Source organism: Vombatus ursinus, unplaced genomic scaffold (assembly GCF_900497805.2).
Source record: "Vombatus ursinus unplaced genomic scaffold, bare-nosed wombat genome assembly UNPS02014798.1, whole genome shotgun sequence".
Lineage (NCBI taxonomy): Eukaryota > Metazoa > Chordata > Mammalia > Diprotodontia > Vombatidae > Vombatus > Vombatus ursinus.
This window is the reverse complement of record NW_020954576.1, coordinates 42,719,989-42,792,077: the sequence shown is the minus strand read 5'-3', so window position 1 is coordinate 42,792,077 and position 72,089 is coordinate 42,719,989. Positions and strand designations below refer to the sequence as shown.

General features: G+C 40.0%; 1 protein-coding gene and 1 long non-coding RNA gene across 3 annotated transcripts; one reads left to right on the top strand and one right to left on the bottom strand.

Annotated features, from left to right (window-relative positions):
* Positions 1-12,385: 12,385 nt before the first annotated feature.
* LOC114049567 lies at positions 12,386-45,971 on the bottom strand. Its single transcript, XR_003569876.1, has 3 exons — positions 45,879-45,971; positions 13,197-13,348; positions 12,386-12,679 (listed from the first exon to the last, which is right to left on the bottom strand). It is a non-coding gene; the product is annotated as an uncharacterized LOC114049567 (long non-coding RNA).
* A 3,146-nt stretch (positions 45,972-49,117) lies between these two features.
* Positions 49,118-60,165, top strand: SERTAD4 (SERTA domain containing 4). 2 transcript variants are annotated; one of them, XM_027871732.1, is made up of 4 exons: positions 49,118-49,206; positions 54,424-54,615; positions 56,015-56,130; positions 57,632-60,165. In XM_027871732.1, exons 2-4 carry the CDS (start codon positions 54,441-54,443, stop codon positions 58,391-58,393), a joined length of 1,053 nt encoding a protein of 350 aa, XP_027727533.1. In that variant the 5' UTR covers positions 49,118-49,206; positions 54,424-54,440; the 3' UTR covers positions 58,394-60,165. The 2 variants fall into 2 exon arrangements, with proteins under 2 accessions (XP_027727533.1, XP_027727534.1); XM_027871733.1 differs by lacking the exon at positions 49,118-49,206 and adding an exon at positions 53,443-53,935.
* The last annotated feature ends 11,924 nt before the right edge of the window (positions 60,166-72,089 follow it).

Sequence of the window (72,089 nt, the reverse complement as noted above, 5' to 3'; positions counted from 1 at the left end):
GAAATTTTAATTTAAATTATAAAGAGATGCTTTCTGTTGAAGGAAGCAATATAAAAGCATATGCAAAACAAACACGAGGTGATTGGGGAGAATCAGGAAAACCCTCTAATTTCTAAAACCACTAAGAAGTTGAGAGTACATGACCCTACAACTATTGAGAAAGATAACAGCAGTGCCAGTAGAGGCCTTTTAGTGTCTATCCCCTTCACCAAGGCTTGAATAAGGGCCTGTGTAGCCTTTACCTTTTTGAGTTTGTTCTTTCCTACTCTTCACCAAGCTCTCATTCCAACTTTCCAGACTTCAACACTATGTCAACAGCAGTCTCCCCCTAGAACCTGTTGCCTCACCCTGAGCCTCCTTATCCTAGAACTTTACTCCACTATGCCAGGCCCTCTTCTCCCATTGGTGAATTCCTCTCAAGGTTTCCATTTCGGAGAGAGACCCAACCTGGTCAACTTTCATTCCCCTCCCCAGCTGTGCTTTTGACTTTCTAAACTTTGACCTGTCCCTGTAGCTTCCCCCACCCCGTCCCCATGGTGGGATATAAAAGTTTAAAACATTGATAAGGCAATTAACTGGGAAGTATTTTAATATATAATAAGCCTTACTATTTGATTTCAATTTCACATACTCCTAACTAAAGTTAACAGAGTCTCAGGCTGAGCAGGAATTTTTCTTGAAGTTGTGAGTAGAAAATTATTTCCTGATTGGAAAGAGAAAGTTACAGAGGAGCAGGTTTTTGGCTCTCATGTGATAAATCTGTCTCTTTCAACTTCTGCCATGTGTAGGGAAAAAAGCAAAGGAAGATCAGAAAACAACCGACAAAGCAAGTTCAGGCCTTTTCTCTGATTGAGAAGACAGAAAAATAGTCTCACTTGCTAAAGGGATTAGAGCCACTGGCTATGGAAGAGGAAATGCTATCAGCGGTTTTGAGGTTAAGTGGAGCTTCAGAAGCCCTGGAGCATCCAAAAAAGCCTTTGACTCTAAGCAATAAGGTGAGTTGTGCAAGACCATTTTATTCGAAATCTATCACTAGGATCAGTAATTGGAATTAGCAATGATTTTAAAATGAGTGGAAAGGTACCAAATTATACCTGTTTTTTTCAGACAGTTTGAAGTTGTTTTTAGTAATTGTATTTTAAGCTCAGTTGATTTAATAAATTATTTCTTCTTTCAAATTAAATAAATTAAATTTCCTTCAAATTAAATAAATTATTTCTTCTTTCAAAAACAGGGATATATGTGTGCACACACAATGTATATGTTTATATATGTACATATATATGTATATGCATACATGTGTGTATCTCTGAGCTTCATTGTAGCTTTCTTTGGGGGGAGCAAGGGAATAAAGTTTAAAAGTACACAGCAGGGAACAAAAGAAAACTTAAAAGGAAGCAAAGAAAAGCTGGACAGCTTTGAAAGCAATGTGTAGTATTTATCATACAGACTTTCTTGAAATGGGAATTTATTGTTTTATATTGAATCCTCTCATGTTTTGCTGTATACATGGCAATGTTTTTTTCTTATTATTTTGAATTTAAGTTTAAAACAAATCTTGAAACTTAAAAAAAAAACAAGGGGAACATGTACTTATTTCCATCTTAGATAAACCATTCCAGAAGCATTAGAACTCAGGTTCAACCATATGGCCAAGTTCAAGGCATCACTACTAGGTAGTACCTGGTTATTTCAATTTCAGGGAGGCTAAAAGGAAACTTCTTTGTTCTGTAGAAATTAAATGCCTATAGTAACTTTACAAAATCTGTTTCAGTGGAAAACCTGAGTGAACGCGAGGGGGAGAGTATTTTCTTCCTGGGTATGTTATTTTAGCCCCCCCAATAATTCACTGTGGTTGCATTCTTGAAAGCAGCACTCAACTTTCTCTTCTGGAATCAAAGTATGTTTCTAATTTCACTTGTAAAGTCTTAGTTCGATTCTTCTTCAGTGTGTTTTTTCACTTCTCTACCTTTTAAATTTGGCTAAGAAACCTCACCAATAGGTGTACCCCAGAGTCAAGAGAAAGCCTTAAAAAAGGTAACAATGAATTTGATTATTTATTTTTTTAAAGCTTCAAAACTTTTAGCTGTGTTCTAGAAATCTATCAGTAGGTCAAGGCCATTGCAAACACAATCCTATGAGGCCTATTGATAGTTAAAATCTAACAGGCTCTTCCCAGCTCGTGACTTCAGAATCTGCAGTGTTATAGATTATTAGTTCAGGATTCCCATGAAACAACCCACTTCTTGGCCCCAAATTTCTAGCAACTAAAGCTAAAGCACATTTTTTTGGATGAGAAAGTACTATTATCTCAAGTAACAAGGGAAACCTGAAGAAAGGGTGTTGCTACCTAAGCTGAACTCTTCACTTGAGTAGGATGCCAACTGAGCTCACAATCAGGTGAATACTTCAACACCGTGGTATGCCATCGATAGACATTAAGCGAACTATGATGCCAGGCATATTTGCACAAAAGCAATTACTACTGCTCCACAGATGGAAATCCTGTTTTTGGATCAAATTGGACATGCCTACAACCTTCTTGGGCGAAGTATGTTTCTTCACCAAAGCAAATATTTTGGTCAAAATGGTTTCTCCTCACCCATCTCTACAACAGCCGAGGGTTTAGGAGGGAAGTGGTGGTTAGTGGAGGAGGGTACAAATGAATCGTTTAGTGGAAGTTAGAAGACTTGGGTTCTAGTCCTGGCTCGTCTGTTTGCTGTCTGTTCTCAAGAAATTCCCTTCAGCTATCTAGGACTCCATTTTCTTATCCATAAAGTGAAGGAGCTACTTTAGGTAATTTTTAAAGTCTAACTTTAATATTTCTATAGCAGGCTCAGACACCTGGACAATAAGAAGTCTAAGAGAGCATCCATGTCAGAGTTGCTCTAAAAACAACTTTGGGAAGGTTTCCTTATGGTTAAGTACCCTCAGATGACCTCTAACAGTGCAGCACTGTTGGTCAGGTTATGATGCCTTGTTTACAATGAATAGTAAAAATTTGGTTAAGGGAAGTTCCATTATACAATTATGTACTGACTCCAGACCCAGTGCCCAGTGCCCAGCTCTACAGGCAGCTAAGTGATGCAGTGGATAGATTGCTGGGCCTAGAGTCAGGAAGATCTGAGTTCAAATAGGCCACAGATACTTAGTAGCTATGTGATCCTGAGTGAGTCACTTAAACTGTTTGCCTCAGTTTCCTCAACTGTAAAATAAGAATATTAACAGCACCTCTCTCACAGTTGTTGTGAGGATCAAATGAGATCATACTTGTAAAGTGCTTAGCACTGTGTCTGGCACATGGTAGGTGCTATATAAATGCTTATTTCCTTCCTCTCCTCTATCCACTGCACCACCTAGCTGCCTCTCAGCTGCTGTGCACAGGTGTAGTTTGTTTTCCATCTTCAGAATCCCTTTTCTTCATGCTTGTCCTCGGCAGGGTCCCCTATCCCTAACCTGGGCACCTAATAGAATCTGAAGCAAGGACTGATAAACAGGTATTTATGCTTACTCACCAGTGACAGTGGACCTGACCCTCATTCATACTGTAGTGTTCTCTCTCAAGCACTTGCCTTATTAAGTCTTGATTCTCTCATGAGTGAAGGAAAGGTTTTTTCTGCCTCCTTAAAGGATCTGGTGGGAGATGAAACATTTGCGGGGAGAGAGGTCCCCTTGGATAGCTCTAGGCTTACTCAGCTGACCTTGAAGGCTTAAACTTGGTTTAGGCCTTTTGAGAAGGTGACTTAGGGTGAAGGCTGGAGGCTGGAAGGAATGTCTCATGGTCTCCATCTCTTTCCTCTCATCCCAATGAATATTTTCCTGGTGTAACAGTCATTCTGGCAAGGAATGAGTGATCTGCCTTGCAAGGCAGCCCAAGTCTCTAAAGACCCTGGGTTATATTTCTTCTGATGTCAGGAAGAAAAGAAGCTATCTCAGGATCAGAACCAGAGGGGGATGTTTTCCTCTGCTGGGCAGTTTTGAAGTTTCTCTGGAGAGGGACAGAGAGAGTTGGAGAAAGTGAGTTATGATGGCAGGAGCAGATGGAAGACACTTTCCAGGAGAATGGCTCTAACCCTTTTAGAGGTTTTCCCTTTCCCTGGCTCACCATTTGGTTCATTAATCCAGAAGAAAGTGACTGAATTATGCCTATTCAGAGATGCCAGAAAAACTAGTGTCTCTGTTTGGATGGTGGTTGAATCCAACAGTGAAAGAACTCCTTGATGTAGGGGAAGGAGAGTATTTTCTCTATCTCTCTCTTCCCCTTCCTTCCCAGCCCTCCTCACCCCCACCACCGTGGACCAGATGATGGATGACCTTGTGAACTTCAAATGTTGAAAATCTAGAGTTGCCACTGGCATCAGTAGCAGTATCCACTGGAGCTGGTAGCAGTGTCCTTGGAGAGGCAGTGGATGATGGAACATCTGCCTTGGAATCTAAGAAGCACACTCAGGACAAACTAACACACCGAGGAAAGGCAGCTTTTAGACTCCGGAAGAATTCTTATCCTTGGAGCAAAGCAAAGAGCTGTCCTAAGAGGCACTTAATGAGTACTCCCCAAAGAGATGAAAGGACTTCTGGTAACCCACTGGTGACATGTGCTCTCAGTGTGAGCCCACTCTCCCTAAGGAGTGTGCAAGGGGTGAGTGTACTCCCTGTTTGGGAGGATTTTTTTTTTCTAACTGTCCTTAATAAATACCCTTTCCTAAAAGATAATTGAGGATCCTGTCTGATTCATTGGGAAGAATACTGGTGAAGGAACTTTTGATATACAGTCTTCAAAACTGCCTGTAGGGTTATCTTAGATCCATGAGGAAGTGGGTGTCAACCACCTCTAGGGAGCTGACCTACCAATTCCAGCATAAGTTGGGGAAATAGCCCCAGAAGGGATGTTGCACTGTGGAGGCTTCATCCAGGATAATTTTAGGTCCTTCTAATTTGCAAGGAGAGATTCTCCATCTGGGGCTTTTGTTCTTCATACCTTAGTTTTGCCATTAGGAATCCAATAGAGAAAAATTAGCATTTTTTCTATTATTGCTTTACAGCATAATTATACCTTCTGTTTCCATTGTGTTTCCTTACAAGTCAGACCAGTTTTTCTGTGATAACCTTTGTTTGTTTGAACGCTTAAGTATTAAAAACTCTTGTTTTAAGATGGAAGCTATGAGCTATATAAATGTTTGCATCCCTAAAATACTGGTGCCTAGCAATTTACCAAGAATACACTTGCTTAGCTCATAAATGTTTGGTGTTTTCTGTTTTCTTTTTTACTTTTAAGGAGACCTAGACTGCTTTCCTGATTTGTGACTCGAATCAAGACAGTTTATGTGAGATCCTTATGAATTGCAGGCTCATAGGACAAGGTTTGCCTGCCGGCCTTAAAAACCCGAGTGATCACCCTAAATGTTTGATCCCTTTTTGTGAGTCCGTTATGAGTGCAGAGTTTGTTTTCCTGGTAAGGGGTGAGTAATACATTGGCAAGGATCCTCTGGGGAAATTTTGGATGTCCGGCAGAACAAGGACCCAGAGGGAATTTATGTCTGGACCACTGTTAGGAATGCCCAATTTGTGAGACATTTGGAAAGCAATACCTGAAGACATTTGATATATCCTCTATGTGAACAGAATGCCTAAATAGGTTGATACAGGACAGTTGGGTTTTTCACCTGAGGGTGAGAGTGACTTGTAGCAGCCTGCAGGTACCTAATCCCTGTAGGCAGAGCCCCATCCCGACTCTGGGAGACCTGTGAGAACCGGACTTTTCCCCTGAGAGAGGAGGCACTATCTTTTCATTTTCTTCTTTATTGTTATGTGTACAGCCTTGCAAGGCACCAGAGAAATGAAGAGATGAAAAGTGAGATCCGCTTGTTAAATCATCACCATGTTTTTGGAAGTTTGGAGGAATGTTAATTTCCAGATTTTTGGGGGTCTTTCCTTGAGACTCTTTAGTATGAGGTACGTTCAACAAAGGATTAGGCTGAAATTCCTTAAATAACTCCAGAGCTAATCAGAATTTGAAGCTGTGAACTTTCTACTTCAGTTTGATTTTCTGGAGATAATCAGTGTTTAATTGGTGGAGAGCATGATTGTGAAATCTATCCCTACCATTACATTTTGTGGTTATTTGAATTTTTAAACAATGGTTTTCTAGATAAAAATAAGACAATTTTAATTGGGTCCCAAGTTGGTATTTTTGCTGTAAATCAGGTGTTCTTAACCTGAGGTCCATTATTTTTTTTTATTTTAAATCATTTTAATAAAGATTCCATTATGATTGGTTTTCTTTGTAATCCTGTGTATCCAACTTTATGCATTTAAAAACACCATTCTAAGAAGGAGTCCATAGGCTTCGATGTCAAAGGGGCCCATGATACTAAAAAGGTTAAGAATCCTTTCTATAGAGAATGTAATAAGAGTGGGAGACCTGTGTAGAACTGATTACAACAAATTCCCCTGGCTGAGAAATCTTCTTTCCATCTTCATAATCAACAGAGTACCTAAGGGCTCAGAGAATTTTATGAATTGTATTTGTAATCTGTATTTTTAAGCATTCTAGCTTCTCAGAAAAAGGAAGCCATGTAGAACAAAGTCCTTTGCCTTAGACTAAAACCCTCAGCAAGGCAGCTAGGTAGTGCAGTGGTTAGAGCGAGAAGAAAATGTCTTCCTGAGTTAAGATCTGGCCTCAGACGCTTCCTAGCTGTGTGACCCTAGGCGAGTCACGTAACCCTGTTTGCCTCACTTTCCTCATCTGTCAAATGAGCAGGAAAAGGAAATGGCAAATCATTCCAGTATCTTTGCCAAGACAACCCCAAATGGGGTTGGACACAACTGAACAACAATAACAACAACAACAAAATAGCAGGCGCTTTCATTAGCTCCTAGCAGACTGGTTGCTTTGTAGCAGGAGCAATTGTTTTTTCTCCACTTCTGGAGGTGAGAAAGGGGAAGAGGAGTAGAGACTTCAAGAGAAGGTCATACCCGGAATTGACTGTCAGTGGGTAGGGATAGCAGCAGTCAGGAAGAAGCAATGTCTCCCAGGCCCTAAAGAGAGAAGGCCCTCCAACCTAACATCTGCTCCTGCTGCAGCTCCAGCAGCTGCTCAGTCTGTCCAAATCTCTCCCCCCCGCCCCCGCCCCACCCCTCTCCAGAGAGATTCCAAAACTGACTATTACATTAGGGATGCTGACTAAGGGATGCATGGCCTCCATGGGAAAGGGCTTGTGTTTAGTATGTCTAGTGCTTTCTTAGCCTGTTCCCCGCCCAGCTCCCCTAGTCTTACAGGGGTTATGCCTCTTCCTCTGCTCCAAGATAATAGGAATAGATATATTTTGTGTTTTCTGTTATATCTCATGTTAGTTTAAATATCATTTAGGGATCACTCCTGGCATAGAGTAAATGCCCGATAAATGCTTTCTCACTATGAGGGTAATTCCTCCACCTCTTTGTAGTGTAGAGATTGGGCTCCTTAAGGCTGTACCAGCCCAAGTTCTGGGAAGTCCTGATAAACTTGAGACGTGACCCCAGCGGGCCCATCACCTGAGGGTCAACCCAGCTAAGTTCAGAGAAGCTCAATGCCAAAAGGTCAGCCACTAGTCAATGAATGTCCTTGGCCGTACCTTCACATGAAGACCGTCTACAAAGGGAACAGAGAGGGTGTCATCTACCCGGGGTAGGGAGGAGGGACTTCCCATGCTGATGAAATAATAGATGTTTTTGAAATATTGATAAGAACTGGCCCTTCCAATCTAGTATCCCTCTCCCTCCCATATTATTTTTAACAATGGTTATGAAATTTCTTACAAAAAAGGATCATTAGAATACATTCTCCTTCCTTTATAGTAGTATCAATGTAATCCAATTCAATTTAACAAGTATTTATTAAGTGTATATTGTAAGCTCAACTTCTTTTGGCCCTCCATCAGGCTAAAATTAATCAGTGGTAAAATACTGTAGGTGGCCCGTAGTACAGCAGATAGATTGCTGGGCCTGGAGTCAGCAAGACCTGAGTTCAAATATAGCCTCAGACACTTAGGAACTGTGTGAGCCCAGGCAAGTAATTTTGTTTGCCTCAGTTTACTCAATGGCAAAATGAGGATAACAATAACACCTACCTCGAAGGGTTGTTGTGGGTATCAAATGAAATCTTTGTCAAAACACTCAGCACAGTGCCTGGCACATAGTAGTGCTACATAAATGTTTATTCCCTTCCCTGTGTGACTGGTATACATACTCAGTTCCCTCTTCTATTTTTTTAAATAAATGCCTATTTGCAAATATGTATTTTGAATTTTTAATGTACCAATGAATTATTTTATGCCATGGAAGGAATGCTGCATTTGGAGTCAGAAGCTGGTTTGACTCCCCTCCCCTACCATTTACTAGCTGTCCTTGGGAAAGGCTCCTAGCCTCTCTAGGCTTCCATTTCCATATTTGTAGACTTAGGGGGATTGGATTAAATAACCTTTAGGGGCCCTTCTGGCTCTAAGTCCATGATTATTTGTTCCTATAATCAATCAGTCAATAAACATTTATCAAGCACTTCCATAGGTACTATCCTAGTTACCTTTTTTGTAAGCTAAAATCTGGGCTTCTTAAGCTTTTCTCTCATATCCTGGACCTCCTTGGAAGTCTGGTAAAGCCTATGGACCTTCTCAGAACAGTGGTTTTTAATGCATAAAACACAGGACTACAAAGGAAATCAATTCCATGGAAATACAATTATCAAAAAAGAGTTTTTAAAGTTCATGGACCTCAGATGAAGAACCCATTTTAGATGGTTGGATATTGGGTTCTGAGTAGGAGTGTGTGCTTTCGGAGCATTCCGAAGCTATCCAGATAACATCACGTCCTGTTCTCTCCTGTCATTTGTTTGCTTTGGCCCGAGCATGGGTTTACTCATCTGGATTGCCCTATGCCTTTTAGTGAGACCATTTTGTTCCTGGTTTCTTCTCTGAAAAAAAATTTAGATTGTGGGTTCTAAAGTAGAGTGGGTCCTTATCTGAACCTTAATGATAGCACAGCAGATAGACTACAGGACATGGAATACAGAAGAGTTCAGCTCTAACCTCATTCATATACTTGCTCTGTGACCATGGGCAAACCACTTAACAACTCCTTCTGCCTCGGTTTCCTCTTCTGTAAAATGGGGATGCCCACGTAGGACTATAGTGAGGATGAAATGAGATAATATTTGTAAAGCTCTCTGGAAACCTTAAAGCATTATACACATGCTAGCTATTAATATTAATATATAAACTATATTAATATATAATTATTAATATTATTATAATGATTCAGTTATCATAAGTGACTTTATAGATAATCTAATCCAACCCTTGTCACTTTCAGGTGCACAATGTACCTTCAAGTACCTCTAGTGTCTGAGTGAATGGTTGAGCAACTGTAGCAATATGGCTTCTTGGAAGAGTACTGGAATTCAAGCAAAAGACTAGGATTGAGCCCTTCTTGTGCTATTTCCTATAGCTCTGTAACCTTAGACAAGTTATTTTCCCTCTCAAGGCCTCAGTTTCTCCCACTTCAAAATGAAGGGGCTGGAGTCAATAGTCACTAAGCTCCCTTCCAACTCTGATGGTCTGTGTTTTTCTTGGAGCTAATTAAGAAAACCAGCTGGTTTGCTGTATGTTTATAGACTTTAAAATTTTGTTGAGTCTTAACTATACTTGTTCTGTAGAGTACATCATTTAGAAATTACCTCAATATTATATTTGCTAATACTTCAATAGATCTATGATCTCAGCAGTATTAAGTCCTTCTCTTGTAGTTCATGCTAACCCATCCATGCTTTTTCATCCTACACAGCTCTTATCCATGTCTTCCCCAAAATGCTCCATATTGGATCCAACCAACATGCTGCATCTCCTCTATATATATCTTGACACTAAGCAGATACCAATGGATCACACACTGCCCCTGGGTTTTCTTGTTCTTACCTCATGACTGGCCAACCTTCTATTCAGGTCATATATTTCTTTGAAGTCACCCTTTAGCTCTCTTGTGTAATTCTACATTGATAACATGTTGAAGACCACTCATAACCACTATGAGCTTCTTCATTGCCCTTTGGATAACCCACAACTTTAATTATTTGGAGGCTGGGGTATTCCATAATACATGGCCATATAGTATCACCAGAAGGATGTTGATGTTGAAAAATAAGAATCTTTGTATTAGGGAGAAGTTTAGGGTCATTAAAAATATTTGTAATTTCCCCAGGCTAATCTAGTTCATCCTTTACTTCCTCAAATCTAGGCCAAGCTGTTCTTGACCTATAGTGTTGATACAGATATACATACATATATATATATATATGTGTGTGTGTGTGTGTGTGTATAACACATATAGTGTGCATGTATATATACACACATTCATACATGTATGTATTTATATGTATGTGTATGTATGTGCATATGTGTGTGTATACAGATATAGTGTGTGTGTGTGTATATATATATGTGTGTATATATGTTCTCTGAGTTGTCTGTAGAACTGTATACCATAGTCTGAAAGTAAACATTCTTCATCTACTTTTTTTCCCCATGTGGATAGTTGAGTCAAACTCTTGAGCTATTGTGAATCGCATTTATAGAGCTCTTCAGTGTTCCAGAGCTTGATACAATCAGAAACATCTGGAGGACCTCATAATTTATAAAGGATCCTTTAATTTGGGCTTTGTGCTAAACATCCTTCATGGAAGGTGAGAACAGTATTGATAAGCATAGCACTCTTGTGTTTGATGTCTCACTTGATATTAATAATCAGAGAGCTGCCAAACAAAATTACCCCTGTTGTTATATCTTTCTAAGAATCTTGTATGATTTTGATATGTGCATTTGAGACACTTTTTGGAAAAGAGCCTTATGGAAATGTTTTGCTATCCCTCTTTCCCCGTAACAGTCCTTCAGATATTTAAAGAAAGGTATTATGTTCCCCTTGAGACCTTTTTTTCTCTAGTCTAAACATCCTTAGTTATTTCAACTGACCTTTATGTGGCATGGATATACTCAAAGCCCTTCACAGTGTTGGTTGCCCTCTTGTGGGTGATCTCTAGGTCATCAGTGGCTTTGTTAAATATTGACACCTATACCTGAATACAGTAATACAGATGTGGTTGGATAGGCAGAACACAATATTCTATCATTATTCATTGTCTTCCTTTCAGTTTCATCCATAAATGACCTCAGAATATTCTGCCTCAATTTGGTCTGTTATCAACCTTTCTGTAAAATTGTTTTTCCTTCCACTGTTTCTTAATGGTTTATGAAGTAAACAGATCATAATTTTCTACCATCCTCCATAAGATTTTACAAATAAGTTTATAGTCTAAAATAGTGTGCCTTGGCTGTGTATCCCTCTGCTTGGTAAGGAAAGAGTTAACTGATTGAAGTGGTCTCCTCATTGTAGCAATTGATTTCTACCAGTTAAATTTCCTTAGGTGATAGTGATCATCTATGCATTATTCATTTCCCCATTTTTTTGCATCAACAACTTGTTTAAATAGTTCAAGTTAGAACTTGAACTATTGTTGCACCCTGTCTTTTATCATTTTTAAAACTTTTTCTTGTAATTTGGTATTGTTTTTGAACTTCAATAAGTTGGTGGTCTTTCTATATACAGGCAGGTGATACCTAAATGATTCCTTCATTGGTAACCAGTCATTTCTTGTCCATGAAAATATGTCCAGTTTCATTTTTTATGAAGTTATTTGATGCTTGCCATGCCCAACACCTCCAAACTAGACTCTCTTTTCAAAGAAAGTAATCATGATTTATACATGTGATTTTTCTGTATTAAGCACTTGGCCTCTCATTTCTTATTCCTTTGTTTTTATTTTTAAATTAAATTATTTTAATAAACAAAAATCTATTTTCTCTCTCTCCTCCTTTCTCCCATTGGGAAAAAAAACCCTTGTAACAAATCTACATAGTTAAGCAAAACAGATCCCTACACTGATTACATCCAAAAATATGTCTCGTTTTGCACCATGACTTCATTACCTCTCTATCAGAAGGTAAGCAGGATGCTTCATCATTGGTTCTTTCCTTGTTCTTCAACCATGTTTTCCAGTATATTTCTTGATGTTCTTTCTTCGGCCCACTTCTGCCCTAAAGTCACTAAATATCTAAAGCCAGTAAGTATATTTTGTTATTCAGTTATTTTTCAATTGTGTCTGACTTTTTGTGACCTTATTGGGGGTTTTCTTGGCAAAGATACTGAAGTGGTTTGCCATTTCCTTCTCCAACTCATTTTACAAACGAGGAAACTAATGCAAATAGGGTTAAGTGACTTGCACAGCGTCATGCAGCCTGCAGGTGTCTGAGGGTGGATTTGAACTCAGGAAGACTCATCTTCCTGACTCTAAGCCCAGTACTCTGCCTAGTAAGTATATACTTCTGCTCTAAAGCCATGTAAGTTAATTTGGCTGGGAATGTTTTATCAAGTTTGTTTGTTTTTTTATGGAACTTAGATGCAATTATCTTCCTTATGGTCATCTTCACAAATATTGATTACAAGCACTGCAATATGAGATGGCCACATGTTCCATGAAATGGTTTTTCTTGTTCTCTTTGGTTGCTGTCACCTCTCTTAGTGATGTTCCCAGGGGAACCTGTGGAATCATTCTTCTGTTTAGCTGCAACTTCTTTATGTCTTCTGATTTTATTTCCTGCAAGAATATCAATTTTGATATAATTCAATTCCTCTCACTCATTGGTTACTAGAAAAAGAATCTCACATTTAGAGTACCAAGAGTTAAATTAGGATTTATAAATGTCTAAAGTAGATTGTGTTCTTACCACCATTCCCACCACTCCCTCCCCTACTTCTGTCACTGAAGACTCAGAAGGGGAGCTAGGAAGACTTAAGCTTCATTTTGTATTCTTCTTTGTTTTATGGGTTTCAGTGGCCAAAGAATTCATTACCACCTGACCAGCCTACTGATGATGAGACTTTTTATGCATAGCTAGGAGGGTTCTCAGAAAGCACATCTGGTTTGGTGCCAAGAATGAACCCAAAGCTTTTTCAAGATAGAAGAACCTATCAGAGCACACTGTCCTCTGGATTAGTCTTCAAAAGTCCAGGCTCACCTCAACATTATAGTGAGGCATCAGAATCAGAGTTTGGGGAAAACTTTCATGATATCATCTAAAAAATCAAGTGAAATAACACCCATCACTACTTACTAAGAGGCCTCCTTTCTCATCTTTACAGAATCTTTGTAGGAATGGCCTCTATATGTCTTGAGGTGTTCTTGATGAAACCATGAGAAAGGGTTAGGCAGGCTTTCAAAAACTCTCTTCTACAGCAGATCACACCTTTACAGTTACATAATTTCCTGAAAGAGACAGAGAATCCAAGATGCTGTTTATTTGTTGATTACACAAAAACATTAGATTTGATAATGCTAAATGTCATCTTGTCCTTCTCCAGCAAGAAGTCCCTTGTGCACATATAAAGCTAATACAAGATTCCTTGATAAATGCAAAGGTCGAGAGAACTCTGTTCAGTGATCCTTTGATAATTAAAGTCAAGTAATTCATAAAACAGGGAGATGTAGGTAGGCTTGCTGGAAGTTATTTACCACTATCAGGGAGTATGTCCTAAGCAATGTTCAGATCAATTGGGTCTTCCTGACTCTGACTCTAGAACCCTATCCACTGTGCCACTTAGAGGTGAATTATTGGGAAGAGATAAAGGAGAAAGAAAAGAGAAGGAAAGACATTTAGAGTTCATTTTCCATTGGAGCCCTGCATAAAACTAGTTCTATAAGTATTTCTACAAGTCTCAAGGACATAGCGCTTACTCTAGAGTGTTATAACCAGAAGAGACCTTCCTAGCACCTCATCTAGTGACCTCATTGTACAGAATAGAATCCTTAAAGTGAGAGATTAAGACTTGTCCAAAGTGACACAACCAGTTGGTGTCCCAAGCAATTGTAAAACTAATTAGCAAAGAATGTGAAAGCAAAGGGAAGAGGAAAATAAAGCATGTTGTAAAGCAAGAAAATAAATGATTCCCAACTATAGGAATATTGCAGTGGGGTCTCCAATCGAATTGACATCTTTGGATTCTTTTCCCTTCTACAAAATGCCTACCAAGTTGCTCTAGATGCAATTTTGAGCACGCCAAATTCATATACAAATTCTTGCAAGAATAGATAAATAATTGGGTAATATAGCTCTAATCTGAAGGAGACAGTACAGATGAGCCTGCTGCTATTAGGTACATAGCGTGATGAGTCATTTAGGATTAATGATTTTTAGATATTGCTTTACAAAACCCAAAGGGGTCATCACCCACATTAAGATAAGCCAGACGTGAAGCTCCAATATGAAGCAATAAGATGCATCCACTGAGATCCTATAATAAATCATGGGGGTATTAGAGAAACAATTTAGAATTGCAGTAACCCTCTAATAGGATTATGTGCAATGTGCAAAGTTTACAGTGGTTTGTTTCATGCTTAATTAGAAGCCTTGCATCTCATCCTATTAATAATAGAAAGCCAGCTCTCAAAGTACATGTTATCACTAGTACGTGCATATTTAAAGCTTAGTAACAGCCATATCTTAGAATGCCTGCTTAAAATCAGTGTTGGGATTAACAGTTTCAGGGCAGTGGGTTAAGGACTATATTTGTTACAGCTTTGACATTCTGCTACTTAAATAAGTATTCCATTTATGAATGTGACTCAAATGAATAAATGGGAGAAGGTGTGTTTGGTTCATTGTGCCTGAAAGTCTTGTGTATTAGATTCCTCACAACAATCAGTCTCTCTTCCTTAGACACTAACACCCCAGGAGACTAAGGGTGACGTTGAAACTTTTCTGCAGCATGCTTCACCCAGGTTGTATCAGGAGCAGATATGGCAACTGAAAGAGCTCCAACGTTGGATCCCAAGCCCCTGGGCACAGACACTAAGGTCAACTCTAGCAACTTTCCCAAAAGTGAGTTTTATCCCTAGGGATTCCTGGATTCACACCCAGGAGTGCTTCAGCAACCAAGGGACCATGAGTGAAACTATGTGTCCTGAATTAATAGTGAATCGTTCTATGGTTTATGTTAATAGTTAATAGTTTATGGTTTAGATAAGATTTTCAGGCCCATACCCATAACCACATTGAAATCAATGAGTGGCTAATGGGCTTCACTGGGCCTTAATAATAACAACCAGCATTTCTATAGGGTTTTAAGGTTTGCAAATAGAAACTCATTTGATCCTATTGACCACCCTAAGAGATAAGTGCTCTTATTATCCCCATTTTACAGATGAGGAAACTGAGGCAGGAAGAGGTTAAGTGACTTGCTGGGGTCACACACAGCAGAATGCTACACCTGGAGAGAGGAAAATTTGGGTTCAAATCTTTCCTCTAACATTTCCTAGCTATATGATCATAGGCAAGTCACTTAACCTCTCAGACTCAAATTTCTCACCTATAAAATGGGGTAACATATTTGTACTGTCTACCTTGCAGGATTGTTGTGAAGAAAATGTTTTGTAAACCTTTAAGTTTCATCTAAAGTCTGTCTAAATGCTATCATCCTAAATGGACTCATCATTACTTTGTTTTAAAATTAGAATTAGGAAAGAAGCAAAGAAAAGCTGGATAGCTCTCAACACAACACATAGTATTTAATACATAGGCTTTCTTGAGATGGAAATTTATTGCTCTATATTTTGAATCCTCTCTTGTCTGCTGTACACATGACATTTTTTTAAAATTTTCTTACTTTGTATTTAAGTTTTAATATTTAAGTTTATAATATGTTTCTTTTTCTTTTCTTATTGTGTATTTAAGTTTTAGAAAAAAATTTAAAAATGAAAAAAATAAAATTAGAATTAAGCATGTGTTGACTCTTTGTCAACCGAAGGAACTTCAAGGAAGTTGTGAGGTTAAGAGCAGGAAGAAGAGGAATACAAGGTGGAAAGTGGAAGAAGCATTGGGTGTTCTCTCTGTTTTAAGCCTTAGGCTTCCTACTAGGTCTGTCAAAGTAATATCAGGTACTAGAAATCAAGAATACAGGAAAGGGTCAGCCAGCACCAAACTGACCTAGTGAAGGTTTCTCCGGGCTTCTGGCTTCCCTCTCTGACCCAACTGTTGCATTGGTCAGTCAGTCAATATCTATTAAGCCCCTTCTATGTTCAGCCCTGAACCTTGAGTTTTCCAGGGATTTCAGCTCTTCTCAAAGCCAGTCCTCATAACCTTGTCCTTAGCCCCAAGACTACCTCATTTACTAATTTCTAAACTTTCCTTGTTGAATAGCAACTTGAGATACCAAACCCCCTTAACATTCCTGGTTCCTGAGACTGGTTATTCCCTAGGTCCAGAGGAATACCATATTCAATGCTTTATTATCTTTTCCTTTCTTCAGGTTGTCCCATCTGTCCCCAAGAACTCAGGTAGAATCCTAACCCTCATAACCTCCTTCTTTGTATATACCAAGAACTCCTGCACCAGGGAAAAACATTTCTAGAGGAAATGTATTCACAGGAGGAAAGAATATATACAAAGATAAAAAAGGATATATACAAATTCAGAAATAATACACTTAGGTAAGATAATTACGAGTATATATAACACAGAGCTATCCAATCCCAGAATATGGAACTAAAATTTCTAAATTATTCTTTCTAGGATGTATAGGGATTTTGGTTGTTGGTGGCAAGTAAGGCAAAAGTATAAGTATTCTCAACCTGAACTTGGTTTGTTTGTTTTTTAAACATACGTTTTGGTAACTATTTCAATACAATTGACTTCCTATGTATTTTATGCATTTCATAACATTATTCTGAGAATGGGTCCATAGACCTCACCATACTGCCCTTCTGACCTAAGCATTTTTAGGTCTGTCTTTTGAATTCCTTTCTCTTGATGCTTCTTGGTTTGAACACTTCTCTGAGTTATGATCTGAAATTCCTGTTAACTCCTTTTAGGTTTCTTCTAGCTCTAAGTACATGGTCATATTATACATGCTCCTATCTCCATGGATCACTAATTTGAGTGCCCTTCAAATCATCCCCCAGACTTCACTCAACAAAAGCCACAAGGGATCTTGGTAGCGCTTGGGTGAGGTAGTTCCTTTTACATACTCCCATTCCCCCATGGACTCGTGATACTTTCTAGGATTAGAACCTCATGCCACAATGTCTGACTGTATAGATACCCAAAGAAAATGAGCATTTCCTACCCTAGAACACCTCCGTGGCAATTTGCAGTTCACCCACCAAGGCATGCTGAAAAAAGTTATTCTTTCATTCTATAATGCTAGACTCATGTTAAGTTCATCAGAAAGCTTCCTGAATGTCTTTGGGCTCTGAGAACTCTGCTAATTAAATATTGCCATTTCCTTCATCTAAAGAGGGTAACAAAAACTCATGTACAAGTTTACCCTATCACCTAAGAAATGCAGGGCATCTCAACAGTCTTAGTGCACTTTTGGGCTCTAAAAGCTTAAGACAGCAGAGACTAAGCTTTAATAGCTTATAACTGCCCTAAGGTTTTTGGAATATCCTATAAGACACATAGCACTCTAAAAGTGTCTAAATTCAAAGCCAGTTGGTCATATGCCTCACAGGCTTGTGGTTCTATATTCAGTAAAACCTTACTAAATTAAACAAAGTAGGGGAAAGACGTGAATTAGAGAGAAAATTAATTATAAAAATTATGAAGAAATGCATTTTTAAAAATACTTTGACTCCTACATAGGGAAGGGGAAGAGAACAAGCATTTATTGAGGACCTTTCTCTGTGCTAGGCACTGTGCTAAGAGCTTTTCAAATATCTGATTTGATCCTCACAACAATTGGCCATAGGCAAACCCAGTGGGGTAAATTTTTACCAAGGAGAAATCTTTGGACCTGTTTTAAGGAGCAGGATGGAATTGTGTGCATTGATTATTTTAGTTGTTTGTGTTTAAGTTATCTAAAGGCAGCTAGGTGGATAGAGCACCAGGCCTGGAGTCAGGAAGGCCTGAGTTCAAATCCAGACTCAGACACTTACTAGCTATGTGACCCTGAGTGAGTCACTTAACCCTTTTTGCCTCGGTTTCCTAATCTGTCAAGTGAGCCTGAGAAGGAAATGGCAAACCACTGTAGTATCTCTGCCAAGAAAACCCCAAATGGGGTCACGGAGAGTAGGATGCAAGTGAACAACGTTAATGATTTAAACTATTCTGTGGCAGCAGCGACAGGGCAGTGATAATTCTTCTTCCCTCCCAGTTCTCCCCAACCCACCCCAGCCCCCAACCACTGAGAAGAAGAAGACAGCAATGGAGGGCGAAAAGGCAAGACTGGCAGCCACAGCCAAACGGTGTCAAAGGCAGGCTGCCTCCTCTTTGTGGAACAAAAGGTGAACTCATCACGTGCGATGGTCCTTTAACAACTGAACAGAGATTTAAAAAAAGGTTTTACTTTCTCCCTTTTTCTCCTCTCCTTTTCAGCCTGAAAGCATGGATTTTTAAATCAAGAGTTTTCTATACTTCTTCAGTTATTTGTTGTTTTCCGTAGTACTTTAAAGCCAGCTATGTCTAGATAAAGATAAGATCATCCTTAATGACTTTTGAGTTGGGTATCTCTCTAATTGCCTACAGAGAGTGCAAACGGGCAAGGGGCTGTCTGTGGATAGCTTAAAAAGTATAAATAGGTTAGGAGACTAACCCTGTCCTAGTGATCAGACTTCAGTTCTGATCTGAAGGCTCTGAGCTATAATGATTCTTATTAATAACTCATATTAATAAGCTCTATAAAGGAGCAAAGGGATCCACATGGGCCTGAGGACCATTGCCTGGGGCTAAAATCATGAGCTCGTTGTTTATGATAACCAACTTGCTTTTAGCTTGGGTACCTAGACAAAAACCTTCAGCCTCTGATGTAGAGAGGAGAAAGGGTCAAGTGACAAGGTGGTGATCAAAGGCAAGGTTAGATCCCCAAACTGGCCTAGTGAGAGGAAATGGGTGCGTTCTCAGAAGAACCAGCCCAAGGCCTTTTCTTTTGAGAAAGGGCTCCGCAGGCGAGCCAGCTTTGCTCCACAGCAACACCTGCTGGTCATACTTTTCACTTTCCTAGCAAACTAACCTACCGGCTTTTTAAGACAGTAGGAAACCCAGACGTTATTCAGGTGATCATCAATTCCAAATTAGTATAATCCTAATTCATGATCTTTTACCGTAGTCATCATTTTACTCTTATGTTGGTTTCGAAACCAATTGACCACAAAGGGAGTTTTGTACAAAACACATTTCCTACACCAACCAGGAAAGGCCTGGTAGAAACTTGGTGTAGGGAGACAGAAAGGTTTTGGGACTGGTTGATAACCCAGTACAAAAGACAAGGCCTTTGTTACTGACAAATGTACAAAATTAAGGCCGGACTCTGGACGTGGAAGGAAAAGGGCAATCAGCTTGGGTTTATTCGCCTCGCTTTTGTTTTGGCTCAGCTTCATTTGTATGTTAATTAAGGAGGATCTTGGGAATAGAGTGACTTCTTAGCCCTAACCTCCACAATGCTTCTGTGGGATATTTTTTTTCAGTCTCTGAAATGAGTTTATGGGGCACAGTATCCCCATCAGGAATCAAAAAGAAGTTATAAGAAATTTCTAACCCAATGTCTAATAGTCGTCTATGAACGTGAACTTCGAATTGAGATGAGAAACAGTTGAAAAAGAAGACACCCTTAGCCTTGGGGTTCTCTTTCTTGCTTTCATCGCTCTTCTTATCTAGTCGGGGGCAGCTAGGTGGCACAGTGGAGAGAGTGCTGGGCCTGGAGTCAGGAAGACCTAAGTTTAAATAAGGTCCCAGATATTTACAAGCTGAGTGACCCTGGGCAAGTCACTTAACTCTGTTTGCCTCAGTTTCCTCATCCGTCAAGAGAACTGGAGAAGGAAATGGCAAACCACTCCAGTATCTTTTTCAAGAAAAACCCAAATGGGGTCACAAAAGGACTGAACAAATACTCAGCTTTGGGTTTAAACTTAGGAAAAGGCTAATATGACTTGGCACTTAGCACCACAGCAGATTCTAAAAGGAAATTTGACACACAATGTATGCAGGGTTTCCAGAAGTAAAATTCTGAGAGTATAGTTGCTAATCATCTCAAGGAAAAAAAAAAAGGAGAAGGTACCTAAAGAGACAAATGTGACCCCTGAGAGTACTTTCAGGTGAGCTCAGGCCTAAGAATGACATATTCAAAGAAGGAAAGAGAGACACAACAAGGAAGAATACAAAAGTGCCTCAGACCTGTAAGTAATATCAGGACATTTAGAACCCAAAATGAGCTGACACTTGGGGCGGGGGGAAGGAGATGGGGAAATGCTAAAGACAATTTTTAAAAAGAGGTTTAAAGTATATTTGGAATGAGAAGAAAAAGGAAAGAAAATACTTGCTGCTTCAGGTCGATGGCATCATATTATTGGACAAGAAAGGGAAATAAGTCAATTGGTGTTATACTTTTGTTTTCTTTGTCAAAGAATCTTTAGACCAAAAAGGATAGAACAAAGGTTAAGAGGCATTCAAAACCAAAGTGAGGACACAGTAAAAATAATTTTTTAAACATAACATCTAGGAGTTTATAATGAATGAGTTCAAGTTTCCAGACCCACATAAATTACATCCTTGGACTCTTAAAGAGAGAGAGAGAGAGAGTCTATAAATCTGATTGTTCAAACATTGTTGATAATCTCTGGGAAACTGTGAAGAATGGGAGAAGTACTAGAAAATAGAAGGTTGACAGATGCCCCAATTTTTTAAAAAGGGAGGAAGGTAGACTCTGTATAAGCAAAGACCATTGTTCCTTTCCCTTCCCTCCCCCCCCCCAAAAAAAATCTAGAATGGATTATTAAGTGGAATTAAAAGGGAAGGAGTGATTATGAAGATGCAGTTCATCTGTAACACATGACACCAAAGAAACCACATTTCCTTTTCAGATAGGGTTGTTAAATGAGTAAATCAGACGGATGCTATATATGGTACTGCATCCTAATTTAATTTTGTTTATCTTTGAGGAAAAGATGGGGAAAATGTGGTCTAGATAATAGGATGGTTAGATTTATAGATGTTTGAATGATTAATGCATTTGCATATTGGTGTCATTCTGAAAGGTGATCTCTAGTATCTGACTGTCCTTGATCCTTTCCGGTATCACTTTAAATGGTGACCTGAACAGAGGCATAGATGGTGTTTGTTGATGATGCAAATCTGGGAGGAATTTGCTAAATAGTGGATGACAGAATCATGATCCAAAAAGATTTTGACAGGCCAGAATCATGGGCCAAACCCAACAAGATGAAATTAAATATGGATGAATGTTAGATCTAGTACTTATGTTCAAAGGATCAGCTATACAAGAACAGGATGGAAGAAGTTTGATTAGAAAGCTATTCATATAAAAAAAAAAGACAGTGATTTTGGTTAACTGTAAACTCAGTACAAGCCAACACTTTGATGTGGCTGACAAAAATGCCAATGTGATTTTAGACTTCATTAAGAGAAGAATAGGGTCCAGACCCAGTTCCGTTCTACTCAGAACTGATCAAACCACGTCTGGAGTATCATATTTAATTCTGGGTGCCACATGTTTAGAGCAATGGGAACAAACTGAAATCTGAAACCTTATTATGTGAGGAACAATTAAAAGACAGGAAGATATTTATCCTAGAGAATAGATGATTTGGGGAGTCATGATCACCATCTCTAAACATGTAAAGATGTTTAAAAGGGATTAGATTCATTATTCTGTGAAGTTTACAGGGCATAACTAGGGATGAATGAGCAGAATTGGAAGCCTTCAAGGAAAGCTGGATGGGCATTTATTGGGTGTGTTGTATGGAGGGTTTATTTTTCCAGTTTTCATTGGACTTTTCATCCCTGAAATTCTGTGAAGTTATAGGGAGGCAGGTTTTAGCCTGACACAGAGCCTTCCAACAAACTGCTAGAAAATGACATGTATGGTAGGAAAGTAAGCAAAAGATTATATTAACTCTTCACTGTAAGTTTAGCCATAGTGACACCAGGTTAAAAGAAAGAGAGGAACCCTGTTCTGAGTCAATTAAAAGGTCAGTTGAAAGAACCTAAAGGGCTAGGTGTGGTGGCCCAGTCTTTTAATCCCTGCTACTGGGGGAGGCTGAGGCAAGTGGGTGCCTTGAGTGTGGAAGTTCTGAGCTGCAGTGGGCTAAAGCTGATGGAGTCCGGCACTAACAGGTGAATCCTGGAAAGTTGGGACCACTAGTCTATCTAAGGAGGAGGAAGGAAGGTAGGAAAGAAAGAAGGAACGATTGAAGGAAGGGAAAGAAAGGGGAAGGGAGGGAGGGAGAGAGGGAGAGAGGGAAGAAGGAAAGGGAATAAGCATTTATATTGCACCTGTTATGTGCCAGGCACTGGCCTAACTGCTTTTTACAAATATCTCATTTGATCCTCACAACAACCCTGAGAGGAAAGTATTATTATTATTATTATCATCATCCCCATTTTACAAATGAAGAAACTGAGGCATACAGTGGTTAAGTGACATACCCAGGGTCATACAGCTAATCAGTGTCTGAAGCCAAATTTGAACTTCGATCTTTCTGACTCCAGGCCCAGCACGCTATCCACTGTACCACCTAGCTATGCCCTTTAGCCACCTAAAATATTACAGAGGAGGTCAGCTTAAAAAGGATAGGATATTCTCAAGACTGAAATTCTGATTTCATAGAAAGGAATAATTCTAATTAGTAAGAGGAAAGATGGAGGAGTTATTTCAAGAGACTGATATAGTTATCCTCACCATGACCTCCAATTACTCCTTCTTCTCCCAGTCCATCACCTCTACTTTGCCTTCACTTTCCTTTTTTTGCAATCTTGATATTATAGTTAACTGGTTCAGGTTTACACTGTCATTCTGCTCTTGGAATCCTTGCCCTCTTGTGCTGTCACTGTTCATGCTTTTCCCCATATGAAACCTACTACCTGCCTTATCTGCTCCTTATCTGTACTGTTCAATACCATTGGATAAAGTCAAATAAGCATGCTGAATGGCTCCATGACAAATTTCTGTTATCTATGTAGCACCACCATCAGGCTACTCCACCATCTTGCGCTCACATTTGGAGACTGGGTCAGCATAGGGTAGCTGCTACCTTGAGTTCTAGGGATAATCCTGTAGATGGCTACTCCTCACACTGAAACTCCTGAGCCCCCAGCAGTCTGCATCCCAATAACAATGATTCAGTAGGCTTTAATAGCTTTTAGAAAAGGCATATGCCAAAAGGGCATAGCACGAACAAGATTTAAAAAAAAAAAAAAAACACCCATACAGGGGCAGCTAGATGGTGCAGTGGATAAGAGCACTGGCTCTGAAGTCAGGAGGTCCTGAGTTCAAATCCGACCTCAGACCAAACACTTGATACTTACTAGCTGTATGACCCTGGGCAAGTCACTTAACCCCAACTGCCTTAAAAAAAACCAAACCACCCATATAACCTAGGGTGCACTCTCCTATAAATATACACTGTGTGTTTAAGGAAGGTTGACACACTTGCAGGCATACACATAAGGAGCAAATATGGCCAAAGCAACTCATAAGTTCTTGTACCGTAAGGCCTTGATTTCCTTCTTTCTCCAGAGTCCTCATAAATTTCACTGCTACTCCTGGGGTCTCTGTGGGATGAGTAGCTCAGCTGCGCTTACTGCTCACAGGGCATGGCGTTTCTCCTGGATGGGTCTATCTACAGGACCCTCAGGGCTTGTGTCTCAATGCAGGTATAGATTCTACCATCTTCAGCTTCACGTTCAGCTGCAATCCTTGCCTGGGACACTATGATGTTCTTGTAGAAAAAGCAGAAGTGCTAAACTTAAAATATACAGACACCTTTCCAATTCTGCTCATTAATGGCCTTGGCTTTGAGGTTCATCATCTCCTGGGGCAGGCATCTCCAGGGAACAGAAGTACAACCTCTCATTTAGACCATACTTCCTTGTTCAGGATTAGGTCCCTTTGGTGAGAGAGCTTACCCTAATTTATGTTGACCATCCAGAACATTTCCCAGAACTTTATCTCTGCGGGCTAGGCCAAAACCAAGTGTTCCAGGCTAGGCCTGACTCATGCCAGTTCCCAGATAGTTTGTGTTCGTTACTGAAACAAAATGTGACACTCATATTTCATTCAACAGTTAGAAAAATGAGATTTACTGAACCATAGCCAGAGAAAAATATTCAACAAGGCTATTCATTGAGGATACCTCAAGTTGATTCAGCTGGGAAGACAGAGAAACGCTGGAACAGAATTAGAAGACATAGATAGATTGTTGGCTTTTCCACTGAAGGAAATATCCACACCACAAAGGTCACAGATCCAATTAAGTATTGAAGTTTTTTACATGGCAACACTAATAATCCCGACGAACTTCTGTATTTCCTTCCAGCTATGAGATTCTGTGAAATTAAGCTGACATGGAGACTACATATTATCAGACTTAGATAACTGGCACAATAGATAGAGTGCTAGAATGGGAAGTCAGGAAGACCTGAATTCACTTCTGGCCTCAGCCTCATTAGTAGCTGTGGGACCCTGGATAAGTCACTTAACCTGCCTGCCTCAGTTTCCTCATCTGAAAAGTGAAACCAATAACAGAACCTACCTCCCAGGATTGTTGTAGGGGATAAAATGAGATACTCTTTGTAAAATACTTTGCAAACCTTAAAGTTCTATATGAATGCTAACGATTATTAAGTATGATAGATACTTTGGCATATGCCTTATTGCTGCTTCCTATTTGTCAGGGAACCTGGAGTATTTGATTCACCTCTGAAATCATAATCCTTAAAGCATTACATAAATGTAAGCTATTGTAACATATCATTCCTGAATCATAAGATCATAGATTTAGAGATAAAATGGACCCAAGAGGTCATCTAATCCAGCCGTCTCATTTTATAGATGAGAAAACTGAAGTCCAGAGAAGTCAAATGACTCTCACAAGGTCACACAGGCAATAAGGTCAGAATTCAAACTCGGTTCCTCTGACTTTAAGTCCATCATTCTTTCCTGTACTACCATCCATTCTTGCAATGTACTGCATCCCTTACACTCAGAGGTTTACTAGATAACCAAGAAATAAAGCAGTAGATGTCAAATTGTCAACATATACAAACATATACCCCTCCTGTTTCTTTAAGAAAAAATTTTTAAAAAGTGAATTTTCTGTATTCTGGAGAGTTTGGAATTAAATTCTCTGTGTAAACTCCATGAGGGTAGATTTTATGCTTCTTGTTCATACCGCAGTTCTTAATGCAATTCTAGGTCCCCAGTTGACAATGGGTACTCACTTGTTAGCTCACTGAATCAGGAAAGAAACCAAAACCACAGTCTTCCCACCTTTATAATCAAATGGCTTATTGATTTCATTAGTATAGTATATTGATCTCATTGATATCTAACTATATGCAATCCCTTGTTATTTGGGAAGACTTGAAATTTATTTATAAGGAAATATGGTACCTGATTGTAAAGCTTTCTTCAGGCAGAGATTTCTAAAAGATTTATTTTTCTCTTGGAGTAAATACCATCATTTTTAATTATTCATAATGTTTCACCATAAGCTTCCTCAGAGGACAGAAGTACATAAGGCTCGTCTGTTACTATAAGAGTGTGAAGTGTGAATAGAATATATATTTTTAAACATTTCGTTGTCATTCTGGGTAAACAAAATTAAATATGATTTGCAAAGGCTGCAGTCAAAAACAACAAAGGCTTTAAAATGATACAAAAGCATTTACACTGCATGCACGCTGCAGCTCCTGGAAGATAAATGCCTAGAATTGAAATGGAAAATGGAAGGATTCCATGTTCTGAACAGCTCTATTACGTAGGTAAGAATAATACCAGTGTACCTATCAATGTGACCAGACAGTCTTTCACACAAGCATTTGATGCTCAGCAATTGTTAGCTTTTCCTGTACAAGCTCATTTGGGTGATCATCCCTCCTCTTTTGTTTAGTACTTAATAATTAGCCCAAGAAAGAATAAAATACATTTTCTCCATGACTGTAGATTCAGGGAGGAGCAGGGATGTTCAGTTAAAGTCTCATTAATGAAACAACACAGGGCAGCTTAAAGAGCTCTAGGCTGTGCCCAAACATAGCATTTCTACAAAGTATGGAGAAGTCACTTAAACTCCTAGGACTTCAGTATCTGCAATATATTAAATGTGCATAACCAGGATTGGAGAAGTAGCATGGTAGTCATGGACAAAGGGAAAGCCCTGGAGTCTGAAAGACCTGAGTTCAAATCCTGCCTCTGACATTTACTAGCTGTGTGCCTATGAGCAAATCTTTTTTTCAATTTCTCAGTTCCCTAGGCAACTTCCTGGAGACTATAAATTGCACGTGAGTTGTCTGTTTGTATCTGGTGGGGGGCATCTCCATACCAGGAGTTCTCAAAACAGATGACATCATAGTTATGCTTTCTCTCCCCTGCCCTCTCCCCCCCAAAAAAGCAAAACAAACAAACAAAAACCAAAAACCAGAACTGGAAAATTCCAGGCATTCCGTTATGCAGTACATATGGACTAGGGTAAATGAACTACTCATTCATAAATTGAGCCATTCATAAAAAAGTACTTAACCTGGCCCTAGTTCACCAGCACTACCATTGTACATTAAATCAAATCAATAAATAGCTGACATTTATATAGCTCTTTATGGATATTATTTCATTTATTCCTCATAATGTTGGAAGGTGAATAGTATTATTTTTATTTTACAAATGAGGAAGATGACAGCCTAAATGACTCATTGGTCACTGGCTTAGTAAGTAACTAAGTGTTGGATCTGAGTCTCAAAGCCAGGCCTTCTGACTCCAGTTCCTGGGCTTCTCAGTTAGGCCTGGTCTTCTACATTGCTGGGTCACCAAACCAGTTTTGTTCTGTATGTGCACAGTTGGTCATGGACTTGAGTTTCCTAATTAATGTAGGCAATATGTTGAGACAAATCACAACAGTGGGGAAGAAGGCATCTGATAGTGCCACTGTGCTGGGAGAAAGCCTTGATGGAAGGGAGGGTGCCCAGCCTGAGCAAAAATAAAAATCTGGTCACTATAGTCACCCTTTTGGGGTGACTGAACACAGTTATAGAGGAGGTCATTGGTTATAACTGCTACTGCTCAAAGCTGTGTGTTTGTGTGTGTGTGTGTGTGTGTGAGAGAGAGAGAGAGAGAGAGAGAGAGAGAGAGAGAGAGAGAGAGAGAGAATGAAAGAAAGCTGCTTCCCTATCCCTCTTTACTGGAAATTATTATTACTGAAAGGAATCATTCCTAGAATTCAGAACTGGAAGGGACCTTCAGCATTTAGTTCAAACCCCTTTTTTTTACAGAGAAGGAAATCAAGGGCCAGAGAGGAAAGGTGATTTTTCCAAAGTCACAGCGGCAGCCAGTTGCAAAGCTGGGAGTAGAACCCAGAGGTTCTGAATGGTAGCAATATCCAGGTAGCTGCCCATGTCATGGCAGGTGTCTCGAACACCTCTTGGCAACCACTGTTTTTCTAGTGTCCTGATACTTTCTTTAACCAAGGAATGCATTCATGAAACTTCATAATCAGAGGAAGAAATAATATAAGCAGAATAGGAATATATTACAGAAATTAAATAAGTCTGTAGGCAGGTGGAGAAGAGTTAGTATGACAAACTATTAAATACCCACTAAAACCAGTTGTCAAATATGCCAAAATACGCCTTAAGATGTGTATTTGTAAGGCTTGGGGCAGAGGTAGGAAACGGCAAGGTTTGGGTGAAGGATAATGGAGGTAAAGGAGAGAGATCAATCTTAGGCAACAAAGTAGGGGGGGTAGAGGAAAAGGGAAAGGGAATCTCTGGTAGACAGACTGAGCTGGGGCAAAAGGAGCTCAAAGCCTTGGAAGAACACAACGAGGGACAACATGGGTTCTCTCTTCCCAGGATCTCCAGGGCCTCGGGCTCCAGCAGCTTTAACCAGCTTTCCCTGAGGAAGATGCTGGATGCTGATCAAAATTGTTCTGAAAGGATGGAATCAGGCTCACTTATAGGACCTGCCAAGTTGAGCCCACTTGAGTGTTTTTGTGTCAGGGCCCTTTCTTGGCAGTCTGCTGAACCTGTGAACCTCTTCTTAGAATAATGATCTGCCTATCTTTCAGTTAGAGGCTAGAGAAAATAAAAATATAATACAGTTATCCCTTCCACATCACAACTTTCCCCATCACAGTTTTGATATATTGAGGGTCAGTATAAGAAATTAAATGGGAATTTGGGAGGAGTTTTGTGGAAGCCGAAGACAACACGCAAAGGCCAGCAGACAGCGCAGAGCCTGTGACCAAATATTTAACCCAAATTTGACAATAAGGTACTGTAAACACCCCATGAAAGAAAAAGAAAAAAAGCTCTTCTCTGGTACAAAGGGAGTGTCAAAAATTTTACATGGATTTTCCAGATTGCAGGGGTGCTGTGTACCCTTAACCTACCCACCCCCCACAACCCCCACCTCACAATATAGAAGAGATAACTATTTTTTTCTTCCCCAGTTCCCAGACCTCCTGAAATCTATCCAGGGACTCTAGCTCATTAATGTGAAGGTGCTTTTGGTTGATTAACTTGACAATAATCCATCAGTAAGGGTAAAAATGACCAGCTACCAGGTCCTTCCCTATCCTAATTGGGGAAAGTGGTGAGAAATCAGAAGAGCGTAAGGAGCCTACAAGGTGAGATTTTGTGTTTGGGGTTTTTGTTTGTTTGTTTTTTTATGGGGGAAAGTGGCAATGGAGTATGGGTGGAAGGGTGAAGAAAGAAGAAACTGAAGAACAAAGACAACTTTGAAAATATTACAACCAAAAAGAAAAAAAAAGAAAAAAAGAAAATATTACAACCTTGCCTAGGATTTGTCCCACATTAATTACCGTTGGTCAGGCTAGGAAAAGTGAAGCTGTGTGTGTAATTATTGTCATGCAAACACAGGCAGCTCTGCTTCACCTGACTTTTGAAGGATTGGTTTGTTTTTTATTTGTTTTTTACTGACTGACTTTCTATTAAAGGAAGTTCATCTCCAAGGGATTCTTCAATTGAGGTATCACTGTATTTCACTTGGAGAACAGAATAACAATGCAATACTCAAATAACAGAAAGGAAATAGCTAATGACAGAAAAAAATGTAAACAATTTTGGAGCAAGGGACTCAAATGTCCAGGTGAATATATTCTCTAGGTTCTTTATTCTACCTTCCCTTATTGCTTGTCTACCCAACCCTCCTTTTTCCTCTTTTCTTTGAAAACTAACTGGCCAATGGAAGAGAGAATTCTCAGTACATGAAAACATTGGAGAAAGAATAAGTAAATGATCTAATTTTCTCTTCTATGAATAATTTAGATCATAAACTAGTTTCGATGCATCAAGGGCATAACTTCTTCTAAATACTACCCTTTCAGATATGGAATATTTTCACTATTCCTTCCCTACTAGGAGCCCACATATTTTGTTTATAATGAGATAGTCTGATTCCTCCTAATTTGGGCAAATTTTCTTTTAAAAATCCTTTCACTTCAGTAAATTTATAATTCATTGTACAAGTCATTGCCTATGGCTTTTAAAGTCTTTCTGCATTGGGGATCCTGATTCCAGCCTCGGTTCTGCCAGTAGTAAGTTCTTCACTTGGGAAAGATAGAGCATCAGTCAAGATCAACCCCACAGGACTAAGAAGGGAATTTTCCTTTTCTCTTTGAAAAAAAAAAAAAACTGAAAGTAGGAACATAGGAAAGTTATCTCTTAAATTTGAACATGGATAATAATATATTTATCAAATATCAAATAATATATTTATCAAGTGAAACACATTATTTAGACATATCTTGCCATATTTTGGTGATCTTGTAGGTAAAAGTTCTGTAAGTTGCAAGGTCAGTAGGAATCAAAGAATTTCAAAGGTGGAAGGAATCTCAGAGGCCATCTCGTCCAACCCGTAACTGAACAGGAGCCACCTCTACAAGATCTCCAACTAGTTCAAGCTTTTGCTTGAAGTCCTTTAGCAGGCGATAATGTTGTCGGGAATTTAAGGCCTTACTTCATGCAATAGGAAGCTAGATAGTACAGTGGATAAAGCAATGGACCTAGAGTCAGGAAGACCTGAGTTCAAGTCCAGCCTCAGGCACTTACTAGCTGTATGACCCTGGGCAAGTCACTTAACCTATATGTGTCTCAGTTTCCTCATCTGTAAAATGGGGATAATAAATAGCACCTACCTCACAAGGTTGTTGTGAGGATCAAATGAGTTCATATCTATAAAATGCTTGCAAACCTTAAAGAGCCATATAAATGCTAGCTATTATTATTATTATTATTCTATAATAAGATTATGATTGCTTCTACAGATAGGAAGAACTGCTACTGTATTCTCCATTGGATAAGCTGAAAGTGGTCAGACTAAGATGTTTCACTTGAGTTTTTTGTGGTGACCTAATTAATGAAAGTCAAATTACTTTAGTGAAGCTTTAGGTTCTATGCTTTATTAATAGTTAGAATGAGTACATTTTAGCATTATTTGGATGCTTGTAGCAAAGCAAAAGCAAATAAGTCAACTGATTTTCAACAAGGGGATGTCATCCCAAGGAAAGCTAAAGGGAGTTTTTAATAATTAGAGGTCTTGGAATACTCTGGTACTAGTAAGTTACCAGTTATCCCCAACAGAAATTGTTATGCCTAATTTCACTAGCAATTCAACAAGAAAACATCCAGCAAGAGCTTCCCAGAGGGGCAATAAGAATGATAAAAGCTAAATGGCTAAAAAAAATGGAGAAGTTAAATAATTTGACATGGATTTAGATATTTAATAGCAAGTCAAACCCTTCCATGTCTTGGAAAATTTTTCAAAAATTTCCACAAGTGTTTTTCAATAACATACATTAACATCAAGTTCAGTGGTAAGGATTTTAGAATGGGATAGTTTTAATTATCATCATCATTATCAAATGAATGAATGACCAGATACATGAATGGCATTGTATGAGATACCAGTGAAGGGCAAATGGATTAAACAAAGATAATCACATTCCCTAGACTCATATCGTTTATGTAAGGTACTGCCCTTTTGTTACGCAAAGAGTTTGGTTACTGATAGAGGCAGATGAAAGAACATTAAGTATAAAAAAATTATGAAAATCAACTTGTAAAGAAACAATCTTCCAGATAAAATGTTAAGAGATTGAGTCAGTCTTCTGTTCTGCAAAGAATGTTCTGAGACTCAGATAAAGAATGGGGCCTCATATGAATGTAGTGAGAAGACCTCTTTGAAGGCAGAGCAATGACTAAGATAACAATGATTGTTAGGCATTGTGGTACATCATTTGCATGTGACTGTTTTTAGAGTTTTAAGGATTATAACTGACAATTATTTATCAAAGAAATGCTTGGAGATTATGATAAGCTTGTATAACAATTGCTGGATTCATACTTGGATGAAAGGTGGATTTTTGAGTTTTACCTCATAAGGTAAAGATGAGTGAAAGGCATTGAAAGATATGAGAAGCTACCAGGAAAAGAAGGTATTGGAAGAGATAAGTAAAAGAAAAAGCAGGAGAGTAAGCTGAGCTTAGGAGAGGCCACAAGAAGCCAGGAACAAAAGACATAGGCTTCCAGATGATTTAGTTGACTCTCTAACTGGGAATCTGCTGTTTGGAAGACAGTCATTGGCTTTCTGATTGGCTAAAGGAAATCTGGAGCAGCTACTGGAAACTCTTTGGAAAAGAGCTGAATCCTGCTACTGTGTGAAGAAATATTAAAGATTATTGATCTCTAGATCTATCTACAACCTGAGAGAAGGGAAATCCCTCAAAGATACCTGTCTTGTTCCTGTGCTGTCCTCTCTTATTGAGAAGTAGAAACTGAGGAGGAAAGACAGGCTTTGCTTCTATTTTGTTGTGAGTTAGGCTTTCCTGTGGCTTGGGGTAGCAGTATCCTCTACTCTTTGTAGGTCTGAGGAGCTTGGCAGTTCTCCAAACTTTAATAGAACTACTTGTCACTGCAAGCGCATAAGACTTTCTCTCAGTACCCTGTAAGGGTGGCTTGAAAAACAAATGATCTTGTCAGTGCTTCATTGGCTGAAGAGCAAAGGAGGAACCTTTTTTCTTCCTCTGACCAGCAAGAGAACAGTGAGGACCAGCAGTTGAGCAGCTATAGCAGAGAAGCAGTTCCACATGGTGCCTATTGTTTCTGAAAGGACCAAGGATATCATGATCTACAGTCCAGAGTTAGCAGTTACCCTGGGCACCTGGGTTCCCCACTCATATGCTTCCCTACTCAGTTTCCATGCATGCATGCCCCAAGGAAACTCCATGCATTGGTGGAAGAATGTTTATGGGCAGATGTAATGTTTTGATTATTTTTCCCTTTGCCTTCTATTAAGTAAATATTATGATTAGTCCTGATTTTGCCTTTAGTTAATATATTCTGTTTAAGAAGTCATGGTATCCTGATTGATTTTGTATAAATGGGAAGTACATCAGTAGGGGCTCAGGATCTCTAATACGTAGGCTGTGGTCTATTTCCCTCAACCAAAGTTACCTCTAGGAGACAAACAGACAGAGGCACAGACACAGACAGAGAGACAGAGAGAGAGATGGGGGGTGGGGAGAGACAGAGAGACAGAGAGAAATGACAGCCTAGATCTGCCAGCATGAATGCAGTTTTTAGTGAGCAAAGCCAACCCAGAGAGCAAAAGTTGGGTGTCTATGCCACACCCAGGCTACTTTATACTAAGATGGAGAATACTACCTGGGGCATATATCTTACATAGAATGCTAAAAGATTTAACAAGATGTGAACAGAAATGGAACTGAACAATTTTTATCAAAAGCAAGAGACAGTGTATACCATTTCTAGAGGAAGATTTACAAATGCTTTGGCACATAAGAAAACATGCAGCTCTGGTTTATATTAAATGTCCCAAAGACAACTCTTAACCTCTGCAACAGGAGCCCGTATATACTCCATTTTCCAACCCCAAATCTACAGTTCCATTTCAGACCTCTTAGGCTGGATGTCCAACTCACTATGTCCAAAACAGAACTCATTCTCTTTCCCCCTAGGGCCTCCCCCACCTCCTACCTCCCTTATTGCTGTCAGGAGTAACACTATCCTTGTAGACCCTCAGACTCCCAACCTAGGAGTTGTCCTCCATTCCTCACTATCTCTCACCTACCATATCTCAGCTGTTGCCAAAGTCTGTAGATTTCACCTTTGCAACATCTCTCTTTTCTCCTCCAACATTGCCACAATTCTAGTGCAGGCCTTCATCACCTCACACTTGGGTTATTGCAGTAGCCTGCTGGTGGGCCAGTCTGCCTCAAGTCTCTCCCCACTCCAATCCATTCTCCATTCAGTCACTAGAGAGATTTTCCTAAAGCACAGGTCAAGTGGTGTCTCACCTCTACTCAGTAAACTCCAGTGGCCCCCTACTGACTCCAAAATGCTCTGTTTGGCATTCAAAGTCCCTAGCCTCCTCCTACCTTCCAGTCTTAGGCTTTATACCCCTCCACATCCTCTTCAATCCAGTGATTCGGACCTCCTGGCTGTTCCACAAATAAGACATTCCATCTCTTGGTGCTGCACATTTTCTCTGGCTGTTTCCCCATGCCTGAAATGCTCTCCCTCCTACACTCTGACTACTTAGCTCCCTGGCCTCCTTTAGTTCCCGATTAAACTCCTGTCTTTCACAAAAAGCCTCCTCAAACCCTTCATAATTGTAGTGCTTTTCCTTTATTAATTATTTCCTGTTTGTCCTGTGTATCACTTGCTTTGTATATATTTGTTTGCGTGTTGTCTCCCTCATTAGATTGCAAACTCCTCGAGGGAAGGGCTTATCATTTGCTTCATTTTGTATTCCTAGTATTTATATGCCTGGCATATAGTAGGTGCTTAATCAATGTTTATTGATTGATTGAGTGAGTGATTGATTCCCTAGTGACTATTAGTTAAGGTGGAACAGGGAACTGGAATAGTTACCTTGATGTGAGTTCAAGCCAAGAACACTCCCTCAGACCCTTTGCTTGGATTATCTGGATATTTCTGGGAAATACAAGGTTTATTAGTCTGAATTATTACACAGATAATTACTGTAATTTTCTACTTTATTTTGCATGTGTAAGCACCACCTTAGTCATTTAGGGAGAAAAAAAAGTTTTCAGCAATGAATTGTACTTTAACCTGAGTAATTCAGTTTAGCTCAACAAATTTTTATTGAGAGTCTAATATTTACAAGACATAGCTATTTTATAAATGGATAAACAATAACAAAAAGTACATCTGTATAGTGCTTTATAGTTTGCAAACTGCTTCCAAATACATTATCTAATTTGATCCAAATAACAGTAATCATAACTCAAATGATATAGTGCTTTAAAGTGCACCATATGTGACATGTGTTATCTCATCTGACCCTTACAATAACCCTTTGGGGGTATGTGCTATCATTATTTACAAATGAGGAGAATGAGGCTGAGTGAGGGACTTGCCCATGGTTACATAGTTAGTAAGAATTTGAGGCAGGATTTGAACTCAGGTCTTCCTGACTCCAAGTTCAGGCTATATCCACAATGCCACGTAGAAATCTCTTGAGTTAGGAAAGCAAACATAATTGTCCCTTTACTAATGAGGAAATATTAGAGAGAGTAAATGAGTGGTCCAAGGCCTCAAGGCTGATAAAAAGACAAGATTAGAAACCAATTCCTCTAATCCCTAGCCTAGTTCTCTTTTCACTCATCATGTTGTTTCTTAATAAAAATTAAAAAGTAAATTAGCACCAGAAAATGATCAATGCATGTTTGTGGTATCTTACCATGTAAAGTATGTTTCATGACATTTTGTACTTAACCTTCTCTTCAGAGCCCAGCATTTGTGTTAGTCTTGGAGTCAGTAGGATGACCCAATTGAAATCTTCCCTTCCATATTCACTAGCTGTGTGATATTGGGTAAGTCAAGTGATTTTGAGGATAATAACAGCACTGACCTCATAAGGTTGTTTTGAGTGTCAAGTGTGATAACAAATGTAAAGTGCTTTGTAAACTTTAGAGTTTTATATATAAGCGCTAGAAATTATAATATATATAACATACATATACATGCATACACATATAATGCATATATGTATACATATGTTTATATGTGTGTACATATATACATCCATCCATATATATGTTTATATGTGTGTGTGTGTGTATATGTGTGTGTGTGTGTGTGTGTGTGTGTGTGTGTGTGTGTATATATATGGTATAGTGGATAGAGTGCCGGGCCTGGAGTCAAGAAGACTCATTTCCTGAGTTCAAATCTGGCCTCAGACACTTATTAGTTGTGTAACCCTGGGGCAAGTCACTTCACCCTGTTTGCCTCAGTTTCCTCATCTGTAAAATGAGCTGGAGAAGGAAATGACAAATCACTCCAGTATCTTTGCCACGAAAACCCCAAATGGGGTCATGAAGAATCAGACACAACTATAAAATGATTGAATAACAACAAAATTGTTATTGAAAGTTAATTAAATGATAAATACCCAAGGTATTTAGATATGAATTCAGATTTTGAATTGGTCATGGGATGATGACTTAAGAGGCTTAGTGGTGTTCTGGGGAACTGAATTGGATCTGACAGCGGTCTGCATAGTGATGAACAGACTAAGAGGGAAAGGTGAGAGCACATGCCAGACAGGTCTGGAGCACATGGTGAACCATTGGTATCACCAGTGTTAATGACAGTGACATCTGCCCACAACAATGCAGTGCTCAAGATAAACACAAAATCATCAAAAGCACTGGATTGAGCATTAGCTCTCTCAGCACTTTAGCCAAGTCATTTTGCTTTTCTCTGATTGATCATTTACTTTGATACTTTGAGATTTTGTTGACTATGATTTCACCAATGCAGATCAGAATGTCTTCTCATTTTCATCAATCTTCTCTGTGTTTTCCCAGAAATCCTCCCACAAAGGTTCTACCCTTTGTACTAGAAGCCTTTTTTGTCCTTTAGTACATGGGTCCTATTCTGGCCTTTCATCTTTTGTTTTTTATTCTTGCTCTGTGATAGGCCCACTTCCTTTTCTAGTCATAAATATCCTCAGCAATGTCTTTTATATCCCTCTTTTTTTTCAGCATTAATGACATGTGACAATCTACTTCTACTGACCACCCATCTTCTCAACCTTTAGATTATTGGTCATTATAATTCTTCTGCAATCATGGCAATCCATTATTTGCAACCCAATAGCATCACTGTTAGAATACTGGTATTCAAAGATAAACTTATCTATAATGAATGGCTTAGGATCATTAAAGGCACTGCAAAAATTCCCAAGTGCAACCCAGCCCATTCTTTTTCTCCTCATTTCCTAGCCTAGCCCATGATCCATCTGTAGTATTTGTCCAAAATATCCATGTTAATGGGTTAATATGACAGGCCACCTTGTGTAGATATATACACATAAGATATATTTTTCAGCTACTTTGTTTTTTTATTACAGACTGTGAGGCTAATCAATTAAATAGGGAATAATCACAATAATAAATAATAATCTAGTCCTTTATAAAATCACAGTACTAGAAGGGACTTTAAAAATCAACTAATGGTCTTTTATGTTTTGGGGCATCTATTCTAGTGGAAATAGTGGAAAGATATGGGTCAGGTAATAGTAAAATTAGGTGAATTTGGAAAGAATTAAATGGTCAGACCAAAAGAGTAGTCATTGATGCTTCAATATCAATTTGAAAGGATATTTCCAGGGGAGTGTATTTGGGATTTGTACTTGGTCCTGTGCCGTTTTAACATTTTTTACCAATGACTTGAATAAAAGAATAAATGCAGATTTATCAGTCTCTCGGCTGACACAGTCTTAGAAAAGGTTAATCTGCTGGCTAAACAGTTAGGATTCAAAGTTGACTCCTGGTTCTAACTTAACAGGTTTTATATAATTCTGTATTCTATAATTCTATATTGTACTTCCCCTATACAAGAGACGTACGTGTTTTAATCTGAATATTCTTCTACATAACAGCTCATCAAAAATACTATGACAGTTATCATATCCCTTCTAAATCTTTTCTCCATAGTTCTAAACATCCCTAGTTCTTTAATCCAGTTTTCATGTGGTATAAATTTGAAGTCTTTCTCTATTCTTAATACTTATCTCTGGACATTCTCCAGATTATCAATGTCCTTCCTAAAATGTGATATACATAAATTAATGCAACAATCTAAATGTGGTATGACCACTGCAAAGTACACCAGGACTATCACCTGGATGCTAAGCTTAATAGGAGTAAACAGTGTGCTCTGTCCAGTCATATCCAACTCTCTGTGACCCCATCTGGGGTTTTCTTGGCAAAGATACTAGAGTGATTTGCCATTTCCTTCTCCAGCTCATTTTACACATGAGGAAACTAAGGCAAACAGGGTGAAGTGACTTTCCCAGGGTCACACAGCTCATAAGTGTCTGAGGCTGGATTTGAACTCAGGAAGATAAGTCTTCCTGACTGTGGGCTGGGCATTCTATCCACTGCACCCCCTAGCTACTCAAACAGTATGCTCTAGCAGCTAAGAAAGTGAAGGTAGTCTTGGGTTACACTGAGAGACATGATGTCCAAGAATAAGAAAGTCATAGGATCATAAATTTAAAGCTGAAAAGAGACCTTAGAAATTATCAAGCACATTGTCCATGTGAAGAAACTGAGGTACAGAGAGGCTCAGAGTCTTTGCCTAGCATCACACAGCTAGGAAATATCTGACATGGGATTTGAACCATGGACTTCTACATACTAAGTTCAGCACCCTACCCACTCTCCCACACTGATAGTCCTGGTGTACTCTGCACTGGACATACCACATTTGGAGCATTGTGTTAATTTATGTGTATCACATTTTAGGAAGGCCATTGATAATCTGGAGAGTGTTCAAAGATAAGTGTTAAGGATACAGAAGGACTTCAAATATATACCACATGAAAACTGGATTAAAGAACTAAGGATGTTTAGCCCAGAAAAAAGATTTAGAAAGGATATGATAACTGTCATTGTATTTTTGATGAGTTGTTATGTAGAAGAATATTTAGATTTGTTCGGTTTAGCACCAGAGCCAGAATGAAGAATGATAGGCAAAAATCACAGAGGCAAAATTAGGCTTGATGTAAAAATAAACTCCCTACCAATTACAGCTATTCCAAAGTGGAATGGGCAGCCTCCAGAGCTGGTGGGTTCCATCTTCCTGGAGGTCTTCAGGCAAAGGCTACTTGTCGGTTATTTTGTAGCAGGGATTCTTATTCAGATTCTGAGGCAGGCTTCAAACTCTGAAATCTTATCCTTGGGCAAATCACTCCACATCTCCGGTCCTCAGTTCCCTCATCTTTAAAATAAGGGGGCTGGATCAAACGATTTGTGGTCCCTTTCAGCTCGAGATCTGCGGTGATCCCTAGGAACCTTCCTAGATACATGGACATCCCATTTGCTAAGGTATAAAGGAAAAAATAAAAGATTCTGCAGTGAAAGCAGCATGAATTCCTTGTGGATTGGTATTCTGTAGCTTTATCAATCAACCAGTATTTATTCAGAATCTGCTTTGAGTCAGATACAGACCCTAACCATGGATATAGGTATGACTACAAAGCATTTTAAAATTAAGGCCTACTTAATTAAAAGGCCCACACTCTGAGAATCCTGTCCAAGTAAGTGGGGCCTGGTTTAAATGGGTTGTCCTGGATCGTTCCTGAGTTTCAAAGAATAAAACCTTTAAAATCTACCTTTGTTTGTCTCTTCCCTTCCTGTTCCATCCCCCTCCTTTTTCATAGATCATAATCTCTCCTGCCTCTTCAGTTCAGCCGCCTGTGTCTCCTGTGCCTTTCCTGAGATGCCACATCCCATCCCGTTACACCGGCATTCAGTGACTAATAGGAACTGCTGCTCCCACAGGTACCAATTCTAGTGCCACACATAACAAGGGGAGCGGGGCTATTGTCTCCTGATGTCAGTGTGGAGCTTGGATTTGGATGTTTGTTTGTTTTGTTTTTTCTCTAAGAGGTTGTTTTGCTGAGCCTGTTACTGTAAAGGGTCATGCTATGTGGGAATAAATAACCATGAATAAGTAATGATAATAGAAGTGGGAACCACAACTGTAGAACATGAAGCTTGTGTTAAAAATAGTCTGTTGGTTTGAACTCTGCCTACTAAGCCTTTTCCCTGACTGAAAGACACAAATCTCACTTCACAAGTAGGAGCAACGACGGCCCCTGAGAGGCTCTAAAGCCAAAAGGAACCTGCATCCCACAAGAAAGGAAGCTGAACTCCAAGCCATTCATCTCCCTCTGAGGCGTGTGAGTCGGGCAAACACGTTTCAGAGAGCCAAATAACAGCGGTAATGAATAGAAAAATCTTGATTTTAGTATGGAAGCTCAGAAAATGGGAACGGTTTTGAGTCTAATTTGAACATTTTTGGAATCGCTGGAAATGCTGATTTTTGTGAGTGGCATGCATTGTGGCGGATGGCGCTATATCCAACAGGCAGACAACAAACGCCCAGATCTAATTAAAGCAAAGAATGGAGTAAGGTACAGAGATAAGGAAATATGAGGAGGAAGGACTGCTACCTCAAGATGTCAATTCACAAGATACCATCTGAAGCAGCATGCATTTTATTAGCAAGAAGTCTGGTCACACTGAAATGCTGCACCCTCAGCACAAATGACTGCCAAAACCTGGTCCTAGGGAACTAATAGAGGAGAGAGATAAGGTAGTCAAGGGGCCTCTGACCCTCAAACACCCAGCCTCCAGCCCAGGAAGATGTGGTCCTAGGAGTTGCCAGCCAAGGCATTCCAGCTGATGTCAGCAACTGCTCTGGTGCCAATTTTGGCCTCGGATTTATTGCTTTATTGGCTGGGGTCACAGGCTAAGGCATTCTCCAGATATGGTTATTAGAGATACAGTGACCGCACCCCCATCAAATCACCAGGAGCCTGTTAGGGCAGAACAGCACAAAGGGGAAACACCCACCAAATGCAGTCAGAATATTAACTTCTCGAGGAAGCCTTTATGTTCCATTACTTTAGAAAGGATTCCTTGTTAGTCCTCCCATTAAACAATTAAATTGTCAGAGCAGTATTCTCTGTGTGTGTGTGTGATGTGTAATTTCCCACTCAGGTGATGTCTGCTTCAGGTCTCTCTCCTTTCCTCTCACCCACAATTGTATGCTTTTCCCTTTACATTGTTGGAAATGAATAAATCTTCCTAATGGCATACACCGTTTTTGTTATGTGTCTTGATATGCCCACACACTTTAAAACTACTGAGAAAGGAAGATTGTAAAGTAAAATGCTTGAAAATCAATTTGTTTTTTTCAGGCATCTCTTTGCAGAACATGATTCCAGGCTTCTCTTTCTCTGACATCTACTGCTAAAAGTGTCAGTTCAGCATTTGTATATACTTTATACATACACACATATATGTTATATATATATATATATATATACACACATACATACATACGTACTTTTATATGATGTTAAAAACAGAAACCCAAACAGCAGCCAATGTCCACAGAAGGGTAGTACAGATAGCAAATTCACAACCAGGGTACTCTCTAGAGTTTGATTGAAAAGGATCATCACTGGTTATCTGAATTAACAGCCAATGCCTTGAACACTAAAGAATTAGGTGGGGTCCCTGCTAAGAAATAAAGACCTAGGAAATTCAAATATGCTTGTAAAAATCAAGTATAATCATATTTACTCAGGGAAGTTAATGACTTCAAAAACAATAATAAAGCAATTATGTAAAATGCAGAAATGATTACACTTGACAACAGAAATATAAATATTAATCTAATTATTAGTGTTGCTACAGATACATGTACGTTTTATGCCATAAAGCATTTTGCTTCTGCTAAAAAATATGTTCCCTTGAAGGCCACTAAAACTTCTTTTTGATATTTCCATCACTAAAAAGTACACTAAAGGTAAAAATAAAATAAGCATACAAATAGGTACAGAGAAACCTCTAGGAAGGATATTTGCATGAATGTGAGATTGAATGATTCTGAACATTACCTAATACATCACATAGTTGTTTAATAAATTCTTTTTGATGATGATATGGTCAAAAATCAGGAACCAACAATCTTATTGAACTCACAATGATATAGTGCTATTGAGTTTGCAAATGGTTCTCCTGACGACAATCCTGTGAGGTTGTTTGTGCAAATGTTATTATCTACATTTTACAAATATGGAAAAAAAAGGCTCCAAGAGGTTATGTGACAACTATGGTCACACAGCTAGAAAAGGGATTTGAAATTGGTTTTCTGATTTGATTTTCACTAGACCAATGGTTTTCAAACTTTTTGGTCTCAGGACCCCACAACACTCTTATAATTTACTGAGAACCCCAAAGTGCTTTTGTTCATGTGGGATACATTTGTTAATATTTATCATATTAGATATTGAAAGATAAAATTTTAAAATGTTAAATCATTTAAAGATAATAACAGTAAACCCATTACATGTTAATATACATAAGATATTTTATTAAAAATAATTGTATTTCACAAACAAATGAAAAAACTAATGAGGATAAGTGGCCTTATTTTACGTATTTTTGCTTAATAAAAGACAACTAGATTCTCCTGCTTCTGCATTCAGTCTATTTTCATGTTGTTTTGGTTGAAGTTTATGAAAAAAATCCAGCCTCACACAGACATGGAGTTAGAAAAGGGAGTAGTATTTAAATAGTCAAATAAGACCTTAGTATTATTATGATTGTTTTGACTTCACAGACCCCCAAAAAGGTCTTGAGGACCCTAGAAGGACCCTGAACCACACTGTGAGGACAGTTGCACAAGCCCATGCCACAAAACCTACACATCTCCTAAAGTGACCATTTTAATGATTACAGAACTGGTAGTACAGACTCTTACCATAACTTGGCTGGGCTATTACAATAGTTGCCTGCTTGGTCTCCCTGCCTCAAGTCTCTCCCTATTCTAGTCCATCTGCCACATAATTGTCAAACTGGTCTTCCTAAAGCATAGGTCTGACTATGTCAACCCTCCATCCCACCCCCCAACTCAATAAATTTCAATGGTTCCCTCTCACCTCCAAAATCAAATATAAAATCCTCTCGTCAGAATTCAAAGCCCTTCTCACAGGTAGCATCCCTACTACCTTTCTAGTCTTCTTACACCTTACACTCCTCTACACACATAATTTGTGATCCGAGATACCTATACCGATCTCTTTGCTGTTCCTTGAACAAGACATTTCATCTCCAGACTCCAGGAATTTTTACTGGCTGTTTCCCACTACTTTTTCTTCTTCATCTCTGCCTCTTGGCTTCCCTTGACTCTTAGCTTAAAAAAAAGAATCCCATTTTCCGTGAAAAGCCTTTCCTGACCCCACTAGATGCTAGTACCTTCCCTCTACTGACTATCTCCAGTTTATCATGTTATATCTTTGTACATAGCTGTTTACAGGTTCTCCTCCTCCATTAGACTGTGAGTTCCTTGAGAGCAGGGACTGCCTACAGCCTTTCTTTGTTTCTCCAGGGCTTAGCACAGTACTTGGTACATATTAGGTTATTACTAAATACTTGTTGACTGACTGGCTGACCTGCATTATTAACTATGGAAGAATAAGAAAAAAGAATTGCAAAAACAAATTAGTGGTAGAGATGGCCTTTCCTTATAATCTCTTCCTTCCCTTAACTTGTATCTTTTTAAAGACTAGGTGTTTGGTTAGATTTCTATGGGGGGCTTGATATTGGCAGGAGGAGTATTTGGATGTTTTGCAATAAAAATGATTGAGCTGATATCTACTCTGAATCTCCTTACAGGCCTGTGCAGTCCCTCTTCAGCAGACCATTTCTAACTGAAACATAGCACTTTGGTATTCAGTAATGCACACCCCTTAAACGAGGCAGTTTATGTACACTGTTGGCATAAGTGTTTGGCTCTTTGGTTTGATAGATTAAGGAAAGGAAGGAAAGGGTTTTTGTTTGCTTTTCCTGGGTTGTTTTGTTTTTCCCTTGGGAGAAAGGTAGGTGGGCAAGAATAAAAAAAAAAAAAAAGCAAAATGTGAATGTTCCCAAAGATAATATTATCTAGCTTATTTGGTTCAATTCAACAAGTATAAAAACCAAACTACTCCCTCACCACCACTTTCCCATTTCCCAATCCCATACCAGGTTTCCTGCCTCATTTCCCTGTTTCTGTCAAAGGAGCCAGCATTTTCATAGTCAACCAGGCATGTAAGATGATTATCTTTGATTCATTCAGCTCCTTCTTCCTCTGAGTAACCACATCAATGTGGTGCTATTCATGGCGTCCCATCTTGAATGTCCTCTCTACCTATCCAAATTCTGCATATTCTTCACAACTTACTTCCATGGTGCCTTCGGACAAGGGCTGGATTTGCCTTTCTTCACAGTCCTTAGTTACGTAATATTTTAAGGAAAAATATGGAATGTTTGAGAACAATTTTTAAAAATCACTTTAGTGGCAGCTACTTGGCATACAATTGATATGTTAACTAAAAATCCTCCTTATCTATTCCTAAAGAAGATCCCCTAATAGTAGGGTTGCTATAAGGTATAGGTGGCAGCTGCCTTTCTCTTATGATATGAGGAAAACAGTCTACTACCAAATAACTCCCTAGTCTGCCATAATGCCCAAAATTCCACCGTTAGAGATACATTCCCTTGGGTTAGAGTACTATGTTATTCAAAAGTGCTTTAAAATGCAAATACTCTTGGGAAGAATTAACAGGTTAATTATCAGCTGAAACTTGAAAGCCTACTTGGAACAATGGATAGAGAGCTGGTCTTAGAGCCAGCAACATACCCCTATTCAGGTCCTGATGGACGTAATACAGCTATGTGACCCTGGGCAAGTCACTTAACCTCTAGTGTTCTGCCCAGCAAAATAGCAACTTGAATCCCTTTCCTCTCTAGAGGGATGACTTTATCAGGTCACTTAACTTAGATTGATGTTTGAACAAAGTTTACGGTATATTACTTAAGCATACACTTATTTCTTGTGATTTCAGGAGCTCTAGAAGGGCCTTCCTTGCCCCTAATATCCTTCACTCATCCTCCAAAATGCCTGAAATTTCGCAATTAAAGTTTCATTTCTTTTTTAGCTCCAGCCATGCAAGGATTTATATGTCAAAATGTGGATGCCCCATTAGAGATAACACACTCATATTAGATGAGTTTGACAGAGGCCTTCCTGAGTGACTTTTAAAGGGAGAACAGTTGGGTGGTAACAGAGCTCGAACTTCAGAAAAGGGAGGCTGGCAATGCTCAAAAAGTAATTTCACAATTGTGCCCATTGGTGGCGCTAAAGCTGAAGGTTGGCTTGGAGTTAACAGGGCAGCACTGGCTATTTTGCCGGATTACCCAGGGGAGAATGGGTCTGGACAACCCAACCTGAGGGCAGGCTTGAGTGGACTGTTTGCATCTTCGGTCCATGGGAAGGTAATTGACACAGCACAGGATGTTGTGAAGAATAGGCTTTGGTTCCTGGAAGGCTGGAAGGCCTAAAGAGAGTAATGGGCTGCAGGTGCTAGGTAAAAATTGGGAGTGTTGTCCCCTTCACAATTCTGCCCGGGAGAGGCAGATGTGATGGCATGGAAAAAACACTGGATTTGGACCCCATGTGGCCTGGGATAAATGCCTGGGACAAGTCCATTTAATCTCTATGAGCCTTCATGTCTTCATCTATAAAATTAGAGTGATAATTTTTGCCCTCCCCATCTCACATTGGTGGTGAGAAGTGGTTTGTTTGTTTGTTTTTTTAAATAGGCCTTAAAGCTCTAAAGCAAATTTTTATTTTTGCAGCAGCTCTACCTACTCTAACAACCTGCACACTTTGCCAACCTAATTTCTATATGTATTAGAAATCATATGCTTTTAAAATATTCTGGAACTGGGAGTTTTTATTCATTTAGACTGGCATTATTGACGAAGCTCTGAATTAAGATTTCCCAAGATTCTCCCTTTCAGAGAGCCTACAAGAGAATGGGGAAGAAGGTACAGGGAGGGACTGAAACAGGGAGAATGAAAGAGAAAAATCTCAATTCAGTGGCAGGCAATTCAGTCCCCTTGAAGAATACTCCCATCAGGGAAGAGTGATATTCTGCAGTGGGAGATGGGGGCCTTACCATGGGTATGATCTGCATTAGAGAATGTAAGCACTAGTCTGCCACTGATTGCTGAGTCTCCATGGACCACAACCAGGCTCAGGAGGAGAGGAATAGGAGAATTCAGAAGAGTGGGAGGGTATGGACCCAGAGAGGAGACTTCATGGCCAATGAAATAATAATCATGGGGATATTGTAATGAACTACACAATCAGGGACACAAGAAAATTCCTAACAATGGACAATATTTATATTCTCTCTCCTGCATATTGCTGATGCACAAAAGAAAAGGGGGAGAAAGGGGGGCAAGACAATAACACAGAAACTGTTTAGAAGAGGGAACTTAAAATAGGTACCTTAGAAGCTTTAATTATATGAGGACTACAGAGACTAAAGAAGGAATTAATAAGTACCAGGGCTATGAATCAAAGAATAAAAGTCTAGAATAGGGCAAAAGAGAAGAGAAATAACAAAGAACGAGAGAAAGAGGCTCTCATTCAAAGGATGGTCAAGTTCTCAATGAAATGATTTTCAGCATTTTAGGGCTTTGCTAATTGAAGAAAAATAGTCACTCCCTTCTGTGACATTAGACATTTGAAGGTGTTTTAGATTTTATTAAGGGGGGGATGGGGGGTGGGGGGGTGGGGGGGGGTAGTGGAAAGTATACTGGACCAGACAGGATGCTTAGGTCCTAGTTCTGACACTTACTGGCTGGGTCTACATACCTTGGCCAAGACTCTCCCCCTCTCTGGCCTTCAGTTTCCTCATCTATAAATATTCATGGATTGGAATGGATAATCTCCAAACTTCCTTTAAGCTCTGAAGAGAAACCTTGTAAAGGAAGATAAATAACATTATGGTTTTAAATTGGATATCAAGTGATGAACCAAAATGAATTTATTAAGCATTCATTATAAGTCAGGCATCATGCTAATCTCTGGAGACACAAAGAAACTTTAAAAACAGCTCATGCCCTCAAGGAGCTCACATTCTAACGAAGGAGACAGGTACATGCAAAATGTACATGAGTAGATAGGAGAAAATCTCTGAGTGAATGGCAAAAGCAGCTGGGGAGACAGAGAAAGGCCTCTTGTAGAAGGTGGGATTTGAGTGGAGGCTTGAAGAAAGTTAGGGGAAAGTAAGAGGTGCAAGTGAGGAGGGCCACCATGCTAGCGAACCTGTACCACAGCAAATGGAAGATGGAGGTCAGGTCCATGTACCTTTTGAGAGGACCGTGTTAACTTCACAAATGACGTTCACTTCCTTACTAATGTTTCATTACTGGTTTTCCATCTTTTCCCTTGTGCTTCTGTTATCCCCATGGACCAACCTTACAATTAAAAATGATGATTCTCATTCAATGGACATGTTATTACCTTTTTGTGCATGCAGACACATGTTTGTGTTGTCAACGTTTGGGCACTGAGTTTCAGAAAGAACGTTAAGCTTGAGATTAAGAGTGGGGAAGGGAGAGCTGTCAGCAAAGCATTCAGACGTATCTGAACAGGACAGGACAGGGTCAAGTTCATGTTCAAGACACAAAACAAGAAGGGCCAATGCCATACAATGATGTGATGCTTGTCTTGTGATGTCATTCCGTTGCAACATTTCAGCTGAAGAGTCCTGCCAACGTCCTGGCCAGTCCTCCTCAGGGCATGCCAATTTCCCAAAAGGTTCCTTCCTCTAAGCCAAAGCTCCAGAGGTGTGAATGCAACCCATGCTGATACTTATTTTTATGTTATTTCTCAATTTTATGCTTAATTTGCTCCTTTTCGTTTTATGTATTTCAACACAGCCAAGTGTGTGTAGGGTTTTCCCCATGGTCCTTTAAATGCTATAAAACTTTAATACAGGGAGATAAAAACAATAATAAGCCATGCCTTCCAGCTCTCACATTTAGTTCTTTGAGTTAGGCATTCACTAGTTTTAGATACAGATTTAGATATGCAAGTACTTACACTGCTTTAAATGCCCTTTCTTCCCACTCCTCGCCCACCCTCACCCCCATTGAAAATTATATCCTCCCCTTAATATGGGCATGGAACTCCCATTGATAGCACAATATGGCATCATTGCAGTTCTCAAATTACCATCATAATGGCCTAAATTGTGCATGTGCCAATGCAATTTAATATGGCCTTGAGTGTATGCAAGTTGGGTGCCCAATTCCAGGTTTTAGACGTGCAACCCTGGAACATCATTTGGAAAAATTAAGCCTGGCTCCTGAAATAGTTTGTTGGGTTGTTCTCTTTTCAGCATAATTTCCCTCCTCTCAGCTTTCTAATGCACTTAAACCACTGAGATTCTTTAAAGTACGAAGTTCAACAAAAGTCTTCAAAACAAATTAGTTTTAATTATGTTTAGCATTTATAATGTTTGCAGTCTTATTGAATAAACTAGGTGTGCATTAAAAAATAAATTCACTTAACAACATGTCAGTCACCCAAATTTTAAGTCTATAAATGAAATGGAAAACATTTATTACACAAATTTAATTACAATTCTAAGAAATAAACATGCAAATTAGATAGAGTTCAATTTGCAAATGCTAATCCCCATCCTTGATCTAGTTCCTTTCCTTTCTGATTTTCAGTGGATGTGTCTCCCTGATTCCTAGGGTGCCAGGCAGTAAGAGGTTTGGTTTTCACAGGCTGAGGATCACTGCTTTAAAGAAGTGTTATATTTAGCACATCTGGCACAGTAGCAGTAAACAAACATTATAGTCTTTGTAACACATTTGTGCAGGTGCAATTTTGCTAGGTTGTCTCTACCTGCAAAGGCTATGTTATGCCTCCATTACACCTGAAATGACCCATCTCGACTAGGGAGGGAGTCCCTTGGCAGAAGTTATGGATTTAATGTTTCAAAAACAAACCCCACTTGAGCCCATTTTAAGGGTAAAATAACTTCGCAAAATACGGTGATTCTGGAACTTGGGTTACGTTTTTCTTTCTTTTTTTTTCCCCCTCGGGAGTCTTTTTTTCTACTCCCCACCCTTACAAGAGAAGATGCCAATTCAAGTTGTAGCAGGACCACGAATGCTATTTTATGCATATGCAGCTGGGGGTAGAGGGAAAAGGGGAAAAAAATATAACTGCTTACCCCTGCAAGACATCTGTTTCTCATCTCTCTGCCGTGGCAAGAGAGGAAAGTCTTGCAAAGGGTGGGAAAGGCACAGATTTAAAAAAAAAAAAAAAACCGCAGCAGAACTATACCAAAAAGGGTTGGGGGGGGCCATCTCGGAAGGATGCAGAGGGATTGCATTATCCCAGCCGGAGCTGAGCCCCCGGGGCTAGGGCGGGAGCCTGGGAGCGCGCGGGGTCGGCGGGCCGCGGTGGCGCTGCGGACTGGAGCTGGGCCCGCGCGTCCCCGGGTCCCGGCGGCGGCGGCGGGAGCCGAAGCGGGAGGCGGAGGGGAGCGAGGGAAGGAGGCAGGGGGCGGGCAGGGGTGGGGGTGAGAGGGGGAAGGGAAGGCGCCCCGTGTGCAGCCTGAGGAGCGGCGGCGGCTGCAGGAGGAGGAGGAGGAGGAGGAGGAGGAGGAGGAGGAGGAGGAGGAGGAGGAGGAGGAGGAGGAGGAGGAGGAGGTGGTGGAGGAGGAGGAGGAGGAGGAGGTGGTGGTGGAGGAGGTGGAGGAGGAGGAGGAGGAGGAGGGAGGGGGCGAGGAAGGCGCGCTTGTCATGCTCGCTCTCTAACCCTGGGGGCATCCTGAAAACCTCTCCTCGGAAACCCACGGGGAAATGGGAAACAGGATTGACGGGTTTCACACGCTCCTCGCTAGACTGAGCCGCTCATTATCATAACAGTCTGGAGGAGCGGCGGCGGCGGCTCAGAGGAGGCCAGCGGGACCTGCCGGGCAGCCCCAGCCGCCGACCTCGCAGCGCCGGGCCGCGGGACGAGCCGCCCGGGGTTCCCTGCAGCGGGCGCGTACGGTGGGGGCCAGGAGAACGGGGGAGCTCGGGGCGTGGGGTGAGCGCCCGCCCGCCGCTGAGGTGGAGCAGAGCAGGAGGAGGAGAAGCAGCAGCACCCACGCCGCTACCTCCCGGCTGACCCCGCGGTAAGAGCCCGCGTGGGCTTCGTGGGCGGCCGCCGTGACCGTTGCCCAGGGGTGGGGGCGGGAGGAGGTGAAGGGGTCGCGCGCGCGCGCCGCGGGGGCCGGGGTGGCACTGACCGCTCGCCCGAGGAGGGGTGGGGGGGGCGTGGGGGGGGCTCTCCACGGTCACAGGCGCGCGCGCACCCACACAATACCAGCCGGCCTTTCCCGCGGCAGCGGAGCTGGGCGCGCGCGGGCGGGCGGCCCGGGAGGGAGGGAAGAAGCGCGGGTTTTTCCTCTTCCCCGGCGCTGGCGCGCGCCGCTGCTCGCCCGACTAGGCGGGGGCCCCCTCCAGCCGCCGCTCCCTCCTCCGGCTGCCGGGCGGCCTCGGCAGCGCCCCCTCCCCACCTCCTACGGGTGGGTGCAGACTGTCAGGGGGACCCCCCGGGGGCGCTGGCCTGCCCCTTTCCCATTCCCCTGCGCCTCGCGGTTGAGGGGGAGGAGGGAAGGCGTGTGGGCGGCAGGAGCGCGCCTTTGCAAGAAAAAAAGAAATGCATTAAATGGCACCTCCTGTCCCCCTCCACCTCCCCACCCCCGCCACCTCCACCCCCGCGCTCTTCTCCCCTAGCCGCGGAGCTGCGCTGCGGGCTTGGCGGGAAGCGGCGGCGGCGGCGGCTGCTCTGTCCTCAGCTCACCTCCGCGGCGGGGCTCAGGCTGCTGCCCGCCTGGTCCACGCCTCCGCCTCTCCTCCCTTCCTCCCTCCTCCTCCTCCTGGGCCTTAGCAACTTTCCCGTGTGCCTGGCTCGCCGCGGGTGCAGCTGCGGGGAGGCGGTCACCGGGAGAGCCCCGCCCGCCAGCCGCGGCAGCCGAGGGCGCGGAGCTGGGGAACCGGGGAGACTCCCCGCATCCATCCCCCGGGGCTCAGAATAGGTTTGGCACGGACCGGAGGGAGAGCGAGCTCGGCATCTGCTGCAGGCTGGAGCTCGGGGCCGGGGCCGGAGCGGGCCGAGCCTGCGCCACTGCCAATAGCCATGAGTCATTTCCTTGGAATCCTACCTTTGGTGTTTATTTCCCTTAGAAGGAAACTTGTTTTAAAAGAGAGAGTATGAGAGACAGAGGGAGGGAGAGAGAGAGAGAGTGAGTGAATGTGTGTGTGTGTGTGTGTGTGTGTGTGTGTAAAATAATAGCTCTCATTCTTTAGGGAAAGGAACATACGACACCACGGAAAGACAACTTGCTCTTTGTTCCCAAACACTTCGGGTTTTATTTACTTTCTCCTAGGGACAGACGAGAAAAAGGCAGTGCTCATTAACCCCGGAGAACTGCTAATTTACTACGACATTGACACTGGGAGCATAATCAGTGATTGTGCCACAGAGGCCGCCACAAGCGAAGAGTGGGGTGTGCCGGCCTGTCCCCACCAGATTCCTTCAGAAAGAGATGGATCGCCCTGCGCGGGCCAGGGACAGCCTGACAGCAGCCACTTGTCCCCGCTTCCCCAAATCCCCTTCCTTCAGCCTCCCTTGGCTCGCGCTGTCTGTCCTAAAGCTTCCTTTCACCGTTTGTGGCTGAAGAGTCAGTGAGGCCGGACCAAAGATGATCTTATGCCCAGCCAAGCCAGTTTTGAAAGGAGGGGTGTTTTGTTACTTCTCTTTAGAGCTTTGCTCTCGTCACAGAATTGAGTGGGTCAGTAGAGCTCTATAGTCACCCACCTGAAAGAGACAGAACCTCAGAGCTAAAAGTGAATTAAAAGCCTTACATTTTTATTTCCTTGCTTTCAAGGAAAGGAATCAGACTAATAACATTTTTTGCAATTAGATTTCTTAATTGAATTTCACCTAGTTTTCAGGATTATGCTAAAAATCCATAGCCAAAGAGTACCTTCTCAGTTTCTTGGGTATCTTATAAGATCCTGTTTTACAGTGTGATTGTCAGTATACTCCAATTAACATTATAACGGATTTAAGGAAAGAAGTCCAAGTTAACCTGGAAAAACAGAGCAAGTAGCAATGGATGGAAACCACTATGAGTAGCGGCTGCCAAAGCTTGACATTCTAACCCTAAACTTTCTGGGGATGCCAATAGGTGTCATTCCATTCACTTTAACATCCTTTTATACCTCAGGCTCCCCTCTCTTTAAAAAGAACCCTGTCTTCAATACCAACTTTTAAGGTTATATTCTGTAATAGCATCTACCTAAGACTTATTCAATAACTCTGACTACAATGGAAGAATTAAAATATAAATCTCATTTGAAGTGTTATCTTAGTCAATGATATTCTGAATGGGATAGTGTAAACCATTGGTAGTTATTGCTGGGAGCTGACTTAAGCAAATAGTGGTCGTTCATAACAATTCAATAAGGTCACCTCCCATCACTTTGTTAATTCAGTAGTAAAAGTGAAACATTGACCATAAAGACTTAGTAACTGAAAAACCTTCCCTACATCATCCTCCTACTCCCTCTGTCCCTATCTTCCCTCCCAAGAACCTGCCGCATCCTTGTTCTTTTCTGTTTTCACAGAGCTGTGAAAAACCACTTGTAGTACTTAGTTTCCCCAGTGTATCCTTGGTTGTGTTGCATGTTTCTAATTCAAAATGGAAAACTTGTTAGGGTTTTTTTTAAAAACCGTCAAAAAAACTTATGCCAACAAGCTCCAGTTAAATTAAAATTCAGAGTGATAGAAATACAGTTCTGTGAAATAGAAATACTGAGAGATTCTTTACTACCTTTTATGTATAAGCACAGGCTCATTTTAATAAACAAAATAACTGCTGTAACAGGTTGAAAATTGGAACTTATGGTTGTTGACTTTTGTTTATAGTCGCATATATTATGTAAGCAAGTATATGTGGACCTGGTTCTCTGAATCAAATGGAAAGATAAATATGGAAAACATTGCTGGAGTCAGCAAGGGAGAGAAATCTGCTGACTGGTGCAAAACTATGATCTCTTTGGTCCTAGAAGTCCTCATCTAGTTGACTAGAAGAACAGATCAATAAGAAAGTAGACCAGGTATGTGACTGTCTACCAGGGACATTGTCATTTGAGATTTGACACATAGGGTGCAGAGTTGGAAGGGAAGACAGGATGACTTGCTTTGTTCTATTTCTCCAGGCCAAATTATTTTTGGTGACAACTGTCAAATAGTAAAAGAAATGGCATGTGCCATCAACTCTTTCTTTTAAAGCATCACTTCGACATTTTCGGCGTAAACACTCCGGAATTTGTCAGTGAGCTCCCCTGATCACTCTTTATAGCATCTTTTGAAACATGGAGGATCTCAGAGCCAGACTCAGGACTGAAATCACTGGCGAAAGCCGCCTGACCTCTTTGCTTTCCTTATTTCCAGAATATAGTGAGTCTGAGAAATGACAGGATTATGAAGTTAACAGTAGTGTGGGTCAAGTGCTTTGAGGTTCAAACACCAGTATTATTTTAATTGATCTATATCTTTTGATTGTGTTTTCTTTATCTTAAAGAGGACCTCCAGAGAACATTGAGATATATGAGAATATCCTTCTGTTGATCTGTCCCTTTCCTTAGAGCATTCCAGATTGCACATTTGAAGAAGGAAGGATAAATTGGACCTCTCGTATATATTTGAGAGTTGTGAAAGACAGTCACTGTTAAAAAGAATATAGGCTTATCACCATTCTCTTTGACAATCCTTTGAACTAGGTACCGAGATAGGAGAATCTTTGTCTCCTTTGAAATCAAGCAGCTGACATACGGCTGAGACAAGATGGTGGGGAGGAACCGATTAGTGCGAATAATACATTGTCATAAAGTGGTTAAATATGTCTCATTCACACTAAGCAAAGTTATAAGATTATGTGAAATGGGGGAACTGGTTCTAGCCCAATGCACAGTACGACAGTGCAAAATTTGAGTGATGCAAACGCTTCAGGAGATTCGTGATTTGCCCTAATTGGGACTTGGCTATACCTTATTTGGTGCACTGGGTTCTAGTTGTAAGGCTAATGATAGTCATAGTTTCACTGTGCAAACTTTTTGTTTTTTTAATCCACAGCTCTCTCACTTGTTTGGGTACCAATCTTCTTCTCCTTCCCTCAAACCTATTCAAGAATTAAGTAGAGAAATTTATCCTTGGGGAAATTGTTGTTGTTGTTCAGTCATATCTGACTCTTCATGACCCCATAGTCGGTACCACGCCAATACTGTCCATGGGGTTTTCTTGGCAAAGCTACTGGAGTGGTTTGCCATTTCCTTCTCCTTAGGGCAATAGTGGGGACTTTTTGGATTTGGTTAGAGAGAGGTTGGGGATGAGGTGGAAACTACAGGGATATGTAGGAACCCAGACTCCCTGTGGTGACTGCATTTATTTCTGTGCTAGAGAAGAGGCCACTGATGATGAAGAAGTCTCTTCGGAAAGTTTTCTTCTGGTGTCTAGGTTTTGCAACGTGAGAAGTTGTAAGCTGCCTCTGGCCCTGAAGCTCTGGCTCCTGTTTAATATTCTGCCTGCTCAGTTGATGTTGTGCTTGGCTCCTATGGGATTGCAACTCACGGCTTGAAACTGGAGCCAGTTTTCTGTCTTAATCTCACAGTGTTTTGACTGGAGGCAGATCCAGTTCAGTCCGATCAGGGCTAGTGGAAACAACTACCAAGTGTCTCTGTCTGCTTCATTTTTGGATAAGAAAAGGGAGGGGGACACCCCACAATGTCTTAGAGGAAGCAGCATTTCTGGAAATTCGAGGAGAGTGGAAAACAACTGAACTGATTTGTAGACCTGTGAGCATCAGTTGGTATTGTACTAGGGGCTTTCCCTTTTTTTTTTTTTTTTTCATTGATTGATTAACGGATTTCATCAAAGGAAAACCTCTAGGGACTGTCTAGAAAATTGATTTTCTATTATTAATAGAAAGAAAAATGCGGGGCTTTTGGCTTCTCAGTGGTGAGTTTTCTGTGGGAAGGTCTTGAGGAAAACGTGTTAGGGAGGCCAGGCAGCTCTCTGAGAGAGGGCTGAAGGGAATCTGGAGAACAATAAGAAATGGGGTTTTAAAGATCCGCCCGTGAAATGCAGATTGCTGAACGAGGGGCTGAACTAAAGAAGAGGCGACGAGAGTTGAGCTCTGGGCTCTTAACCTTCTCTTTTTGGAATGGAGAATATCGAAGAGGCCATAGGAAAACCTAGAAGTTAAAGTCTCCCTGCTGCCAAGGAAGGAAAATGCCACGAGCCTCTAGTTTGATTTTGATTAAGGTTATTTTTCTTCTTCCAGATTTAAGGTTGTCAGAGATGACTCTGGTTCTGTCCATGAATAGATTCTGTGATCCTATTGTTTCGGAAGGAGCTGCCGAAATTGCTGAGTACCAGACACTATGGGAATCCGACTGCTACAGCCACTGCAGCCCCTCAGGTCCTCTCCAGGCTCCCCCCCAGGGGGACAGAGGGGCCTGCCACTCTCTGGCAGGTACTGTCCCTCCCTTTCACCTGCTCCACACTGAAGCCAGCCTGGGCACTGGGGGTGGGGGAGCTCCAACCCGGTGCCTCCGGGACTTCCTTTTGAATGGCTAGAATGGACACTACTGGGGTTCCATTCCAGGGCTATATTTTGACTGTAATAAGAACTCCAGGGCTTTAGTGGGAAAGAACTGATTGTAGTGTTTAATGACATCTAAAACTGTATCTACATGGATTAGTGTGGCTTGTACAGGTCTTGCAGCTGGTTCTGTTGTTTTTTAAAATTAACATTAAAAAACCTAACCTGGAAAAACCCCGGGGCAACATTTTGGTTTTAATTTCACCCTCTGTGGAAGCATATGGTTTTCTTAGAGCGACATTAGCCCTTGGTAGGCTTGACAATGAAATCTTTATCCAATGGAATAAAAAGAAATGGTACTTTTGGCTAGCAGTTCTGAGCTATTTCTTTTATGCCGAGCACGCAATTGGCTTTACAAAGAATGTTAGGGCATTCTTTAAGCCAACAAAATAACAGTTTGTTTCTTCAGCTTATGACCATCTCTTTTGCTCTTATACTATAAGGTAAATTCTTTTGAATTATAATGAAATATGAATTATTATGTAAAACATGAAGTGTAAGACAGGCTTAATAAAATTTTGAACTGTTAAAAGGGTACAAAATAGATTTTCTCATGAAGTTGTAGTTTTAAAATATCTTTTCATTTTTATCATAATATATTTTGTGACTAAAATGCATAGACCTGTGCTAACTGAACATTTTATGTAAGGAAACTAAAATTTTAGCTTTTGAAATACAAAGTTGTATTAACACAGACAGACAGATGTGTTTTCATTCTTAGGGCCACTAATAATTTAGGAAGGGTAACCATTACATATAAATAATAGTTACATTACTTTCTTAGTGTAGGCTCTGTGGTTTTCTTCAGGTGAGGTTGCTGGTTATAGAGTGTGTCTGTGTGTACATATACACACAGATACAATGAGGTATACTTGGGTTCAGTGCTGTGTTACCATTTTAATAGGTGCATGGGTTTTATTAAGTGTTTTGAAAATAAAACTACTATAACTCAGAGCTTTTGGATTCTTTCCACTAATTAATTCTGCTGTTTGCCTGTAAATAAAGAGTGAAAATTTTCCAAATGAAAATATTAAGGCAAGTGTTCTAGCAATGCTGAAGCAAACTATTTTCTCTGAAATTGACTGAAGAAAAGACTTGAGGCCTAGGATTCCATGAGATAGTTACTATTATGACAGATGTTTATTTTTAATCACCACATGTACAGACAAATATGTAGCAGAGTTATCCTGTACTAGAAAAGGAAAGTGTTTTGTTTGGAGAACCTCTGGCAAACCGCATGTCATTTGTCATATCTGATTTATTACCACAGGATCACATTACAGGGGAATTTCAAATCCTATCACAACATCCAAGATCACATACTTTAAGAGGAAGTATGTGGAAGAAGAGGATTTTCACCCACCACTCAGCAGCTGTAACCATAAAGTATGCTTTTTTTTTGAATAGTCATTTTTATTAAGAGTTTAAGATATTTAGGAAGAGTTGCTTGATGAAGTTCCAGAAATTGAATTGTGCCACCCAAGCAAAGAAAACGAACCAGTTCTTGGCCACATTAATTGTTACTTTGCAGGGAGATGTTTAATTTTCAGAAGGAGTTTAAGAAATAAAGAGGTGGAGACTCCTTTCTCTAGAAACAACAAAATGAAATAATCTTAAGGAATGATAATTTTTCTTATGGTCCTATTATTTTGGTATTAAATTATAGGTTGGGATTACTCTTCAGACTTTCACACAATATACATTTTGTTATATCCAAACAGTTTGAAGCCTCTGCCTGACTGCCATTATGATCAATGCTAATTACACATCTATCCAAACATACAGGACAGGTGTTTCTGAATGTGTGTCCAAGCCACCTATGGACACTGAAGCATTGGGGGGGGGGAAATTTATTTATTTATTTTGTGGTAGAATGGAAAACAAGTGATAGCAAAGTAATTACTATTATGAAACTGGCAATTTAATCATTTCAGAACCCATTCTTACTTTCGTTTAAAATGTCTACCAAGTTCATCAGAAATAGTGATCTGTAGAGGAGTTTATAAATTTAATTTCTCTCCTGATCATTTTGATTTTTTTTTGTCGTTCATGAAGGATGCCTCATACACACACACATACACATTAATAGTTCTTGTGTTGCATGGACTGACTTAGTTCATGGTTTACCACGTTAACCTACAAATTTGTCTTTCTTGTGAACTGAAAGAACTTTCCCATTGGAATGTGAGCATAGGTTAGTCCGTTTTATTTTCTGCTTTAGGATGCTAACAATATTTTCAGTTTTTTTATGATTTACATTGATTCTTAAGTAGTAGAACATTAGGTATCCACTGATAGATCACTCAGTGCAATGATAGGCCCTCTAATTTCTCCTTAACTGCTCCCCAGTCCCTAGTGGACCTTCAAGTGGTAGATCCTCTCAGGACCTGGGCCTCTTGGATTAGTGTTATCCAGTTGCAAGCATGAGGCAAAAAGGATTAAAAGGAGGGATGAGGTTTAAAGCCAGAATCTCTTAGTCCCAGCTGACTGACGGATTCAGAGTCCTCCTGCAAGTTTGGGTTTGAAATACTCTTGAAGTGTGCCTTGTTAGTTGCATCTTAGCATCTTAACAATTTTCCCCAGTGACAAAACCCTGGGGCAGCAAGAAGCCTGAATTTCCCTTATTTCTGAGGTTTGTTTGGGGAAAGAGAGGTTGGCTTCTAATCTGCTTGGTCAGCTTGAGGAGTCACTACAGAGCAGGATGATCTGTGTGATGAAGGGTGAACAGAGGCTTCTTTCGGGGAGGGGGCTTGGAGAAATAAGTCCACACAATTCCCAAGTGAAAATGATGTACCTGCAGATAGAGAAGGCATTGCGTTGTGGTTGTTCAATGTTGGCCTCTAAACCTTCTAAACCTTCTCTCCTTTCTCTTCCTCTTTGATTTTAGACCATATCCATTTTTGAGGAACGAGCTCACATCCTTTACATGTCCTTAGAAAAGCTAAAGTTTATCGATGACCCTGAAGTATATCTCCGAAGATCTGTGCTTATAAATAACTTAATGAAAAGGATCCATGGAGAAATTATCATGCAGAATAACTGGTGCTTTTCTGCCTGCTCCTTTAGCGGAGCCTCCGCCCAGGAGTGGTTCATGGCCCAAGACTGTCCTTACCGAAAACGAATCCGGATGACAAAAGAGGACTGTGACAAGTTTCATGCCTGCTGCTTCTACCAGGAATGTGGTGGTCACTATCTAAATTTACCCTTCTCTGTTAGTGCTCATGGGGGAAATTCTTCTGCTTCACCCTCTTCTTCCTCCTCCTCTTCCTCCCCTTCTACCCCTATGTCTTTGCCAAGTTGTTCCCACCAGGTGGATTATGGCATAAGCAGTGCACCTCTTTACAGAAGTGATGACCAGATACCTGCCAATGAAATATTCATTACTAATGCCAGGTCTCCTGGCATTCAGGAAAAGGCCAAATTAAGTGATGAGAAAGCAAATAATGAAACTGAGAGAGATGGCGTAACCCTAAATCGGGAACCTATGAGAGGCGACCATGCTCTTGAATGTAAAGGCAAATTTTATGATTATTTTGAGACTGGGTGTAATGAAAAAAGCAATGTAAGTGAATCTTGGAAAAAATCCTTAAGGAAAAAGGAATCTTTACCAAGTAATAAACTGTGCTGCAGCAAAGGAAGTAAAATATGAGCCATCTTTTTGCTGTAACTTTGAAGCATGCACAGCATGATCAATTAGCTATCATAAATTTTATTTTGAATGGATTTTATAGTTTTGTACAACTGATACAATTATGCCATAAACATGTCGTGTAGTTTTAATGCCCGGAGAGCAGATTGCATAAAACATCTGTACAATCTGCATCAGTGAGCTACTTATAAATACGGAGATTTCACAGAGAAAACAGTTGAATTACTGCTTACAAGTATATCTTAGTTTGTAACAGAAAAGACCAGTAGATCAAATTGGGGATAAGGAGCCCCTTTATATGTCCTTTGCCTTGCAAGAAGTCTGTGACTAACTAAGAAAGGTCATCAAGCTTGCCAATTAATTAGCTAGTTATTTGGTAAGCACATCAATATTTTCAGCTAGGGTTATCTGGTTCATATATACGATACAGTATTTATTCTGAGTAAAAGACTGGATATAGTGAAATCAGGTGAACTGGCTTCACACTCTGGTATAGACACTGTTAAATATTGGCATTTAACAGTCTTGGGTGACTGAAGAAATTGGTATGTAATATAATGAAACACACCTGTTTATGGAACCGTAATAAAAACAAACTACATGGAATGGAGTCACTCGCAAGTCTCTAGCTTGCCTGTGATGAGTAAAGAGGTTTTTGGAGGTCTGTTGTCATACAGGGCGTTTTTTGGTGCCTTACTTTATCTTAATTTTTGCCATTGTGAAAATTAAGGATAAAATCAGAGTTACAGCAGGGATTTAACAAACAGAAAATAACACACAGGGTGGATCAATATTGTTCGAAAACTGTTACATTTGAAATATTGAGTTCAACTTTTTATTCGACGTCTCTATTCTTCCTTTTTTCAATGCCCAATTGCTTTTGGATTTGGCATTTTTAGAAAGGGATTGAGGAAACAATAGAGAGATCTGTTATAAACCAGCACTAGCTGCTTGTGCATTTCTATGGCAACAGTCTGTTGCTGGGGTTTGTTGTTTTTTTGTTTTTGTTTTTGTTTTTTTGTATAATGAAGTTCATGAACCAGTGGCATGCTTTATACTTTAATCTGTTTTGCATAATTTCACTCCTTTAGATTATAAAAGCATGTGGTTTTTTTATATATGACTTTTGCTGTTAATTAAGAAGCACAATCTTAATAAATGATGTGGCGATCAATAAGGTTCTATCTTGAATGTAAAGATTTTAGTTTCTGAAAAGTTATTTTGGAGAAATGGGACTTGAATCTACAGTGGCTAAAATAGATTTGGTCAAAATTCTTCATTTTCATCACTTAAGCATATACATTTTCAAAAGTGTCCGAAAGATCCCTCCCATCCTTCTCTACTCCCCGCAACCTATCTTCTACCTAAAGTATATTCCCATTTACAAGGTTATGAATTGGCTTGGACATTCTCAAACAGCGCTTCACAGGAAGTAAATATCAAATGATGGAAATAAATATGTTTTGTCCCTCCTCCCCAATTTCTCCAAGATAAAAGCTTTTTTAAAAAAATTTATTGCTATTAATATTAAATATAGGTCTCATTCATACAGTGTATGAGTAGTATCATTGTTTGGACAGTTGTCCACAAGGACCAATTTTTTAAACATGTTCTTGTGTTATAGCTGAATAGTCTAGTAATATCTGTTCTTTATTTTCAATATTTGATAAACATTTGATGGTAGATATTAGATGCTTGTATACCAACGTGTTGTTGTAGTAAAGTGAGGTTTTACTTGGTATATATTTATTAAAATTACCAAAATTCATTAAGATTTTATATCTTTAATGGTTAATGGATATATATTTCTCTCTCCCTCTTCTTTCTCACCACCACAATACTGACAATGCCTAGAAGTTAAAGTGGATAGTGACCAAAGAAGGTTGTCTTAAATAAGATGTAGTACAGAGTTTTAAATAACTTATCTGGCAGACTTGTGGCATTTTAAAGTAAAATGTATGAAACCTTATGTTCTTCATACTATCTGTTTCTATTATAACATGGAGACTTTAGGAAAATGTTAAATATCTAACATTTCAAATAATTTATATTTTTCTTAATTTTTAAAACAAAATTCTAATATAAACTAAAGCCTAATTTTATATTCATTTGTTAAGGAGAGGGAAAGTTAGTTGAAACTTGATTTGTCAAATGTAACATGTTTATTATGAATTTAACAGTAACATATTTAAATATGAAAAAGGGGAAGGCTAATCAAAAGGGTTGGTTTTTTTCCTTTTCTAACCAAAGATTAAAGAAAAAAAAGGCCTGGTTTGATTTTCCAGAACCACATTCTTAATAATAAGCTTCATATAAAGCTAATCATATCTTTCCAAACTGGGCACCCGAATGTTAGCATTCTAGAACCAGCTACAGCTGCTTACTTGAAGAGTGAGTGTGGTCTTGTGATCCCATACTTTTAGAATACACAAAACACCATCATTTTAAATGCCCATGTTGTTGTTCATAGGTTGGTTATACCTGAGCCACTAAAAATCAATTCAGCTCTAATCCAGAATTCCGCAATTTGTTTTTTTTTTAAACTTACTGTAAAGAAATCACAAATTTTCCCAAACCCTTTCCCAAGGGTTCCTTTAATTGATGAAAGTAAGTCACCTGCCTTCTCTGGGCCACAGCTTCTTCATCTCTAAAATGAAGAGGTTGAGCTAAATAATCTCTAAAGCCCTTTTCAGTTCTAAATCTGTGTTCCCTGTGATCCTATTTGACTCTGAAGGAAGGATGGGAAAAAAAAGGCAGAAAAACTTTGAGGTTTCATCTGCTTATTTATGATTGAACAAAAATGAATAAAGAGCAGTTAAAGCAATTTTTTAGGCCTAGAAACTTAGGTCTAATTTGCATGCAACTTTTGAAGAGCACATCAGTTATGTAAAGTAAGATCAACATTTGAGTTCATTGTTAGAACGTAGCATTTTGTTTGTATCAAGGAATATTTTTTAAAAATTCTATTAAGGTCTCCAGTAAAGTCCCCTATGATGCATCATTGTGGCATTGTAGTTAGTTCTCAGAAGTAGTTAGTCCATTGAGTACAAGTATTGATAGATTGTACAGAGCTGGGAAACCTTTGAGTACAAGCCATGTAGTGGATTCAGAGACGCTTATCATTTGGAAGTCAGCCATTAAAAATGTGGTGCGTTGGAGTGGACGTGGGTAACATGACCTGATAAAGAACATCTGCAAATGTGGGTGGTTGTCATTGTTTGTGTTAGTGGACTGACTGATGAAAATTGTGCATCTTCTGAAATGTTGCCGTTTGTAGCAAGAGCAGAGCACAGAACAATCTGTAGTACAGTGGCACCCCTACAATAAGTTTAAGTCATGGTGTTAAGGATTTTTATATGGTTGAAACCAGACTCTTAATCCCTTCCTAACAAAATGTTAGCATGAAAACATGTTCAAGGTAGATTGAAAATACCTATAGTTTTCACTGCCTTTCCCCCTCCTATTGTGTTGATTACATTTCATTTTCCTCCCATGTTATTGTTAAACACCTTTCACATTCCTGTCCCCTTGTTTTAAAATTAACTCATAATTATAATTGGTATTGTCCTATACTTTCTAGCTTTTACAGGCCTTGAAAAAAGGAGAGATTCAGGACAACAGTAACCATAAATGTCTAAAAATATAAAGCTATCCAAAGAAGGGGAAGTAGAAGTATTGGTGTGATGAAAGATACATAGTTTGAAATGGAAAATAAGGTGGTCAGGCAATTTCTACGTACAGTTAACTGGTATTCATTTTGAGATTGCTATGTTTTGACTTTGGGTACAGAATAAAGGCATTCAGGAACTTTAAAGTCTCTGTGAGGCGTTTCTGTTGCTTTCCTAGGATTATACAGCGCATGAGAGGCTTGTAGCAAGGTGTATTCCCTTCAGTATAGCTATAAATTATTCTCTTTATGTAAAATAGCTACATGACCTGGGGTGAAATAGTAACCACAGTAGAGATTTTTTCCATCCCAATGAACATGCCATATATTAGGCAGGAGAACACAGTTAAAAAAGCACTTGCAAAGATGTAGGTTATGAACACTTGAAACCTAGCATCCTGCCATGGAATGCCTCAGCAAGCGAGTTTAATAAAACATGCTGTTTAAAATAGTCTGTAATTTCCTGTTTCTGCATATCACTTCGGTGTCTGTGACAGACTGAGCGATGACTAAACCAAGAGAATTGCACAAGCTAGTCTAGCATCGTTTGCACACTTGAAGATAAACAGCCCTCTGTTGCACTATCTATAACCTTTTTTGAAGTTAATCCAGATTAGGTAATTTGTCTGAAAAACAGTTCACATGAAAAAGATCCTGAGAGTTTTCATGGACTTCAAGGTCAGTGTGTCAAAACAATGTGATATGACAGCCAAGATAAGCTAATATAATCTTAGTCTCATTAGCAGGCATGATATCCTTCTGTTCAGGGCAGGTGTTAATCCCACCCTACGCTGTACTGGTCAGATCACATCTATATTACCATCTTCTGTTTATGTTCCACATTCTAGGAAGGATGTTGGCAAATTGCAGAGCAATAGGAGAGCCATCAGTTTAATCAGTTGAGTGAGGGGCCTCAAGAACATGCCTTATGTGGATTATTTGAAGGCAGTCAGGGATGTTTGTCATGGAAAGGAGAGCAGCTTAGGAGGGAAATGATGGCTGCTTTAAATATTTGAAAGGTTGTCATGGGAAGAGAAAACTTTCTGTTTGGCCCTTTAGAGGCAGAGCTAGGAGCAATGAAAGTTATTAATTAATGTCTTAGTTAGTAGAATATTTTAGGCTGGACATAAGGATAAACTTCCTAAAAAAAGCAGTCAAAAAGCAAAATGAGTTGCCTTGGAAAGCAGTGTGTTACCTCTTAGCAGATGACCACTCATTGGAGTGCTGTGGGAATAATTTTGATTTAGGTAAAGATTGGACTGGGTGATCTCTGAGATCCATTCAAACTCTGCGGTTGTCTAATTCTAGAAGGTAATTGAGTCTGAAAAAAAGGGTCATTCATAGCATTCAAGTCACCTGCCTGTGACCATGAAATGAGTTGATAGCTCTTAGAATATAGAGAGGCCATATTTCAATCAAGATTCCTAAGAAGGGGACAAACAATGACATTGGTGTGTGAGAATTAGAAACAGCCTAAGGTTTCGAGTCGTCCAGGAGGTTCATAGCACAAGCCACAGGCTTCTGTCTCTATCCAAGTCATTACAGAGTTGCATCTGAATCCAAGTACTCTATGTGTGGTCTTCAGCTGCTCCCTCTTTTCCAGGACGTCAGTTCAGTCCTAAAGACCAAGATATATTGTCTTCCTCTGCGAATGCCTAATGAGAGGAAGAGAAAGGTTGGGGAAACTTCACTGACTGTAGCACTGGTTTACCCCGAACTAATGAAAAGTCCACTTGCATACTTTTAACCAAAAGGTCACTAGAGAGAGCCTGCTGAAATACCACCTGGAGCTGTGCTAACATGGTCTCATTTTCTATGAAACACAACATACACGTATGAGTTCATAAAGAGGAAGGAAAAATGGTGAAGAACCATTGTCATAAAATTCAGGAAAAAAGCAGAGGTCAGAAGATTCACTGTCTTTGCGATCAGAAAACAATTCCATTTCTTTTATACTGGGGTTAGAGAGAAGCGAGTTGAGAATCTGTTTCATTTTGTTTTCCCCCTTTTTTATATTTTTGAAGTGTTCCTTTTGATTTTCTTGGGGAGGTGGTGGTGGCAATAAGGATATTGGTTTAAATCTAAGAACAGCAAAAACAAAAACGTACTGTTCAGTGGTATGTTAGCCAGTCTTTTTATCAGGATCCAAAATTGCTATGGGTTTTGTATGTTTCTTAGATTTTAGTGGCCGGGGTAAATATAATCCTGGAGTTTTGAGGAACGTAGGAAGACTAATTGGCACTGACTTAACCACATGTGTTTAAGTCCCTCCCTTCTTTCTTCTCCTCCTGCTCCTCCCACTGCCCCCATCCCAGGTAGAAGCATAGGTCCAGGGTACCTTTTTTCAAGTTTAGTTTTGGGATGGACACTAACTTCTCTCCACTGAGATAGCCTCTATGACGAGGTAGGGTTTGTAGGCTAGACTAATCAATACCCAAGGCTCCTTTGCTTTTAAGTACTTCACAGATGGAAGATTTGCCAAATGTATTCATCGGTCTATACAGCAAACACATGATTACCTAAGGCCTTAATTCACGTTTGGAGCTGAATGTCTTTACAAGTTCAGGTACCTGTACATCACGGTTTGAGCAACAATGTGGATAAATTGGTCAAAATACTCTCCCCAGTTTTGGCTCAATTACTAAATAAGATAGGCCAAATTAGTATTCTCAGGATAATTGTGACTTTGTAAATGTAGTCCATCTATAATGATGAGAAAACAGATGTATCCTATTCTTAAGAAAATCTGTTATATGACAACCAAAATTTATGAAACAAATTAGGAATCATATACATTACAAAAAACCATTTACTGCAAGGTTCCTTTAAGTTGTGAGTATTTGCGCATTTAATATAGAATTCTGTTTAAGAAAATTAAATTTGCATGCAAATTTTCAGGAGTAAATCCCAGCCTCGCTTGAAAAACAGTGAGCTATCTTCCTAGCCTATTTAGAGCACTGGGTTTAGTCCGTTTTTTCTCCAATCCAAACTAGACCTTGAAATAGTAACATATTTAATTTTTTTCTACCATTAATTGAGAATTGCCCTGCCCTCCAAAGCTTTAGGGACCTGCTCTCAGGATGCAGGAATTGGAAATCAGGAAGAAGGGGACTGGAAGTCAGATTTTTAAAAAGTTACAGTTTTAAGAAAGAACTTTGTTAGCCTTGCAGACTAGCAAAAATTTACCATGCCCACCGATTGGAAACTCTTAGTCTTTCTCTTGGCACTAAAAAGCACATTGATGGTCAAGTGAGGGGAGGTATTGGGAAACTATACCTTTTAAATGCACAAAGTAAAATAGAATTGCAAAGGAAACCAATTATATTGAAATATACATATACATGTGCACACATTTTTCCCCCATCCACATTCATGAACTCTCCTGAAATCTATCCATTGACTACTGGAAAGAGTTTGTGGACCCCGTGTTCTTAACCTCTGTTAAGAACCCCAAACTAATGTGACCCAGTCTGTCATCCTCCAAACCCTTTTCTGTGATGCTGATACCTAATGCAGCTACTTCTTTCCAGAAAGATTCCAATTAGTTATATGGTGAATGAGATTTTTTTACCCAATTGCAACCTTAGCCAAGATGGTAATAGTCAACTTTTTTATCTATAGGAGACAAAACATCTCTGGAAACTGTACTTTTTTTTTCCTTTTTGGTGAGGCAATCAGGGTTAAGTGACTTGCCCAGGGTCACACAGCTAGTAAGTGTCAAGTGTGTGAGATCAGTTTTGAACTCAGGTCCTTCTGACTCCGAGACTGGAGCTGTGTCGACTGTGCCACCTAGCTGACCCGAAACAGTATTTTTTTTGAAGGTTTCTTTATTTATTTAATATAACTCCTAAGCTCCTAAGGGTGTAGGTAGATAAACCCTGAAGAGCCTTCAACAATATCGTAGTCAACAAGCAACAAAATTATTGTGGGTATATGGAGATAGTAGGGGGCTACTTAGGGGAGGTAGGCTATATATTCAAGAGTCAAATGTTATATTCATAGCATCCCTGGACTGGTGGTACACATTTTTTTTCTGCTTTATTTTTTAAAAATTTATATATTTTTAGTTTTCAGCATTCACTTCCCCAAGATTTTGAGTTCCAAAGAAACAGTACTTCTTTAGGAGGGTACAGCTTCTGTGGTCCAAGTCATTGAAAACCTTTCTTTTCATTGTCCTAGAAATATAAGCTTTTAAAATCTAGCCACAGTTGTTCAGGAGGTCCTGTTGTGTGCAGGTGAAGACTGTCCTTAGATTACATGAGCTGCACATAATAAGGGTTCTCAGAAGTGTGTGTGTATGTATATGTATGTGTATGTGTGTATATGCACACATATACATACATATATTGTAAATATATATTCTATATTCAATATAATTAGTTTCTTTTGTAATGCTATGTTTTTTATTTAAAAACATGATGAGAAGGGGCACATAGATTCACCAGATTGCCAGAAAAGTTCACAACACACAAAAATGTTAAGAACTGGAAGAAACTCTAGGCTAAGAGTTGGGAGAGCTCGATTCTAGTACTAGTTCTACAACTCTTTAGCACTAACTAATTTGTTAAGATCTTGGGGTCTTACTCTAAAATTAGAATAAAGGCTGCATACAGTGTGTTCTACATATTAGGCACTTAATAAGTGTTCATTGATTTAATGAGTGAATCCTTAAGACACCTACCAACCTCATAGGATTGATGTGTGTATTTTTGAGCCACTGTGAGTGGTGAAGGAAAGAAGACAGGTTGGCAGGCCAGAAGGAAAGACCATTGATTTGTGTCAATCACTATTAAGTGCTGGGAATACAGGTACAAAAGGCAGGCTCCCCCTGCCTTCCAGGAGCATACACTCTACTGGGAGACAAAACTTTTTGGGGGTGATGGCCAGAAAAGAGTGTTTTGCTTTGGTAAGTCACAGGGTTGGTGAGAGGAGCAATAGAGAAATTGATTGACATACCCTTTCCAGAGGCAATTGTATTGTTGATTAAAGCAAGAGGTAAGAAATGGGGAGGGTGGAAAAGAGGTAAGGGCTTGCCACCTTCCAGGAGTCATACTCTCTGGGGGTTTATCTGGGAGGGTAGACAGCAGGAAGGGCAGTGGCACAAGCAGAAAAGGAAATTCTCTGATCCCTAAAAATTATCAATAAAAGATCATAGATAATGAAAAGAGACTGAAAGACTCGAAGAGTAAATGATGTTCCAGTTTTCAAAAAAAAAAAAAAAAAGGACGTAATGCCCGTAAATTATAGGCTACTGAGCTGGATTTTGGTTCCTGGCAAAATTCTAGCATGTATTATTAATAGGATGGCTCGTGTTCATCCAGAGAAGGAAGTAGTAATTCTGAAGTGTCAGGATGGCTTCATCAAGAAGCCACTGGCTTCATTAATTTCATTTCCCTTTTGTCACCATCACTAAACTTAAACGCAAAAGAATGTTAGAGATATAGTTTGCCTAGATTTTATCAAAGCAATGTATGGTGTCTCCTGATATTCTTGTGAAAAAGACAAAGTGGGGTAGGACAAATGATAATAGTGAGATGAATTTGGAACTAGTTGAATGGCCAAATCCAGAGCAGTCATTAATGGTTTGATGCCATCTTGGAAGAAGACCTCAAGTGCATTGCTCCAGGAATCTCTGCTTGGCTTTATATTGCTTGGGGGGTTTTTTGTTTGTTTGCTTGTTTCTTTTTCAAATCAGTTACTTGGATAAACCCAGAACCAGTTTGTTGCAATAACTTTTGGGGGAAGTTAGGACCTTTTGGGGTCTGCTTCTTTTACAAAAGAAGCAGAGCAGCCCATGATTCCAAAAGCAAAAGACCTTTTATTATTTTTCACTTATGCAAGGAAAGACTTGAGGCAAAAGGGTACATCACAGTATGGGAGCACAAATTAGAGGGAGAGGAGGCATTTTGGGGGCAACAAGGTAAAATTATAACTGGAGTAGTCACTGAATCCTCTCACAATTGCAGCAAGAGAATGGTACTAAGGTATGATTTTAGGCCTGGAGAGAAGTTACTCATTTGGGGCATTCCCAGTTTCTGCTCTCAGATCACTCCCCCTAATTAGTTTAGGAAGTATTTTCTTCTCAGGACAACATCCCAATCCTCCACTTTGGGGATGAGAGCTGACACTACAAAACTACTGTGCCTCTAAGCTAGGGCTCCTCCATGGGCTAGGATTGCCTAAAGGACCAAATTAGTTCAAGATGGAGGGATGCACTGTAGGTTTATAAAGGGGTTGGAGTGTCATTTTAGTATAGGTTTAACGACCACTTTTCAGGGATGTTGTGGAGAAAAATATCCATTTCAGAAAATATGGGTTTGGACCAGAACAGTGTTCCTTGAGGTTTATCAACTTTTAAAAAATTATATTTTTATACCTATTTCAATTTAATTGGTTTCCTTTGTAACTCTATGTGTTTTGTTTTCTGCATTTAAAAATATTATTATGAGAAGAGGGCCATAGATTTCACTAGACTGTGAGAGGGGCCATGACCCCAAAATGGTTAAGAACCTCTGGACTAGAAGGTCTTTGAGGCCCTTTCCAATTGTAAATTCTGTGATGTTGCGGTGACATGAGGATAAAAATTTATACATACATACATACATATATACATATACATATAGTCAGACATATATATGTGTGTGTGCATATCCCTGTAAAGGAAGAGTGCTCATAGCTCAAGTGAATTTGGCATAATTTCAATATTTTCATTTCCTATTATTTTATACTATAAAATTATTTGAATGCAAGGACCATGTCTTAATTATTTTCATAACTTCCACACTGTCTCACAGTGTTTTACACATACTAGGAGCTTAATAAATGGTTGTCGAATTCAAATGAAATAGAGAATAATTTGTTCACTGCATAAGATATAACCAAATTGCTCTTATTTAACCATGAAAATATAATCAAATAAGTGGAAATAGTGTTAGACTGCAAGTCAGGAGTCTTGGGCTCTAGTCCTATCCTTTGTATAAACTAGCTGTGTGACCTTGGACAAGTCACCTCACTGTGTGTCCCCCAATTTCCTTATTTGTGAAACGAAAACATCAGAATAAATGATCTCTAAGGCCTCTTCTACTTCTCTAAAATCCCATTATTCTAATGACAAATGTGATGGTTTTTGAAGAAATATTTCTTTACTTTTTTTGGTATATACTATTCAGTTTTTTATCTTCCCTTCACCAGAAATTTTCTTTTCCAATTAAATTACAGGAACTGCCTCCAAATTTCTCTTTCCAAACCAGCCACTAGGTTTTCCTGTCTGAAATTACTCCTTTTTTCCACATATGGCTGTTATTGTCACGTCTGTAATCCATTCCTCCAGATAGGCTGTCCTCCCCTATGGTGTCTTAATATGATTAAAAAAAAAAAAACCACCCACAGCCAACCAGGCATAAAGCAGCTCATACTGTCACAAGACCATTTCCCAGTTCAAGCAATCAGTTTGTACCATGGAGATGATCAGCGGACCCCCTTCTCTCTTGTGTTTATGAGTAATAAAATAGCGAGCTTCCCCCCTCCCTTCTTTTTATGAAGATAATCCTCCAACTTGCAGCTGTGACTCTGACTTTTTTTTTTGGAATGAATTGAGATTATGGTCCCATAACCCAATTAGTGTCATTTGGTGGTGGTCCAAACACTTCCACTGCACAAGTTTTAATTTGGGGATCCCCGGAGGCTGCATACCACATCTGTAGTCAGCCTGTTCTTCCTCTCCCCTTATTTGCTCTAGGTTTATGGGAGGATTAGCTGTGTGGTCTGGGAGGAGGCTGTTTCTCTTTCATGGGCATGGTGTTAAAGCCATGGAAGAAGCTTTTCCTTTTTATCCAACCCTGGCACCTGAAGGCTGGGCAAACTGGGCAATTGTAATGAATCAATCAGTACCCTGCAGGCACCTGATGGGCACTCTGCCTTCCTAATGTTCTCGGTGGCGTTTATTGAGCTGTTCCCAGTTGGGTCAGGCCTGAGGATTTGGACTCTGGAAGGTAGCTGGCCGAGGGATCAAAGGTACTAGGCAAGGATGCCCCCCTCATTTCCCCGCGTTGGCTTGGGCTGGCTCTGACTCCGGGCGTTCATTGTGCAAGCAGCTGGCACCAGCTGGGAAGGGATAATTAGCATAACAAAGAGCCACAGTGCAGCATTGCCCTGTACAGTTTGAAGCTCAGCATAAGGGCCCTGGGGCTCTAGATATCCTGGCTCTGTCATGCGTTGACACAGACTTCCAAATCTGCACTCCAGGTATAGCTTCCCAGGCCTGAAGATCCCTCCACCTAGGAAGTGCCAATCACTTCTCGCCGGCTCTGAGCCATTCCTGGGAGGATGCACTGGGCAGGATGCAGTGTGTAATGGGGCACTGAGGAAGAAGCTGGAACAGGGACCGGGCCTCCCTTTCTGAGGACAGCTGTTGCCCCAGTCTAGCGCAGGGCACAATGGATGGTTCTTTTCATGAAAAGTTGGTGGGGACAATGCTGGCAGAAAGGACTGTCTGCAGAAAGTGGGTTAGAGGAGGGATTTTGTTTTACTTCTAATCACTGGTCTAAGTCCCTCTGGCTTCTTCAGTTAAAGGCTCTTAAAAACAGATTCATTTTAAGAAGGTATCCAGTTAAACCATGACTGGTAGATTAAAGGTATAGGGAAATAAGGGACAAAAGATGAGAGAAGACAGTTAGTTTAAAAGCTTTTTAAAACAAATGCAGAGAACTGTAGCTGCTCCATTGGATCACTTCATGTCACTGGGATGAGACGAAGTACAGAAACTGGAATCTATATTTCCAGCCCTTAGTCTCTCTCCTGTACTCCAATCCTGCATCATCACCTGCCTTCTAGACATTTCAAACTGGATATCCCATACACATTTCAAACTCAAATGAATTTATCTTTCCCCCAAAACCAGCTTCTCTTCTGAACTTCCCTATTTATAGTAGGGGTTGTTGTCTGTTCTTTGTTCTGGAAGAGGACCATGACATTAGGGAGGTGCTGCCATGACATGCAAGTGAATTGGATTTAAGTGAGGCAGGTTCTGTGCAAAGTCATCAGCCTCACTTTCTCCTGTGGAGTCATCTGGGTCCAGTGGCAAGATATAGATCAGGACAACTGGAGATGGCCCAGGATGCAGTGGGGGATCTTGGCCTTTTTAAGCTAAGGTCTTTCCCAGGTCTCAGTTTAACTGAGGCAACACCCATTCAGTGAATAAGGCTAAATAAGAGAAGAGGCAGAGAATAGCCTCTTTACCTGGTTAAAAAAAAAAAATCAATTTGAGAGGGGAAGGCCCTCAGGGTTTCTGACCAAAACAGAAACAATTGTTATTTACATCCACCCTGAGCCAATCAGGGCCCAAACAATGATCAAGTAGGGCTTGGCCTGGGACCAATTGTTGGCCAATCAACGAGAGCCAGATCTGGGATCTCTAATCCCAGACACCAAGGTTCAGAAACCTGGTATCATCCTCAGCTTCTCTCACTCTACACACGTAATCACTTGCCACATTTTGTTGTTTCTATCTCTGCAACATCAACCCCATGCCTCCCCCTTCTTCCTACCCACACAGCCTCCACCCTTGTTCAAGCCCTCATCTCCCCTTGCCTGATCCATTGCAATAACTTCCTTGTCTTAAGTCTCCCCTCCCTAATCCATCCTTCACATAGCTGCCCAAACTGATTTTTTTGTTCAGTCGTTTCAGTTGTATCTGAATCTTCATGACCCCATTTGGGGTTTTCTTGGCAGAGATACTACAGTGATTTGTCATTTCCTTCTCCAGCTCATTTTACAGAGAAGAAAACTGGGGCAAACCATCTTCTGAAACTGAGGCAAGCACTGTCTTCCACATGAGACCTTTCCTGATTCCCCCATCCACCCTCCATTATCAATGCCTTCTCAAAGCTACTTTGTATCTCTGTTTGTACTTGTCTCTGCCAGCTGGACTATAAGCTTCTTGAGGGTAGGGACTATTTTCACTGTTATCTTTGCATCTTCCCACCCCAAGTAGAGTACTTGGCACTTTATAGGTGCTTCAGAAACATTTAT

Bases quoted from the DNA above. Each gene is read 5' to 3' on its own strand.
- SERTAD4 (XM_027871732.1), top strand. From the start codon at position 54,441: ATGACTCTGGTTCTGTCCATGAATAGATTCTGTGATCCTATTGTTTCG. The intron at 54,616-56,014 runs GTACTGTCCCTC...TTATTACCACAG, and splicing joins GGCCTGCCACTCTCTGGCAG to GATCACATTACAGGGGAATT. The intron at 56,131-57,631 runs GTATGCTTTTTT...CTTTGATTTTAG, and splicing joins TCAGCAGCTGTAACCATAAA to ACCATATCCATTTTTGAGGA.